General features: G+C 49.2%; 1 protein-coding gene across 1 annotated transcript; it reads left to right on the top strand.

The window, feature by feature from the left end:
- The first annotated feature begins 15,078 nt into the window (after positions 1–15,078).
- FEV (FEV transcription factor, ETS family member) lies at positions 15,079–71,543 on the top strand. Its single transcript, XM_085646981.1, has 3 exons — positions 15,079–15,193; positions 19,402–19,476; positions 70,618–71,543. The coding sequence occupies exons 1-3, from the start codon at positions 15,103–15,105 to the stop codon at positions 71,151–71,153; spliced, it is 702 nt and encodes a 233-aa protein (XP_085503107.1). The 5' UTR covers positions 15,079–15,102; the 3' UTR covers positions 71,154–71,543.
- The last annotated feature ends 546 nt before the right edge of the window (positions 71,544–72,089 follow it).

Here is a 72,089-nt window from a genome sequence, read left to right as displayed (position 1 = left end):
ATGCAAAAACAACAGTTGATGGACAGAATGCAGAGCAATGTCATACATTCATCCCATTACAGAGATCTGGGCCTAAATCCATTGTTTTTTTGCTCACCATGCCATTCCAGTTTGAACCCAGCCATATGCAAATCAGTCTTGACCCTGTGCCTCATGGGAACAGTCCAGCCCGAACTGCCAAGCAAGGTCCTCCCTGGACTGGAAACAAGCATCCTAAGGCCGGTTTCAGGGTTTCACCCCTCTTCAGCCAGGATAGCTTGATTCCAGTGGCTTGGAGAGCACGGGACCTACGTCTAGGCATACCCGTCCCACTCGGGGTGAAAAATGCAAAAACAACAGTTGATGGACAGAATGCAGAACAATGTCATACATTCACCCCAGTACAGAGATCTGAAATTCGTCGTTTTTTTGCTCACCATGCCATTCCAGTTTGAACCCAGCCATATGCAAATCAGTCTTGACCCTGTGCCTCATCAATCAATCAAACAATCAATAATTTGCAGAGTGCGCTACATAACCGTGAGGGTCTCAAGGTGCTGGGGGGAGAGGGCTGCTGCTACTCGAAAAGCCAGGTCTTGAGAAGTCGTCTGAAAGCCAGCAGGTCCTGGGTCTGTCGTAGGTCGGTGGGGAGAGTGTTCCAGGTCTTGGCAGCGAGGTAGGAGAAGGATCTGCCGCCGCCGGTGACTTTCTGGATGCGTGGAACTGTGGCGAGGGCGAGGTTGGCTGAGCGGAGGCTGCGGGTGGGGGTGTAGATGCTGAGTCGACCGTTGAGGTATGCTGGTCCGGCGTTGTGTAGGGCTTTGTGTGCATGGATGAGGAGTTTGAAGGTGATCTTCTTGTTCACGGGGAGCCAATGCAGGTCTCTCAGGAGGGGTGTGATGTGGTTGCGTCGGGGGACGTCGAGGACCAGTCGTGCCGAGGCGTTCTGGATGCGTTGGAGCCGTCTCAGGAGCTTGGTTGTTGTTCCTGCGTAGAGGGCGTTCCCGTAGTCCAGTCTGTTGGTGACGGGGGCCTGGGTGACGGTTTTTCTCGTGTCGGAGGAGATCCACTTGAAGATCCTGCGGAGCATTCGGAGGGTGTTGAAGCAGGAAGCGGAGACGGCGTTGACCTGCTTGGTCATGGTGAGGGCAGAGTCGAGGATGATCCCCAGGTTGCATGCGTGGCCGGTGGGTTCTGGGGCTGTTCCTAGCGATGTTGGCCACCATGAGTCGTCCCAGGCTGAGGGGGTGGAGCCGAGGATGAGGACCTCCGTCTTGTCTGAGTTCAGCTTGAGTCTGCTGTCCTTCATCCATTCGGCGACGGCCTTCATTCCTCTGTGGAGGTTGGTTTTGGCGGTGCGGGGCTCTTCGGTGAGGGAGATGATCAGCTGGGTGTCGTCGGCGTAGGAGATGATGTTGAGGCTGTGCTGTCGGGCGACGTGGGCGAGTAGTGCCATGTAGATATTGAACAGCGTCGGGCTGAGGGATGATCCCTGTGGAATGCCGCAGATGATCTTGGTGGTCTTGGAGCGGATGGGTGGGAGGCGAACGCTCTGGGATCTGCCGGAGAGGAAGGATGTGGTCCAGGCCAGGGCCTTCTCTTGGATTCCGGCGTCGTGGAGGCATGCTGTTAGGGTGCGGTGGCAGACTGTGTCGAAGGCGGCGGATAGGTCCAGAAGGATGAGGGCGGCTGTTTCTCCTTTGTCCATAACGATCCTGATGTCGTTGGTGGCGGCGATGAGGGCGGTCTCGGTGCTGTGGTTGCTGCGGAAGCCGGACTGGGATGGGTCCAGGATGTTGTTGTCTTCGAGGTAGTGGGTCAGCTGTCTGTTGATGATCTTCTCCGTGACTTTCGCTGGGAAAGGGAGCAACGAGATGGGCCGGAAGTTCTTGAGGTCCTTGGGGTCCGCCTTGGGTTTCTTCAGTAGGGCGTTGATCTCTGCGTGCTTCCAGCTCTCTGGGAAAGTTGCTGTCTCGAAGGAGATGTTGATTGTTTTCTGGAGATGAGGAGCGATGGCTGTGCTGGCTTTGTTGAAAACGTGGTGTGGGCATGGGTCAGATGGGGATCCGGAGTGGATGGAGTTCATGGTCTTGACGGTGTCTTCGTCGCTGACGCTGGACCAGGCGGTCAGGCGGCTGGTGGTCGCAGGAGTGGTGGTCTCGGCGGTGGAGGTGGGGGTGGCAGTGTTGAAGCTGTTGTGGATGTCGGTGATCTTGCGGTGAAAGAAGGTGGCCAGTGAGTCGCACAGGTCTTGTGATGGGGGAATGTCATTGGTGTTGGAGCTGGGGTTGGAGAGTTCTTTCACGATGCTGAAGAGCTCTCTGCTGTTGTGTGTGTTGCTGTCTAGGCGGTCCTTGAAGGCGGTCCTCTTGGCGGTCCTGATGAGTCGGTGGTGTCTGTGGGTGGTGCTCTTGTGGGCTGTGTAGCTGTCTGGTGTTTGGTCACGGAGCCAGCTCTTCTCCAGCTTCCGGCAGGCGCGCTTGGAGGTCCAGAGGTCTTCGGTGAACCATGTGGCTTTTTTGTTGGTGTGGTTGGCGGCGGGTGTCCTGAGTGGGGCGAGGGTGTCAGCGCAGTCGTTGATCCACTGTTTGAGGTTGATGTTGGCGGTGTTGGGGTCGGTGGGGTTGGCGGGTGGTCTCAAGGCGAGGGTGGTGGTCAGTTGGTCCTCGGTGACCTTGACCCAGCAGCGGCGCGGCATCTATTGGGTGTGGTGGTGAGTGGTGGGTTTCCTAAAGGTGAAGTTGACGCATCTGTGGTCGGTCCAGTGGGGTTCGGTGTTGTGGTTGAAGGAGACGTGGGGACTTGCGGAGAAGATGGGGTCCAGCGTGTGTCCAGCGGCGTGGGTGGGAGTAGTCATGAGTTGTTTGAGTCCAAGGTTGGCGAGGTTATCGATCAGGGTGGTGGAGTTGGCGTCGTTGTTGTTCTCGAGGTGGAAGTTCAGGTCCCCGAGGAGGATGTAGTCCGTGGAGGCGAGGGCGTGGGTGCTGACGAGGTCGGCGATGGTGTCGCTGAACTGTGGTCGGGGTCCGGGTGAACTGTAGACGAGTGTTCCTCTGAGGGTGGTGTTGGGGTCGGTGTGGATCTGGAAGTGCATGTGCTCGGCGGTGGTGAGGGTGTCGTCGGTGTTGGTCGAGACTCTAAGGGTGTCCTTGTGGATGATGGCGATTCCCCCTCCCACTCCGTTAGTGCGGTCTCTGCAGGAGATCTTGTAGCCTTCTGGGATGGCTATGGCAATGTCTGGCGCCGAGGTGGTGTTTAGCCAGGTTTCCGCCAGGAATGCGATGTCGGGGGCGGTTGAGTCGAGGAGGTCCCAGAGTTCGATTGCGTGCTTGCGAGCGGAGCGGGTGTTGAGGAGGATGCAACGGAGGTGATTGGGTTCTCTGGATGATGGTTTGGCGGGCCGGATGCTGGTGAAGCTGCAGTTCCGGCAGGTGAAGGGCTCATGGGAACAGTCCAGCCCGAACTACCAAGCCAGGTCCTCCCTGGACTGGAAACAAGCATCCTATGACCGGTTTCGGGGTTTCACCCCTCTTCAGCCAGGATAGCTTGACTCCAGTGGCCTGGAGAGCACGGGACCTACGTCTAGGCATACCCGTCCCACTCGGGCTGACAAATGCAAAAACAACAGTTGATGGACAGAATGCAGAACAATGTCATACATTCACTCCAGTACAGAGATCTGGGCCTAAATCCATCGTTTTTTTTGCTCACTATGCCATTCCAGTTTGAACCCAGCCATATGCAAATCAGTCTTGTCCCTGTGCCTCATGGGAACAGTCCAGCCCGAAATGCCAAGCCAGCTCCTCCCTGGACTGGAAACAAGCATCCTAGGACCGGTTTCGGGGTTTCACCCCTCTTCAGCCAGGATAGCTTGATTCCAGCGGCCTGGGGAGCACGGGACCTATGTCTAGGCATACCCGTCCCACTCGGGGTGACAAATGCAAAAACAGCAGTTGATGGACAGAATGCAGAACAATGTCATACATTCACCCCAGTACAGAGGTCTGGACCTAAATCCATTGTTTTTTTCCTCAACATGCCGTTCCAGTTTGAACCCAGCCATATGCAAATCAGTCTTGACCCTGTGCCTCATGGGAACAGTCCAGACCGAACTGCCAAGCCAGGTCCTCCCTGGACTGGAAACAAGCATCCTAGGACTGGTTTCGGGGTTTCACCCCTCTTCAGCCAGGATAGCTTGATTCCAGTGGCCTGGAGAGCACGGGACCTATGTCTAGGCATACCCGTCCCACTCGGGTGACAAATTAAAAAACAAGAGTTGATGGTCAGAATGCAGAACAATGTCATACATTCACCCCAGTACAGAGATCTGGGCCTAAATCCATCGTTTTTTTGCTCACCATGCCATTCCAGTTTGAACCCAGCCATATGCAAATCAGTCTTGACCCTATGCCTCATGGGAACAGTCCAGTCCGAACTGCCAAGTCAGGTCCTCCCTGGACTGGAAACAAGCATCCTAGGACCGGTTTCGGGGTTTCACCCCTCTTCAGCCAGGAAGAGGGGTGGACTGTTCCCATGAGGCACAGGGTCAAGACTGATTTGCATATGGCTGGGTTCAAACTGGAATGGCATGGTGAGCAAAAAAATGATGGATTTAGGCCCAGATCTCTGTACTGAGATGAATGAATGACATTGTTCTGCATTCTGTCCATCAACTGTTGTTTTTGCATTTGTCACCCCGAGTGGGACGGTTAGCTCAGACGTGAGTCCAGTGCTCTCCATGCCACTGGAATCAAGCTATCCTGGCTGAAGAGGGGTGAAACCCCGAAACTGGTCCTAGGATGCTTGTTTCCAGTCCAGGGAGGACCTGGCTTGGCAGTTCGGGCTGGACTGTTCCCATGAGGCACAGGGTCAAAACTGATTTGCATATGGCTGGGTTCAAACTGGAATGGCATGGTGAGCAAAAAAATGATGGATTTATTCCCAGATCTCTGTACTGGGGTGAATGTATGACATTGTTATGCATTCTGTCCATCAACTGTTGTTTTTGCACTTTATTTAAAAGAGACATTAAATGCTGCAGTGCCACACTTGTTTCATGTCTTTAAAGGATGCTTGCACTGGCCTTCAGTACAACACTTGTTCCATGTCTTTGAAGAAAGCTTGCACTGGCCCTACAGTACCACGCTTATTCCATGTCTTTGAAGGAAGCTTGCGCCTGCTGGCACTTCAGTACCACACTTTTTCCATGTCTTTGAAAGATTGAAAGAAGCTTGCACTGGCTGAACCTGGAGTAGCAACCTTACTCGATGTCTTTGAGGGAAGCTTACACTGGCTGGCCCTGCTGTAGCAAAGTTTTGGATGTCATTGAAGGATGCTTGCACAGGCTGGCACTGCAATAGAAACCTTGCTCGATGTCTTTGAAGGTAGCATTCACTGGCTGGCCCTGCAGTAGCAAATGTGTTCGATGTCATTGAAGGAAGCTTGCACTGGCTGGCACTGCAGTACCGCACTTGTTCCAAGTCTTTAAAGGAAACTTGCACTGGTCCTGCAGTATCACACTTGTTCCATGTCTTTGAAGGAAGCTTGCACTGGCTGAACCTGGAGTAGCAACCTTACTCGATGTCTTTGAAGGAAGCTTTCACTGGCTGGTCCTGCTGTAACAAAGTTTTCGATGTCATTGAAAGACGCTTGCACAGGCTGGCACTGCAGTAGCAACCTTGCTCGAAGTCTTTGAAGGAAGCTTGCACAGGCTGGCACTGCAGAAGCAAACTTGCTCGATATGTTTGAAGGAAGCATTCTCTGGCTGGCCCTGCAGTAGCAAATGTGTTCGATGTCATTGAAGGGAGCTTGCACTGGTTGGCACTGCAGTACCACACTTGTTCCAAGTCTTTAAAGGAAACTTGCACTGGTCCTACAGTATCACACTTGTTCCATGTCTTTCAGAGAAGATTGTGATGCTGTTGACCAATGCTGTATGTCTTATGCATGTGAGCCAAGGACCCTCTGGGCTCCTGCTCTCGGTGCTCTATTTCTGTCTGTTTTAGGTCTGAACAAAAGACTGTATTAGCTGTCTCGCCAGCCTCATGTTTTCCCAAAATAATACCTATTCTTGCAAACAGAAAATGGGCCTTAGGTAAGTCTACTTCAGCTTTTCATCATACAGAGTGTCATTCACATATTAGTCTGGCCCTTCAGAACAGGTAACATACAACAGGGCAGTGAATCAGCCCTCTTTAGCCATTGGCTTTGCTGCCAATGTTTGGGTCTGCCTAGTTGTGAGCAAGTGGGATGTATTATATGGTGTGGTAGTGACTCTGAGCAGCAAGGCTTACACAGAGGTACAAGTGTTAAGCTTTTAAATAGTACCAATACAATTGAAGACGAAATTGACACAACACAAACAAAATACACCAATTTATAAAAATAGACTGTATCTTTATAAGAATTTAGACACTAGAATGAAAAAGATCCATCAGGGAGTTCTGGAGATATAGATTTTACAAGCAATAATAAATAAAAGCAATTTCACTCAAATGTGAACAAGCCCTGGCAAAATCAATGAACTGGACACTTAGCAACTCTTTCAAGGAAAAGTTAGGTAGGTGTCTATGCGTTCTGTTAGAAGTACTTTGGGCGACCAACTCAGGTAGGGAGCTAGTCAGAGGGACCAGCAAGGTCCTCAAGATCAGGTAACTTTACAGGAGAAGCAGTTCTTCAATAGTTTTAGGCACTTTATCTGCATTGCAATAAATTCCTATGGAGTGGTCCTGATGGAAGGGATGAAAGATGCTGAAGATGCCCAAAGGATGCTGTGGATGAGACACAGTCCACATTGTCTTCTGGGGGGTGATTCCTCAGTTCCCAAAGATGGTGAGGGGGTCATGGTTGCAGGGTTGACGTCCCACACAGTCCTCTCTGGTCTGACTAAAGTCCAGTCACCATTCGATTACCAGTCACCCGTTGTCGCGGTCATTCGCCAATCCTTCCTGGGTCAACAACTTTCCTTCTGAGGGTCCCAGCAACTCTCTGACAGAACTTCTTGGCTCAAAAAACTTGGGGGCAACTCTCTGCATTGGATCTTGGTCTTCTATGCTGCGTGGCAGCGGTAGGCTCTCCTTCTTCGATCATTCTTCCAAGTCAGTCAAGATCTGAGGTTTTGGTGAAAGGGGTTCATTCTTTATGCTCAAAATGTGCCCTCAGGGCAGGATGCGGTTGGTAGCCAATGGACTACTAAATTCTGTCCCACCTGGTGATCCCCTCCTATGAAGGGTGACATCTAGCTATTCCAGGATGCATCATTCTCCCCACTCCCAAGAGGGTGAGACCCCCTCTCCTGGTGTACAGACCACGCTAGCCCACCCCCAGGGTGTGGCTACCTCATGGCTACACGCCTCTGGGGTAAACATTTTGGCTACTGGTTTCCCCTCTCTGCCTCGCATGCCAGCCTGTGTACCTCAACAACGGGGCAGCCCTCCCCCCTGGTTCTACACGTCTGCCTTGCGGGGCTAACACCCAAGTGTCTTCCTGCAGGAGTGAGGTGACTCCTCCCTGGCCTGCAAGCCCTCATTGTTCTCCTTCCTGAAAGTCTTTAGCACGTCTCTCTAAGAGGGCAAAAAGCTGTCTCGTGGAGCAGGCTCCATATGTGATGGGAAGGCACAGGAGTTTTAAGGGCAACAAAGTGGCAGCTTTACTAAAGCTGCACACTGCGGCAAATTTCATTCATTTCAATTTGAGATACAAGTCGTGCATAATGTAACAAGTTGTTTGAGACCTAGGAGTGCCCGCTTTGTTTGCACCACTCAGGAGTTAGCATAGCTGAGGGGTCAGCGTGTAACTCTGTACTCGCCAATTGGGTGACCAACTCTTTCAACAGTAAAAATGGTTGTTTCGCATGTTTTACTATCAGGACATGTAAAGTGCATGTCTGTGTCATATGTCGCAACCTGGCTATAGGGCTTGGTGGGCCTGCCGGAGGGGTGACTTATACACATGTCCAGTGGAAGTGGTGGCGTTAACATTGCTTTCAATGGCAAAGTCGGACCAGCAGTGCACAACTGCTCTACCAGTCTGCAGATGGCCTTTCCAGTTAGATGATGGAAATCAGCAGGAAAAAGGTTAGTTGCTCATCGCCTTGCATATGGGAGGGCGCCATGTGAGACAAGCCTTTTCTTTGCATGATCAACCTCAATTTTTTCAACTGTTGCTGCTGGTTTTTCAACTCTGAGAATGCACTGCGGCCCGCTAACCAGACCTCAGTGCTGTGACCCTATAGTGTATGTCAAATTGGCTATACCCATTCGGAAATGGCAAACTTACCTGTAAATGCCTATTAAATGGCACCCTGGGAGCCAGGGCATGTAAGTTGGAAGGGTACCTCAATGCTTGCAGCACTGATTGTGCCACCCTCGAGGTCCCCAAAGTAAAAGAAGTCCTGACTGTCCTAAGTGGGATAGCCTCGGGATATCTAGTGTTCATGGTCCACTACCACTAAGATGAACCTGTTCCCTGAAGCTGTGGGTGGCTTTCAGGGTCTAACAATATCTATCCAGACCCTCCCCAAGGGCGTCCCCACCACTGATAGAAATCTGTATGAGGGTAGCCTTTGGCTAGCATTCTGACTGCCACTGGATTGGCAGGTCTTGACCGTCTCAGACTTCTGGGGCCAGTAGAAGTGGCTGATCAGTTTCTATCAGGTCTTGGTCTGTCCAAGATGCCAAGGCAGTGTACCTGTGTGTGAGCAGTGTGATAGAGTGCAGTATAACCACTATGTTTTGTGAGTGCATTTTGAGATATGTGCCTGTGTGAATGCAAGGTTCACATTGTCTTACGTGAGTGACGGGTAAGTGGTCTATGTGTTAAAAGAACTACCTGTGTGAGTAAAGAGTGGAGCATATGTGATCTACAGGTTGAACGTTGTGCCTGTGTGGGTTCACAGTGAAGCATATGCAGTCTACAGGTTGAAAGTTGTGCCTGTGTGAGTGAAGAGTGAAGCATATGTGATCTACAGGTTGAAAGTTGTGCCTGTGTGGGTTCAGAGTGAGGCATATGCAGTCTACAGGTTGAAAATTGTGCCTGTGTGAGTGAAGAGGGGAGCATATGTAGTCTACAGGTTGAAAGTTCTGCCTGTGTGAGTTCACAGTGAGGAATATGCGGTCTACAAGTTGAAAGTTGTGCCTGTGTGAGTGAAGAGTGAAGCATATGTGATCTACAGGTTGAAAGTTGGGCCTGTGTGAGTGAAGAGTGAAGCATATGTGACCTACAGGTTGAAGTTGTGCCTGTGTGAGTGAAGAGTGGAGCATATGTGATCTACAGGTTGAAGTTGTGCCTCTGTGAGTGAAGAGCGGAGCATATGTGATCTACAGGTTGAAAGTTCTGCCTGTATGAGTTCACAGTGAGGAATATGCGGTCTACAAGTTGAAAGTTGTGCCTGTGTAAGTAAAGAGTGAAGCATATGTGATCTACAGGTTGAAAGTTGGGACTGTGTGAGTGAAGAGTGAAGCATATGTGATCTACAGGTTGAAAGTTGTGCCTGTGTGAGTGAAGAGTGAAGCATATGTGATCTACAGGTTGAAGTTGGGCCTGTGTGACTGAAGAGAGGAGCATATGTGATCTACAGGTTGAAAGTTGTGCCTGTGTGGGTTCAGAGTGAGGCATATGCAGTCTACAGGTTGAAAGTTGTGCCTGTGTGAGTGAAGAGTGAAGCATAAGCAGTCTACAGGTTGAATGCTGTGCCTGTGTGAGTGCAGAGTGAGGTTTATGCCAATGTGAGTGCAACGTGAGGGATGTGCCTATGGGAGGACAGCAGTGTGAGTGTGGGGTCCATGCAGTTATGTCTTAGTGTAAATTCACTTTAGAAGGGACAAATCTATCGGCTTTGGTAATGTTTTAGGGTTTTGGCTTTAAATTGCAGAAACACAATGCAGAGAGTGAAAATGCAATAGTGTGTATGAGGACGGCAGTGAGTTTGATATGGCAGCTGCAGACTCTGTTGAAGGAGGTTGAGGAGTGTCGGTGACAGCGGACAGACGAAAATGTCACCCTAGTGAGTGGTCCAGATCCAATTGAAACCTAGCTACACTACTGCACTTGACACCTTTCCAACACACTGAAAGGCTTGAGTGCAGCCATCCTTCAAATGCATACTGTTCAATGGGAACTGTGCCTTTCTACTAATATGGCAGTGAGTTCCCTTCCAATTTGGAAACATTGGCAAATCCCACAGAGAGCAAGGATTTCTTCTGGAGCAATCTGGCCACGAGCAGGGACCCAGGGTGCCAGGCAGCCTGCCAGCTCTACCATCCCTACTGATGCCCTGAGTCTATGGAGAGAATTCACAAAAGAGGGTGAATGTACAGTGGTGGGAGTGGCCTCAAGAAGATGAGACAGTCACAGCTGTCCAGGAATGCTCACATGGGGAAGCAGTTACACACGTACCTGCAGTATCATTACACATACGTACATGTACCTGTCGCAAAACTGAACATGCTGCATGTGCCTGCAGTATAATTATACCTACGTACAAGTACCTGTCGTAAAACTGCACATGCTACATGCACCTGCAGTATCATTACACATACGTACATGTACCTGTCGTAAAACTGCACATGCTACATGTACCTGCAGTATAATTATACATAACTAAATGTTTCTGCAGTAAAACTACACACAGTATAATTGCACATGCATAAATGTTCCTGAAGTATAATTCCACACGCAAACCTGTACCTGTAGCATAATTAAACATGCATAAATGCTTCTGCAGTATAACTACACATACATACATATACCTGCATTATAGTTACACGTGCATACATGTTTCTGCAGTATAATTATACATACCTAAATGTTTCTGCAGTAAAACTCCACACAGTATAATTACACATGCATAAATGCTCCTGCAGTATAATTCCACATGCATACTTGAACCTGTAGTATAATTACACATGCATAAATGCACCTGCGGTATAATTATACATGCATGAATGCTTCTGCAGTATAACTGCACATGCATACATATACCTGCATTATAATTACACATGCATACATGTTCCTGCAGTATAATTACCAATGCATACATATACCTGCATTATAATTACACATGCATATATGTTCCTGCAGTATAATTACACATGCATACCTGTACCTGCATTATAATTTCACATGCATAAATGTTCCTGAAGTATAATTGCACACACATACCTGTACCTGCAGTATAATTACACATGCATAAATATACCTGCAGTATAATTACAGATGCATAAATATACCTGCATTATAATTACACATGCATACATGTTCCTGCAGTATAATTACACATGCATACATATACCTGCATTATAATTACACATGCATACATGTTACTGCAGTATAATTACACATGCATACCTGTACCTGCATTATAATTGCACATGCATAAATGTTACTGAGGTATAATTACACACACATACCTGTACCTGCGGTATAATTACACATGCCTAAATATACCTGCATTATAATTACACATACATACATGTACCTGCAGTATAATTACACATGCATAAATATACCTGCATTATAATTACACATACATACATGTACCTGCAGTACACTTACACATGCATAAATATACCTGCATTATAATTACACATACATACATGTACCTGCAGTATAATTACACATGCATAAATATGCCTGCATTATAATTACACATACATACATATACCTGCAGTATAATTACACGTGCATAAATATACCTACATTATAATTACACATACATACATGTACCTGCAGTATAATTACACATGCATAAATATACCTGCATTATAATTACACATACATACATATACCTGCAGTATAATTACACGTGCATAAATATACCTACATGTTCCTGCAGTATAATTACACATGCATACATATACCTGCATTATAATTACACATGCATACATGTTACTGCAGTATAATTACACATGCATACCTGTACCTGCATTATAATTGCACATGCATAAATGTTACTGAGGTATAATTACACACACATACCTGTACCTGCGGTATAATTACACATGCCTAAATATACCTGCATTATAATTACACATACATACATGTACCTGCAGTATAATTACACATGCATAAATATACCTGCATTATAATTACACATACATACATGTACCTGCAGTACAATTACACATGCATAAATATACCTGCATTATAATTACACATACATACATGTACCTGCAGTATAATTACACATGCATACATATACCTGCATTATAATTACACATGCATACATGTTACTGCAGTATAATTACACATGCATACCTGTACCTGCATTATAATTGCACATGCATAAATGTTACTGAGGTATAATTACACACACATACCTGTACCTGCGGTATAATTACACATGCCTAAATATACCTGCATTATAATTACACATACATACATGTACCTGCAGTACAATTACACATGCATAAATATACCTGCATTATAATTACACATACATACATGTACCTGCAGTATAATTACACATGCATACATATACCTGCATCATAATTACCCATACATACATATACCTGCAGTATAATTACACGTGCATAAATATACCTACATTATAATTACACATACATACTTGTACCTGCAGTATAATTACACATGCATAAATGTTCCTGCAGTATAATTAAACATGCATAAATGTACCTGCAGTATAATTACACATGCACATATGATCCTGCAGTATAATTACACACGCATACCTGTACCTGCAGTATATTTACACATGCATATATGTACCTGCTGGGCGGGAGGGTGATCAGGAGGTGGAGGAGACCGGGCAGGATGGTCATGCCCGGCAGTGACTAGACACAGGCTTGAAGGTTCACTGATGAAGACGTATAACATGGAACCACACGCCAGAGATGGAAGGGGGAGTTGGGGGCAGTTTAGTTGGGGGAAGGGAGGGGTTGGGAGGTGGGATCGGTAGATAATGGGCAGCTCACAAGTTTGGAGTCATGGACTATAGTAGATATACGTGGACCTGGACAAAGAAGAGGCAACATGCCTACATGTACATCCTTGTGGATGCTAGGTGACATACTGATTTTAACTGTACTGTAAACAGGCTTACGTATATGTTGCCTTGGGACTCAGTAATGTGTGAACACCCGAAATATGTGCTGATACTTGTAATGTCCGTTATAAAAGTCAATAAAGATATATTTTCTTTTTAGTGCATAAATGTACCTGCAATATAAGTACACATACATAAATGTTCCTGCAGTATAATTACACATGCATAAATGTTCCTGCAGTATAATTACACATGCATAAATGTTCCTGCAGTATAAGTACACATGCATAAATGTACCTGCAGTATAATTACACATGCATAAATGTTCCTGCAGTATAATTACACATGCATACATGTACCTGCAGTATAATTACACATGCATAAATGTTCCTGCAGTATAATTACACATGCATAAATGCACCTGCAGTATAAGTACACATGCATACCTGTGTACCTGCAGTATAATTAAACACGCATAAATGTACCTGCAGTATAATTACACATGCACATATGTACCTACAGTATAATTACACATGTACATATGTACCCGCAGTATAATTACACATGCATAAAGAATGATGATGGATTAAACCCAGATCAGTTGACTGGGGGTGAGTGCTTTCAATGTTCAACACTGCATCCATCATCCCCTTTGGTTCCACATAAAAGTTACACATGACCCCTGACTTGCCTCCGAGTTCACTCACTGTTACATTGTCATCAGGAAGTGGCAGAAATGTTTCTCAGCGCATCTTTAAAAACTCACTTTTAATAAAACTTCTCAAAGCAGAGATCGACTCTGATGAATTAAGAACAAACACTGCGCGTTAAAGGAGTACACCCGCGTTTCAAGGAGACTTTACCATATGTTTTACATGATGTCAGTTGCATGGTTTACAGGCCGAATAGTTCCGCGGCTCGGCTCGTGCGTGGGCTCTTAGAGCCAGAGCTGACCCTTGGCTCGGCTCTGCCTCAGCTCTCCTAGTTAAATTGTTGGCTCGCCTCACTCTAGTAAATAATGCACCCCGTGCCGAGACCTTGTGTGACCTGCAGGACACACGTTTGAATGTTAGTAACATATCTGATTAGGTTAATGCACCTGTTGTACAAACATGTATGACCTGAATCTACACGTGAATCCCTGCACACAGTCCAGCAGCTTTACTCCTGTATTGTACAGATGTGTGTGCAGCTACAAAGCGCACATTCAGTCTCAGTACGATAGCACAGCGGGTTAATAAACTCACTACTTGAGCATGTACTCCTGGTGCAACCATCACCTTTCACCCGCTCCTTCCACATACACAGAGGCCTCCAGGCACTTTAAATATTAAGTGTTATTTTCGCGGATCCCCGACTCTCCTTCCCCTGTTTTGTAGGTGGACAGGGGAGCTGGAGGCCACAGGAACTTTCCACCCAGTCACCCACCCGTGTCCGTGGTCACTGACTGGGATGAGCTGCTGGGTGTAGGGAGGTGGAAACTCGCTGTTTAATCAGCAATTAGGCAACACAACGGAACAGCAGCCGAGGCCTGCAATAAAACAGAGAAAAACACACCATGACGGCTTGTTCTTTTCAGATTATGGCCTCATTATCGGCGGCAAGCTGCCCGGCGCGCGCCACCCCTGCCTAACTTGTTTTCCTAAAGTCGGTGGAGCGGGTTTAAAGGCTCCAGAATCAATATTAGATCTGCCCGGGGCCCGCTCTGGGCGGCCGCTGTTTGCAAAGAGTTAAACGGGCGGAAAATCGGGCTGAGGCGAGTTCAGCGGCCCTCTCCGTCCCTGCCTGGAAACTCCGATCCGAGACGGGGACTTTTATTAAAAGTGCGATGGTGCTGAGATAAGGGGGTACGGGGGGAGGGGGGCAGCCGGGCTTTATGGTGCAGGCAGGAGGCGGCCACGCAATCAGATCAGAACTTTAATTAAAAAGGATGCGGCTGTAAAGGATATTGCTGGGAGGAGCCCCCCCCCCCCCCCCCATGACATCTCCACAGGTTGCTGGGAGACCGCCACCACCCCCCGTGTCACTCCGTCTCCCTGTCGCCCCTATCTTCCTTGATAAAGTGTATTATTTTGGCTGGCCTGGCGAGGCAGGAGAGGGGGACGGCTGCTCGAGGAGAGATGAAGGCGGCAGGGCCCTTCCTGGGCCAGTTCCTCCCGGAGATGCGAGAGTCCAGAGGGTCCCACCTCCTGCTCAACATGTACCTGTCAGGTAGAGCCGTCCCTCTCCCCCTCACAGCCACGGAGCCCCTGCAGGTGCGGGAGGGGGTGTACCTGTCAGGTGGAGCAGGCTCTGTCCCTTTCCCCCTCACAGCCCAGGGAGCCCCTGCAGGTGCGGGAGGGGGGGGTCTACCTGTCAGGTAGAGCCGGCTCTGTCCCTTTCCCCCTCACAGCCCAGGGAGCCCCTGCAGGTGCGGTGCGGCAGGGGGTGTACCTGTCAGGTAGAACCGGCTCTGTCCCTTTCCCCCTCACAGCCATGGAGCCCCTGTAGGTGCGGTGCGGGGGGGGGTGTACCTGTCAGGTAGAGCCGTCCCTCTCCCCCTCACAGCCACGGAGCCCCTGCAGGTGCGGGAGGGGGTGTACCTGTCAGGTGGAGCAGGCTCTGTCCCTTTCCCCCTCACAGCCCAGGGAGCCCCTGCAGGTGCGGGAGGGGGGGTCTACCTGTCAGGTAGAGCCGGCTCTGTCCCTTTCCCCCTCACAGCCCAGGGAGCCCCTGCAGGTGCGGTGCGGCAGGGGGTGTACCTGTCAGGTAGAACCGGCTCTGTCCCTCTCCCCCTCACAGCCATGGACCCCCAGCAGGTGCGGTGCGGGAGGGGGTGTACGGGTGTACCTGTCAGGGAGAGCCGGCTCGGTCCCTTTCCCCCTCACAGCCCAGGGAACCCCTGCAGGTGCGGTGCGGGAGGGGGTGACCGCTGCGCTTGAGGCCATGTGCGCCTAGAGAAGGTGCGTTCTGGTGCGTGTGTGTGTGTGGGTGTAAGCGAGCCTATGCGTGAGCCCCTGCGACCCCGGCGCATTTCCCACCTTATAAGTGTCTGTTCCCCTTTGCCGTCTTGTTTCTTTACCTGATGCTTCTGACCTCTAGAGCAAACTTGTCTTCCGGTTTTTTGTAGGATAGGGTTTTTCTCAGCCTTCCTTCTCTTACCTTCTAAATACACCTTCCTCTGATGGATCCTTCCTTCCAACCAACCAACCTTCCTTCCTTCCTTCCTTCCTTCCTTCCTTCCTTCCTTCCTTCCTTCCTTCCTTCCTTCCTTCCTTCCTTCCTTCCTTCCTTCCTTCCTTCCTTCCTTCCTTCCTTCCTTCTTTCCTTCCTTCCTTCTTTCCTTCTTTCCTTCCCAGCCCGATGTCTCATCAAATACACACTCTTGCCACCAGTCTCCATTCTCTTTTCTATCTATCCCCTTTGTCTTTCACCATCCCCCTTCCCCCTCTCCTTTCACATCCTTCCCCCTCTCTGTCTTCTCTTGCTTGTCTCTCCCTGACCGTCTCCTCTCTTCCCATTTCCATCTTTCCCCATCTTCTTCCTTGTCTCTCTCTCTTCATCCCTATCACACTTTCTTTCTCTCTATTCCCTCCCCACTTTACCCGTCTCTGCGCTCTGCTCCCCTGACACCCCAATAAACCTCTTATTCTCTCTCTCTTTCTCACTTCTTCCCGCCCTCTCGTCGTACTCTTTCCTACTTCTCAGTCTCTCCTTTGCCTCACTCCCTCTTCTGTCACCTCCTAAATCTCTACTTCTTGTCCATCCTTCCTCCAACTCTTTTTTTGTCACCTCTCTTTTCCCATCATCTTTCTCATCTCTAGGTTTCTTCACCTTATTTCCCCTAAAGCTTCGTTTTTCTTATCTCTTTTCTCCCCCCTTCCATTCTCTCCCATCCTTCCATTTTCTGCCCTGTTTTCTTCTCTTTTCTGAATGCCTCCTTCTCTTCTTCCTTCCTCTCTCACCGATCTTTTCTGCTCCCTCCCACCTCTTCTTTATTGTTACTTTCTTTTCTCCTATCTCTCTCCTATGCTTCTCCCTCTCTCCTTTGTGTCGTTCTTTTTTCCCTGTCTTCTCTTCTATGTCTCCTTCTTCCCTTCTTTATCATCCCGTCTATCCTTATCCCTCTCACCTCTTATTCATTATTTCTTTCTTTTCTGCTTCTCTCTTCCATGCTTCACCCTCCCCTTTTTCTCGTTTCTTGTTCCCTCTCGTCTCCTCTATCTCCCCTTCTTTCTTCCTCCTACCTCATTTTCTCACTTTCTTGTCTTTTCTTCCTCCTTTTTCTCACCTCTCACCTTTGTTTCTTAGTCTTTCTGAATCTTCTCCTCTCTCCTTCTCCTCTTCTTCCTTCTTTCTTCTCCATCTCTTACCTCTTCTTGCTCGTCTCCCTGCTCCCGACTCTGACGCCCGTGCTCTCCTGTCCCCCTTTAAAGCTCTCCCCTCTCGGCTCTGTCGGAAGTCGCATTTCCTTTTTCCTGGACGCGTTTCCTGGCTTCAGAAGCCGAGGGCTGGAAGATAAAACAGCAGCGTAAAATAGCATTAAAATACATCTCCCCGACTTCCAACCTTAAATCAGCACAAACCAGTTAAATCAACGCAATCCCTCTTTAAGAAGGGAAAACAAAAACTGAAATTCTCGTAGAACGGCGAAAGTCCCGAAACTTACCGCAAGACGAAGAAAAGACAGCATTTCGTGTTTTTGTTTTCTCATTTTTTTCCGTTTAACTTTAACCCCATACCATTCTCTATCCCCTGCAATGTTTCGAATATTTTAACATTTTTATTATTTTTCTGGATGCTTATTTATTTTACTTAACCTCGATTCATATCGCGACAAAATTATACCCAACGAAGCTGAAATACCAATGCGGAAAGTCATTCACATTTCGTTTGCCGATAATAACAAGGACGGACCCCAGTAGCTCGGGGAAGGTTCCGCTACAGAAAAGAAACAACTCGATATAAAACATTTTTAATTTGCAGTCATCAAATAATTCACGATCACAATCCACTTTGGAATTACTGTTTGTTTTATTCTGATGGTTTTACTGCATATTTTCGTTTCTCTCCTTGTTTAGCCCGGTCAGGAAAAAAAGGTGCAACAAATAGACCGAGCCGGGACTGGCCGGGTATAGACCGAGCCGGGACTGGCCGGGTATAGGCCGAGCCGGGACTGGCCGGGTATAGACCGAGCCGGGACTGGCCGGGTATAGACCGAGCCGGGACTGCCGGGGTATAGACCGAGCCGGGACTGCCCGGGTATAGACCGAGCCGGGACTGGCCGGGTATAGACCGAGCCGGGACTGGCCGGGTATAGACCGAGCCGGGACTGCCGGGGTATAGACCGAGCCGGGACTGCCCGGGTATAGACCGAGCCGGGACTGCCCGGGTATAGACCGAGCCGGGACTGCCGGGGTATAGACCGAGCCGGGACTGCACGGGTATAGACCGAGCCGGGACTGCACGGGTATAGACCGAGCCGGGACTGCCGGGTATAGACCGAGCAGGGACTGGCCGTGTATAGACCGAGCCGGGACTGCCGGGGTATAGACCGAGCCGGGACTGCCGGGGTATAGACCGCGCAGGGACTGCCGGGGTATAGACCGAGCCGCGACTGGCCGGGGTATAGACCGAGCCGGGACTGCACGGGTATAGACCGAGCCGGAACTGCCGGGTATAGACCGAGCAGGGACTGGCCGTGTATAGACCGAGCCGGGACTGCCGGGGTATAGACCGAGCCGGGACTGCCGGGGTATAGACCGCGCAGGGACTGCCGGGGTATAGACCGAGCCGGGACTGCCGGGTATAGACCGAGCAGGGACTGGCCGGGTATAGACCGAGCCGGGACTGCCGGGGTATAGACCGAGCCGGGACTGGCCGGGTATAGACCGAGCCGGGACTGGCCGGGGTATAGACCGAGCCGGGACTGGCCGGGTATTGGGACTGGCCAGGTATAGACCGAGCCGGGACTGCCCGGGTATAGACCGAGCCGGGACTGCCCGGGTATTGTTTCTATTAAAGAAGGGACGCTGAGCAGGAAGAAAGGGCCACGGGGCAGGAGGGCGGGGGGGTTTGGGTGTTATGGGGAAATAATTCGTTTAGGTAAGATGCGAGGTGAATATAGTAACAACAATAACAAAAGCAACAAGAACAACAACAAGAATAATTATATTATTAATAATAACAATCATAAGTAGAGTGCAGCTTAAACCAATAACCCTAAAAGCGATTTAAACCAATCCCACAACCAGTAAAGTCCAGAACAAAACTAACCCTTACAATAACAAGACTAGCCTTAGTAACGGGTGGATTAATAGCGCTTGCTGCCCCATCTTGCGGGTTCTCAGCACTTTACAGAGCTGATGCTAGTCTGTGCGTAAGTTCATTGAGTGAATTTGCGGCTTTGACCTTTTGGGGTGTTTTGTGTTTTGTTGCAGACCCCGTCGGTGAGACTTTGCTGAAGGAGGGGAAGCAGCAGTCGTGGGGGGGCATCAGCCCCGGGGTGCAGAAAGGTGAGGATCGCCACGGGGGGGAGGAGGGGGGAGGCGGGGCGCGAGGGGGCGGTGGAGTCTGCACTGGGGTAGAATATGGGCGCGGAGTCCGGTTTGCGGGGGCGGGAGCGGGAGTGATAAGCGAAGTCGCAATTTGGGGCAGGTGAGGGGCAGAGCCGGTGGGGTAGTGAAGATAGGGGCTCCGAAGATCGGGGGCTACAGATGACGTGTGAAGATGGAGAAGCAAGGAGGGCTGGAAGAGATAACTCTGGAGTGTGGGGGCAGTATCGAGGGAGGGCCACCCTCTCTGGGTATTACAGTAAGGGCAGTAGTGGGGTTCTGTAGGGTGGGCAGTAGTTGGGTGGAGGAGTCTGTGTGATGGGGCAGTAGGCAGTGAGGTCTCGCCTCTCTGGGTATTACAGTAACAACAGTGGTGGGATTCGGTAGGGTGGACAGGATATGGGTAGAGCAGTCTGTGGGGCGGGGTAGTAGGGGGGAGGGCCAGTCTCTCTGGATATTACAGTCAGGGCAGTGGTGGGGATCAGTAGGGTGGGCAGTAGTTGGGTAGAGTAGTCTGTGGGTTGGGGCAGTAGAGAGTGTGGACCAACCTCTCTGGGTATTACAGTACGGGCAGTGGTGGGGTTCTGTAGGGTGGGCAGTAGTTGGGTAGAGTAGTCTGTGGGGTGGGGCAGTAGTTTGGAATGACTAGCTTCTCTGGATATTAAGGTCAGGGCAGTGGTGGGGTTCGGTAGGGTGGGCAGTAGTCGGTTAGAGGAGTATGTGGGTTGGGGCAGTAGGGAGTGGGACCCGCCTCTCTGGGTATTACAGTACGGGCAGTGGTGGGGTTCTGTAGGGTGGGCAGTAGGTGTGTAGAGGGGTCTGTGGGTTGGGGCAGTAGGGAGTGGGACCCGCCTCTCTGGGTATTACAGTACGGGCAGTGGGGTGGTTCGGTAGGGTGGGCAGTAGTTGGTTAGAGGAGTCTGTGGGTTGGGGCAATAGTGAGTGTGAACCAACCTCTCTGGCCATTGCAGTACAGACAGTGGTGGGGTTCATTAGGGTGGGCAGTACTGGTATGGAGGAGTCTGTGGGGTGGGGCAGGAGGGAGGGAGTACCACATTCTGGGTATTGCAGTCAGGGCAGTGGTGGGGTTCTGTAGGGTGGGCAGTAGTTGGGTAGAGGAGTCTGTGGGGGTGGGGCAGTAGGAAGTGAGACCCGCCTCTCTGGATATTAAAGTCAGGGCAGTGGTGGGGATCGGTGGGTGGGCAGTAGTTGGGTAGAGGAGTCTGTGTGGTGGGGCAGTAGGGAGTGAGACCCGCTTCTCTGGATATTAAAGTCAGGGCAGTGGTGGGGTTCGGTAGGGTGGGCAGTAGTTGTGTAGAGGGGTCTGTGAGTTGGGGCAGTATGGAGTCAGACCCGCCTCTCTGGGTATTGCAGTACAGACAGTGGTGGGGTTCATTAGGGTGGACAGTAGTTGGGTAGAGGAGTCTGTGGGGGTGGGGCAGTAGGGAGTGAGACCCGCTTCTCTGGGTATTACAGTGAGGGCAGTGGTGGGGTTCATTAGGGTGGGCAGTACTGGTATGGAGGAGTCTGTGGGGTGGGGCAGGAGGGAGGGAGTACCACATTCTGGGTATTACAGTCAGGGCAGTGGTGGGGATCGGTGGGTGGGCAGTAGTTGGGTAGAGGGGTCTGTGGGGGTGGGGCAGTAGGGAGTTAGACCCGCCTCTCTGGGTATTACAGTACAGGAAGTAGTGGGGTTTGGTAGGGTGGACAGTAGTTCTGTAGATGAGTCTGTGGAGGGGCTGCAGTGAGGCTAGTGGTTGGGGGTCTGGAGAGTCTGGTAGTGAGAACTGTGGGAGTCTGAGGGTGTTTTGAGAGGGGCCATGGAGGTTTAAAGGTAGGTAGAGTGGGGTGTTTGTCTTAACTGCAGTAAGGTGGGCCGTGAGGGCTCAAACGGGTAGAAATAATAAAACCAGCAGGGGCTCTATATGGGGGGAGTGTGCAGTAAGTATAGGTGGGGCGATAAGGAAAGCTGCATTGTGTGTTTGTTGGGGCAGTAAGGATAGCTGGAATGAGTGTAGTGTCGGACAGTAACGAAAGCTGGGAGTGTGTACAGTGGGGAAGTAAGGAAAACAGGCGTGTGTAGGGTGGAACAATAAATAAAGCTGGTGTGTGTGTGTAGCGTGGGGAGTACGGAAAGCTGGGGTGTGGGCAGGGTGGGGCAGTAAGGAACGCTGGGGTGTGTGCAGGGTGGGGCAGTAAGGAAAGCTGGAGTGTGTGTAGGATGGGTAGTAAGGAAAGCTGGAGTGCGTGTAGGATGGGGAGTAAGGAAAGCTGGAGTGCGTGTAGGGTGGGGCAGTAAGGAACGCTGGAGTGCGTGTAGGGTGGGGCAGTAAGGAAAGCTGGGGTGTGTGCAGGATGGGGCAGGAAAGAAAGCTGGAGTGCGTGTAGGATGGGGAGTAAGGAAAGCTGGAGTGCGTGTAGGGTGGGGAGTACGGAAAGCTGGGGTGTGTGCAGGGTGGGGCAGTAAGGAAAACTGGGGTGTGTGCAGGGTGGGGCAGTAAGGAACGCTGGAGTGCATGTAGGGTGGGGCAGTAAGGAAAGCTGGAGTGCGTGTAGGATGGGGAGTAAGGAAAGCTGGAGTGCGTGTAGGGTGGGGAGTACGGAAAGCTGGGGTGTGTGCAGGGTGGGGCAGTAAGGAAAGCTGGGGTGTGTGCAGGGTGGGGCAGTAAGGAAAGCTGGGGTGGGGCAGTAAGGAATGCTGGAGTGCGTGTAGGGTGGGGTAGTAAGGAAAGCTGGAGTGCGTGTAGGATGGGGAGTAAGGAAAGCTGGAGTGCGTGTAGGGTGGGGAGTACGGAAAGCTGGGGTGTGTGCAAGGTGGGGCAGTAAGGAAAGCTGGGGTGTGTGCAGGGTGGGGCAGTAAGGAAAGCTGGGGTGTGTGCAGGGTGGGGCAGTAAGGAAAGCTGGAGTGCGTGTAAGATGGGGAGTAAGGAAAGCTGGAGTGCGTGTAGGGTGGGGAGTAAGGAACGCTGGAGTGTGTGTAGGGTGGGGCAGTAAGGAAAGCTGGAGAGCGTGTAGGGTGGGGCAGTAAGGAAAGCTGGAGTGCGTGTAGGGTGGGGAGTACGGAAAGCTGGGGTGTGTGCAGGGTGGGGCAGTAAGGAAAGCTGGGGTGTGTGCAGGGTGGAGCAGTAAGGAAAGCTGGAGTGCGTGTAGGGTGGGGAGTACGGAAAGCTGGGGTGTGTGCAGGGTGGGGCAGTAAGGAAAGCTGGGGTGTGCGCAGGGTGGAGCAGTAAGGAAATCTGGGGTGTGTGCAGGGTGGGGCAGTAAGGAAAGCTGGTGTGTGTGCAGGGTGGAGCAGTATGGAAAGCTGTGGTGAGTGTAGATTGGGGCAGTAAGGAAATCTGGGGTGTGTGAAGGGTGGGCAGTAAGGAAATCTATGGTGTGTGTAGGGTGGGGCATTACGATTAGATTTGGGGCAGAGAGTAGTAAGGTTACTGCCCAGGGCTCTGCAGGGCAGGACATAAAGTGCCTACAAGAAAAGGGCAGTATAGGTAGTGGTGAGAGCTCTTCATGCTGGACAGTAACTTTTATGGCAGTGGTAATGTATAGAAGGGCAGTAATGTTGATGATGGAAGCTCTGCGCAGTGGCGAGCCAAGATAAAATACTTTATTTCCAAGAAATACATTCTTACAGAAATATTACACGTTACTCAAATCATTAATATAAACAATCACAAGTATCATAAAATCAGCAGTGGACAGCACCCCGTGGGATCAATCCAACCAACACATGACTTTGGCTTATAAAGGATATAGCAATATATGAGCATTTAACATTTCTCCACACTAAAACTCAATAGAAGATCAACAGCCCAGAATTCCACATGTATTAAAAAAAAAAAAAAGAAAGAAAGTGACAAATTAACCAGCAGCATACAACTCGTGTTGCCCAAATAAAACATTATAAAGTGCAGTATGCATAGCAACACATCACAATCAAAAGGGACTCTCTTAATCAACCTTACTGACAAGGTGAAATTTCCCATCTCCAGACCCGTCCTTGTCAGGTCATGCTCTTAGTGCAGTCAACATCTGCTTGTTAGTTAGAGACACAACACTACCCACCCGAGGGGAGTGCCAACCGAGATCTTAAAACACTAAGGGGCCGATTCCGACATCGGTCAGGAGCCATAACCGACCGACCTGCTGTCGTCGGTTACGGCCCTGTAAGTACGATGCGACCGAACAGGGTTCTGTCGCACTCGTATACTTCACCATAGGAGCATGCATTCTGAGCGGAATGCATGCTTGCATTGTGACAAGCAGGGGTGCAGTTCATCCCTGCACCCTGGGGCCGGCATCCCAAGGTGCCTGCCACCGGGTGCAGGGATCCCCAGGCCACCATTTGGCAGCCTCGCACCCATGGGGGCCCTACTGGGGGCCCCCAAAAACAGTTTCCGATTGCCTTTTCGTGCCGGAAAGACCGGTACGAAAAGGCAGTGAAAAACTGCCATCGTACTCCCTCGGTCGTAAAGAGGCGGCCGGGGGAGTACTGAGGGATTTCCGGACGGCGGACGGGCTCTCCGAGCCTGTTGTCAGCCATCCAGAAATCCGAGTCGGATTCCTTTCCGACCGAGCCCATCGGAATGGCTCGGTCGGAAAGGAATTCGGCCAACACGTTCCGATTCGGTCGGAAGGGCTCCGACCATCGTTTGGAACCCTTCCGGCCGAAATCGGAATCGACCCCTCAGAGGAAGGAAGCGTGGCATGAGATGTTGTGATTTTACGCTGGTATTGACCAGTGGCAATGGCTACATACTGATATCCGAGGCCACATATCAAATCTAGACAATTTCTCCTGACCATATACCATACTTTTTAAAATAGGCCAGAGAATCTTCTTACTTTCCTCGAGGAACAATACACAGTCCATCAATAGGTGGCTCACTGAATATTTCCTACCCCGCTTACCGTGGTTGTCGGCTATTTATATTTTTAGCCTCTGTATTCACCAACGAGGGTCAATTCCTACCCTCAGCCGCAGAATTGTGTTCCGTAGAAACTTACCTGGGATTTTATATAGGTCAGGGAAGAGGTTCATACACTCCTGGGGAGCTAGGCAGGGGGTAACTGAACCCTTAACCTTGAGATACTGAAGGTCCTCCCTCCAGCCGGTTTCGATAGCAAATCGCCTGAGGGTGCTCTTTCTTTGACTGATTTGAGCCACTTCACCTCCTTCAAGTTAAATATCGGGGACTCCCAGGCACTTTACCATTACTGTCACAGGGCTCCTCTTACTGGGGAGAATGGACAATATCTCAGGTAAAATTAGCACCAACAGTTTATCGCCAGGGACTTCATTTTTGATAAAATAATAAAAACATAAGGCTCTGGCATCCGCCAGCGCACTCCAGGCTACATTTCTCAACTCCCTCCTTACAGGTTGGATCATTACGTTTTTAGGTAAATCAAGGAGCAATTTCAAGGAAAAACCTTTTAAGCTTCCCCATGAGACCTGTTTCTTCATTGCCAGCATCTCTGCACCATGAAGAGCCTGGGTGATCAGTTTGCCCAGTGTGACTTCATTTAGTGGATCAAAGATATAACTGCCATATTTACGATCAAACCTTTTCCGGCCATTTACTTCTGGTGATAGTACAAGTGTCTAGGAAGACATATGTTTATCCCACCTCAAATCATCTGAGCAGTTCATGCCCAGATACCTGTACTCTCTGACCTGCTCTAGCCACATGTTACCTATGAACCAAGTAAATCTGTTTTTCTTTCTAGCAAAAGACTGACTTTTTGTATTGTCACCGATATGCCTACCCCCAATCTTTGGAGAGTAACTATGCGTGCCGCCTAACGTCGGGGGTCCACAATCAACAGACTAGGCAGCAGGGGTGCTACAATACACCCCTGCCATAAGCCGTTCTCTACCAGGATTTTCCACGACAGGCTACCTAGTTCATCCAGGTCGACTTGGACCCAATTCTCGCTATGAAGCTTCATCACAAGACCTAACAGGGCTCCAGAATCCAGATATATTCCACTGCTGGAGTATTCGCCAAAGCGTACCTCTGTCCACCCTGTCAAACTCCCTCTCGTAAGTCAACAAAGCAGCTTCAGAGGGCACCTGCCAACTCCATTGACTTCCTTGCGACTCCCCACAGCGTGAGACAGTGGCCCATCATTGAATGATTTTGTCTGAAGCCTCTTTGCACATAACCCCTGGAACCCTCCTTCCTGCAACAACGACAAGTCCGGATGATAAACTAGCGGCAAGGTCGGTGCATACAAAAAACTGAGTGCCAACCTGCGTAGGACTCGCTGCCATGCATCTACCGTGCATGTAACCGTAGTTAGCGGTGTTTCAAGTACCCTTACTGGGCCCTGAATAATGCCTTTTAGTGGGAGAGGTCGAACTATCCAGTCCTCCACCGCCAGCTGCGGCATGAATGGCGTAGGTGCAAACCAATGGTAAGCGAAGTGGGCCTGCGCACTCAAATAATACGCTAGAAAGTCAGGAACGTCAAATCCCCCACTGCTATATGGCTGGGTAATAATCGCCCACGCCAGTCGAGGCTGCTTACCAGCCCAGAACAGTCGCAGCAGCTCGGAGCATAATGTCCGAAAAAAAAACGCACCTGGATAGTACGGAATGTTCTGGAAGAAGTATAAAAAGCGAGGTAACACCACCATTTTGATCAGCGAGGCTCTACCAGCCATGGTGAATGGTAACGATACCCAACGAGTTACATCCTCTGCCAACTTAGTTATGGCAGTGCCATAATTCAAGCGCAACGTCTCCTCGCGATCCTTTGATATCTGAATCCCTAAATATCTAAGATCCGAATCACACCATTCGAGCGGGTAGTCCAATGAGAATCGTTCCACCGCAGGCGTCAGGGGAAAAAACTGCGACTTCTTCCAGTTGATCTGAATTCCAGACAGCCGCCCAAACACCAAAAATTATCGGAGCAGGGGAATGAGGTTATTCTGCGGATCCACCACTTACAGCGTTAAGTCATCCGCATATAGGGAAACATCTATCTGACGTTGGAAACATTTAAAGGCACTCTGCTTGTGCAACTGTCTGATACGGCATGCCAGAGGTTCGATCGCTATAGCAAATAACAATGGGGATAGCGGGCACCCCTGCCTGGTACCCCTGGTTAGTGGGATCGGGTCTGACATCTCCCCATTAATTAGCACTCTCGCTTTCGGGTCAGTGTAGAGCAGTTTTATCCACTCAACGAAGATTTTGGGAAACCCCATCCTGTAAAGAACAGCAAATAAGTAACTCCACTCAACCGAGTCAAATGCCTTCGTGGCATCAAGAAATACGGCCGCAACTGGCAGTTCCGGCACTATCGTGTGAATCAAGGAGAATAGCGTTCGCAAATTACTCGCAGTAGATCTCCCCGGGATGAACCCCGCCTGGTCTGGAAGGGCAATCTTAGTCATAAGCAGAGAGAGTCTAGTGGCCAGCACCTTAGCCAATATCTTGGCGTCACAATTTGTCAGGGAGAGCGGCCTATACGAGTCGCAGTCCGCCGGGTCCTTCCCTGGTTTCAGCAGGGAGGTAATCACCACCTCCCTCATTGACCCCGGCAACACTCCTACCTCCAGGGATTCTTCATACACCTCCCGAAGCACCGGGGCCATGACATCTATATAGCATTTATAAAATTCCGCCGGTAGCCCATCCAGACCTGGCGCCTTACCGTTACTCAGAGACATAATCGCTTCTCGTATTTCATCAAGTTCGAATGGAGCTCCAAGAAACTGCCTATGGTCATCGCTCAACCAACACAATGCCACCTCATCCAAGAAATCACCAAACATGTCCTCCCCACAACCGCGGGCAGCATATAACCCTTCATAATGCGCAGTGAATTGGCCTAAAATTCCCTTCGTGTCTTGATGTATAACATCTCCCAGTGCATGTATCTCTAATATGTGCGTAGTGCCCCGCGAATGTCTAGTTATCTCCGCTAAGGCGCGGCCCGGTCTCTCTCCTTCACAATATCTACGGGCTTGCCAATATTTGCCCCTGAATTTAGACTCTCTATCTGCTTCCTGCTCATATTGTGTAAGCCTTTCTCTAAATTCCTTGTGGATAGGACCCATCGGCTCCCGGGCCATTCTAGTTTCTAGCTCCTTAAGTTCAGCCTCTAATTTGGTGAGCGAGCCTCGTATTGCTTTCAGTACCCCAAAACTCTTTGAGATGTAGTATCCCCTGACCGTCACCTTAAACGCCTCCCAGATGGTCTCAACACTATCTACCGACCCCTTATTGCGGGGAAAAAACTCCGCTATCTCCTCTCTCAGTTCTGACTTGAACAGTGGATCCAACAGTGCCGTGGGTTGCATACGCCACTGTGGTGCAGCCCTCCCATAACCCGGGACTGCTACCTGAACCAGAACCGGACAATGATCCGAATAAGACCTCGGCAGATGCGTCACTCTACCTAAATCCACCGCCAATCCCCGAGACAGAAAGCAGTAATCAAGCCTGGCCCAAGTGTTGGCATACGCTGTAAAGTGTGTCCCCTCCCGAAGCCCAACATGCACGAACCTCCAACTATCTATTAGTCCCCCTTCCTCCACTATTCCCGCCATTGCGTCCCTCGCACTCTTGTTGTATTGTGGGCTACCATCAGACCTATCCAGCCCTGGGGCCATTGTAACATTAAAATCCCCGTCCCATATGATATGCATGGAACCAATGTTCATTATCATACCCCACAGCATTGTGAAAAAGGCAAGCGAATCCACATTTGGACCATAACAATTTACTATCGTGATCGTGTCAGTGCCAAGCCTACCCCATAACAGGACAAATCTCCCTTCAGTATCCGTATGTTCCCCTATCCGCACAAATGGCACCGTTTTCTTGATCAGAATCGCCGTACCCCTGGCGTATCCTGAATAAGAGGAGAAGCTTCGCACCGCCGCCCATTTGCTCACGAAAGCGTAAGTAGCCCGGGGGCTAAGATGCGTTTCCTGCAACAATGCGATTTGCGCCTGATGCTGCTCTAAATAGGCCACCACTCTCCTACACTTTCTCGCATCATTTAGCCCTCGGACATTCCAAGTTACGATCGTGACCCTCGACATTCGTGTATAGTCAGCCATCACTCGTCCACCATCCAGGATCCAAATAGCCACCCAGATCAGAAAGCAGCTCCTGTCCCATGAACCCAAATATCCAGCAATAGACCTCACCCCTACATTGGACTCCCATGAAAAAGCATTTCAATAGTGCCATATACTTCCGCCAACGTTCCCCTCTGTAGCCAAACATCCAACAGCCATCTCGAGCCTCCTCCCCCCATACATGAACTCCAGACATCCAAACCATAACTGAATCCCTTATACCCGCCCCCCTCCCACTGAAGCCAACCCCAACTTGCCAGTCTTGTACCCCCCCCTTCCCACCCATAATTGCCCCAATAACGAGGGCAAGTACATACCCCAATCCCCAAACATATGCTAGGGTATTTCCCGTCGGGAAGCAATTCTAGGTGGCACCACTAATACCCCCCATGAACGCCAGCCCGACCACACGATGTGTAGTCCGGCCCGGTGATACAGAGGGGCGTCCGGCGCTATAAACAGCGGCACCTGAGGTCCACAATCAGCAAGCAGAACCATCACTAGCCAGCAAAAATTAAACCACGCCCAATGCGCCAGGAGAGGCTCCCAACAATGCAGAGCCCTCCAATTAACACACAGCCCTCTCCCCAAACTCTCAACCCCGGAGTCACAAGTCTGATGCGAAGTCCGGTGCACTGTCTCTCAGCAAGGAACCCCAATCCTACCCCCGGATTGCCCTCTCACCTCTACAGTCACTACAGTGTGTAAACAAAGTTCTCCCCACTCACGGTTCACCATCCACCATCTCCCCGTGCTGTGGGTCCGGGTCGTCCCCCGCTCCTGCCGCCGGCCTGTGAGCGCGCTTATGATGTTTGATAAAATCCTCCACCTGCTGAGGATTCGTGAAGAATTTCTGTCTCCCCTGGTACGTGACCCGCAATCGCGCCGGGTAGAGCAAAGCGTAGTCCATTTGCAAGTTACGCAGCTTTGCCTTTACTGCCAAAACTTTCCTGCGTTCCTCTTCACCTACCGGAGTGAAGTCTGGATACAGCGTGAAGGAGTTTCCCTCATAGGATAATGAGCGCGTGCTTCTTGCGGCCCTTAAGGCTGCATCCCGATCACGATAATTTAGCATCTGGGCTATGATCGGCCTGGGCGTCGCTCCCGGCCTTGGTCTGGGGCCTAGGGCCCTATGCGCCCTTTCCACTATAAATTGGGGAGAGAAGGCTTCCCAGCCAATCGCCGCCACCAACATCTTTTCAACGTACTCTTCCATTTTGCCCACATTGGTCGTCTCCGGAATTCCCACGATGCGTACATTATTACGCCTACTTCTCGCTTCCAAATCCTCGTTTTTAGCCGCGATGATACGGAGCAGGTTGTCCATTCTGGATAACTGTGAAGTGTGTTGTGTCACTGTGTCCTCAGAGTCCGATATCCGCTGTTCCGCTCCTTTCAACCATTCCTCATGAGCGTCCAACTTATGCACCAACGCATCCATTCGTGACGACATCCTGTCAACTTTGTCCGCGATCGTTGCAAACCCTTGGCGCATCTCTCGTAATACATCCTGCAGATTTGTCGCCATGTCTGCCGAGCCTCCCGCCACTCCTGACGTTTCCGCCGGGCCATGAATCTCCTCCCCAGGCTTGGTCGTTTTCTTACTAGCCTCAAACGTGAGCTTGGGCTGCCTCGTGTCCGTCCTGCCCATCCTGATCCCTGATTAGTGCACTCCGTCGACACCAGCAAGGGGTTTGAAGGACGCAGCCTCCTCTTGACCTGAAGTAGCGCCAGTCCACCCTCCGAACCTTCTTGATCTGCTGTCCCACACCAACAGGCCGACACGAGTGCACAGAGCAAGGGACTCAATATATCAATCCACTCGCCTCCAACGACACCTTCATCTCCCGCCCGTGGGCTACGCTAGACGGTAGTCAGCCGCGCAACCATACCAGTTAAGCAGGCCGAGTGCAGTTTCTCCTTCCCAGTCCAGCACACCATCTCAGCCTCCGCAGGCGGGACAGCAGCAGCCTCTGTGTTCACCGCCAGCTCCTGAGGGTCATCACGTGTCCACCGTCGCAGGACTCCAGCAAGTTCAGGTACCGCCGTCGCAGTACCTCAGCCCAGCATTACTGCCCTCATCTGCCAACGCTCCGGGCTCCGCACCCCCGGTACATGGGAGACCTCGGTGATGCGTCGCCGTCGTCTTTGGTGCTGGATGGGGGGGCCAACGTCTCGCACCCCCACTCCGGAGGGCTGGGAGCAGCTCAACCTCCCGGGCTCCCCACCCCCAGTAGATATCCACGGCCTTGCCTCACCCGGGGGGCAGCAAAAAGTCCAGCCTCAGCAACTTCTCCAGCACAGGGGGGGGGAGGGACCCCCCTTCGCAACCTCCACCGGGAGCCCGGCGGACTGCCCCGCGCTCCACCTGCCTCCGCGCAGCGATACCCCCGGGTGCGTCACTCTCAGCTCCGGAACCTGCGGCCTACGGCCGTTATCTCAGCCTCGGCCTCGCCTGCCAGCAGGACCCGGCGTCACGGCCCAGCGTCTCCAGCCGCTACCTCCGCCGAAAACGCCGGAGCGTCTTCCTCCGTCCCTACACCACCAAGAGCCTCCAAAGTCGGCCAGTACGCCCCGGGCACAGCGCTGATGATCCGCCTGCGACCACGGCACCCAGGTGTGCCAATTAACGATATATATACGGATTATTACCGCCGGACAGCAGGACCCCTACGCGAAGGCGTCCATTCGCTAGTGCGCCAACTAGCGCCCCCCCCTTGCCTCATCCATGCTTATGAAAGCGCCGCCAGGGAATGCGTTCCCTAGCGTGTGTAGCTTTAGCCTCTGCAGGCGTTGACAAACTCCTGCTGCAGCAGTGAAAGGGAATGCGGGGTTTCTGGTAAGTGGCAAACAGAGTGTCCAGCCATGACACTGCGTCGGAGCTCACGCCATGCCCAGACTGTGCAACCTACTGGATTAATTCCAGCCAGGGGCGGTTTTGCTTCCGAAATAGTGCCATATGCAGTGGGACCGGATCTACCTGATCGCTCTCTGGGGTAGTGTGTGCCATAAATTGAGTCGGGTAGACCCAGTGAAATCTGAACTGGGCCTGCGCTCAATTGTAGTACAGTTCCATGTCCGGGGCGCCCAGTCTCCCTTGCTCAAATGGAAGCGTGCGGGTCTCCCATGCAACTTGCTACTGTCCCCCTGCCCACCCAGACAAGAGATATCAGATTCAATCGAAGTCTCTTCTTGAATTCCGCAGTGAGGGGCAGTGGAAGGTTGATAAAAACATATGAAAACTTGGGCAGCACCACCATCTTAGCAATGGTTATCCAGCCTGCAAGGACAATGGGAGTGGCCTCCCCTAATGGAGCCGGCTCTCAAGCCATTCCATCAGTTTGGCGTAATTGTACCGCCAGAGGTCTTCAGAGTCTCGGCTAATCCATATGCCCAGGTACTTTACTGGGGAGCCTGCCCATTTGATTGGGAACTCCGACTGGAACTCGACAGAGGCTGCAGTCAGCGGGAAGATCATGGACTTCCCCAATTGACATTGACACCAGAGAGGCCGCCAAACCGAGTAATCTCACGGAGGAGTGGGTCCAGGTTTGTTGCCGGGTGGTTGATATACAGAGTCCCGTCATCCGCATATAATGATACCAGAATCACCCGTGGTGTAAAATTAAGACCTTGTTGCGTGTAATGTTGCCATAATCTAGTGGCAAGTGGGTCAATAGCCACGGCAAATAGGAGAGGTGACAACGGGCGGCCCTGCCTGAAGCCAGGTGCCACCTTGATAGGAGGTAAGATCAGTCCATTTATCTGCAATCTCGTGGTCGGGGAGGAGTACAAGAGAGCGATCTTTTTTATAAAAAACGGGCTCAGACCAATATGGGCGAGAAGTTTAAAAAGGTTAGGCCACTCCAAGGTGTCGAATGCCTTGGTGGCATCCAGAAAGAACGCTGCCGCTGGGAGAGAGGGATCGATCTCTTGCATGGTGGCAAAAAGGGTGCGGAGTTTATGCGACGTGCTCCTACCGGGAAGGAAGCCACACTGGTCAGGTCTGAGCACTGTAGGGAGCAGGGGGAGTAACCAGGAGTCAAGCAACTTGGCAAGGTTTTTATTATCAAGATTGATCATGGTCACGATCAATGCCTCTCGAAGGAAGAGGGGGATAAATCCCTCCTCCAGTGCATCCTCATACATGTTGAGGAGATGGGGCACAAGGAGTGGTGCAAACTCCTTGTAGAAAGCAGAAGTGAGTCTGTCCAGACCAGGAAGCTTTTCCCGGGGCATCGCCCGGATCACACCCATCACCTCCTCCTTATAAAATAGCTTGTCCAGGTACTTACGATGAGTATCGCTTAGCCATAACATACCTGTTCAATTGTGTCAAGGAAAGAGAGCAGATCTGGATGTGGTTCAGTCTGATGCGCGGCGTATATTGAGGAATAAAAGGCCACCATTTCTGTTTACACAGCCTCCTGTCCAACGGCAGAGGCATCTTCGCTGATCCATAACTCACTAATATAGTCATTTGTCTATGGTTTTTTGAGAAGTTCCACCAGGGGTTTCCAGGCTCAGTCTACTTCACCCTCCTGGCGTGCTGGGCCTCCTTTCCTAAATAAAGTTTCTCTATATGCGCTGCTTCTTTGAATTCGGCCATATTGACCCTGAGTTGTCCTAAGATTGCTAGCTGGTTGGAAGCGAAGTACTCGGATTCAAGCTCTCGTATCTCCCCCTCCAGGCGCTGGAGGTCGCCCCTAAGCGCCCTTAAGACTCCTGCCTGTTTGGCGATACACTGGCCTCTGATGACTATCTTGAAGGCCTCCCTCAGTGTGGACGGGGATTCCACCGAGCCCAAGCTAGTTTCAAATTATTCAGTGATTGCGGACCTAATCTCTTCCCGAAAGACCTAGTCTCGGGGAGCCCAAGCAGGGAGCCTCCAAGAGAACGCTCTGCTCGGAGCATCAGGCAGCGTAAATTCTAGTAGGACCTGTGCGTGATCTGAGAGGGACCTAGCAAGATGAGCACAATTACATACTCATTTGTCCACGTCATGCAACGTTAACCAGTAGTTGATTCTAGACCATGTGGGTCCAGCTGTCTAAAACACAGGTACCTTCTCTGCTGTGAGGGTGTCGGCTGTGCCAGAGATCCACCAGGTCATGATCCTCCATGAGAACCTGTAGCTGTTCTGCCACCATGGATGAGGTCTACGGGGTCCGCCCGATCTGTCCTTTTCCGGGTCGAAAGCCACATTAAAATCTCCCCCCCCCCCATAGTGTCATGCCCGGGCCCAGTGACTCTTGTCAAATGCTAATCTTGAACAAAAAAGGAAGGGTCATCTGTTTCGGGGCCATCCACTGATATGATCTGGATCGGGCAACCCTCGAGCACCCCCACCACCGCAACGTAGCGACACAAGGGTCGTATATCACAACCCGCGTGTGCCATGGAAGCCCCCTCCTCAGAAAAATAGCTGTACCTCTAGCGAAGTTGGAGTACCCTGCTATTAAGTTTTCTCCCTTCCATCCCGCGCATAGGCACATGCAGCTAGCATTCTTTAAATGCAGATCTTGCAAAAATCCTATGTCCACCCCATGGATGTTAAGGTATGCCACTACTAGGCGCATCTTTCTGCAGTCATTCAATCTGCGCACATTCCATGTTACCGTTTTCACAGTGGTTACCCTGATAGCATTCTCACCCATGCAGGCATCCACAGAGAGCGGAATGTGTAGGCATTGGGGCATCTCCCTTGTGTGCTCATGTGAGGCCAGAGAGGGGAGAGGAGTAGGGGGAGGGGGATAGAATAGAAAATCCAGAAGGTCGCAAATATAAATCACCATTTACCCAACATTCTCACCCCCCCACAACAGCCAGCCAACAAGGCTGAAAGACATTTCCCCTAACCCAAATGGGCCAACAATGGCAACAGTGCATCAAGAAATGGGACTCATCCCAGATTGTAGTGCCAGGGGCCAGGCATATCCCAGCAGTTGTAGTGCTGGGCGGCAGGAGTAGTGATACAGAGAGGGCCAGCCTCTCCTGCCGTCAGGCCATCTCGTACAGTTCTTTGCGTGCTCAGTTAGCAAAGGCAGTTGCAGCTGGTAGAGGGGTAGAGCGCTTTCCCTTCCGATCCTGCCGGGCCGCGGAGATCTCCTGCCCGCCCATCTGATGATGCTCAGTCAGGTTTTAGTCATTTTTGCTGAGGGGGTCTTCAGTCGACTGTTCCTTGTCCTTAGGCACAGTAGGTTTGGCAGGACGGAGACTTCGAACAAATTTGGCAGCCAGCTTAGGGTCAGTAAAGAATGAGGTTTTGCTAGAGCAGATGACGCGGAGCTTCGCAGGGTAAAGAAGAGAGTACTTAATGTTCTGTTGTTGCAGCAGGTGATTTACTGGCATAAACTCCCTTCTGGCAGTCTGGAAGGAAATAGTAAAGTTACCCTCATATCTGGTTTCCTGCAGGTCTCTGGCTTTCGGGAGTACCGTGTCATGGTCCCTATAATTGAGTAGCCTTGCAATTACTGGTTTTGCCGGGGCCCCAGAGGGGGTTTCGGGCCGAGTGACCTGTGGGTGCGTTCGACTATGCAGACCTTTGACAAAGCAAAACCAAAGAGGGAGCGGAGCATTTCTTCAATGTAATCCTCAACCCTGGTCATTGCTGTGGTTTCTAGAATTCCAAGTATCCTTAAGTTGTTACGCCATGACCTGGCTTCAAGGTCTTTGTTCTTGTTTCGGATAACTTCCAGCACCTTCTCCATTTGCAGCAGTTTCTGCCGGGTGGTATTGCTCTCATTCTCCAGTGAGGAGGTGCGCTGTTCAACCTCAGCAATGCGCTCATCGTGATTTGTCACCTTATCTCTGAGACGATCCATTCGGTCGGACATGGAGCCTATTTTGAGGTCAATTGCAGACAGGGATTGTTTCAAGTCTGTAACCTTTTCACGAATATTTGGCTCGTCGTGCGATGATGGATCCATGCTTGTCGCAGCTTGCTCTTCAGCCGGCGGGTTGGTGCCTCTGGGAGGTTTGCTCTACTCAAAGGTGATTTTAGGTTGCCTTGCTCCGTGCTCTCCGCGCAGAGGCATGTAGTCGGCTCAGTCAGTGGGCACAGACACTGTTACTCTGATGTAAAACGGGCACAATTCCGTACCTAGCATGCCTGCCCGAGTTGCCGCCCTCTTCCTACAGCAGTGTCGGGGCAGGGCGTGCTAGTGCCGCGAACCTCCCAGTCTTTTCCACCTAGGCGCGGCTGCAGCTTCGTTCCGCTTTACCTTGCCGCACGTCCGCTGGTCCCCGCCGCCGCACCAGAGGTCACCCGCAGGGTCCGCAATCAGTACAGGTGCTCCAGAGAGGGGGGAGGAGAGAGGGCCGGAAAACCGCTGCCCACTACTACGTTCCATGACCCAGGGTCAGTACACCGTTTCTTGGTGTCTCTCCCCACCTCAGGAAGAACCAAGACTCAGTCAAGAATTGCAGGTGTTTAGCGGCACCTGTATCAAGGGTGTCGTTGCACAGTGCATCCTGCTAATCACCTACTAATTGCTTGGGGCCCTCTCAGTCATGCTGGTCATGTTGCCAATAGGTATGGGGAAGGAGAAAGAAGAAAAAAGGGGGGGGTGCGTATCCTCCGTTCCCCCTGCCAAACACCCCCATCATTGTTGGATGTCTTTCCCGGGCTCCCAAGTGTGTGCAGTCGGGCCCGCCTTCCTACCAGCCGGGGTCCTGGTGGATTGGGCTTGGCTACACAGCAGGGCCGATGAGTCCCTGGCCTCAGAGAAACACTGCCCGGCCACAGCCGTGGTCTGTTACTCTGTGCCTTCCTCCGTGATCCTTAGGCGCCTGCAGCAACGCAGCAGCTTCCTTCCTGCTCAGTGGTATCCCGGCTGAATCCCCTACAGTTTGGGCACGCACCCTCTCACTTTTGCCCCGGTTCTGCAGGGGGGCTCGCTGCAGTCAGGCATTCAGCACGATGACTATTCTCAGCTCCTGTGCTCCTCAGGGATCACCATGGCTTGCAGCTGAACGGTGGCACCAGGGGGCCCAGCGCAGGTTCCGTCCACCAGCAACTTCCCATGGGGAAGACATACCTTACGAGCCTCCTCACTGCACAGCACCAACACCGTCCGCCAGTCGACCCACCAGTTACTCCGCAGCTCCACCGCCGGCGCGGGGTCTCCGCCCCGGCCTAGGCAGCCTGGTCTGCCATCTTGCTGCACAATGCTGCGTTTGCAGGTCCGCTCTTCCGTGTCATCCGCCCGCCCGGACAGCATCCATCAGCAAATTTACAGGCAGCAGCTTCCCCATCACGTTGGAGACATATCCTGGCCAGGATCACTGACATAATATTGTCCGTCAAAATTATAGAGGTAGTAGAATATCGTATCCAAAATATCGATGGACAAAATATCGACTTCCTATCTCCATAAAGGTAAGTACCAAAATATCTAAACCAAACTATCGTTGTTAAAAATATAGTATAAAATATCGAATTTTTTAATGTCTTAAAAATAATATTAAATAAAACATAGAATTAATTGAAAAATGTTCAAATTAATAAATAATTAATGTAATGGGAAAAAATATTAAACATGCATATTTTTTTTAATATATATATATATATTAACTTAATAATATTAATACATAATTATTAAATTTATTTATAAAATGTTAAAAACATAATTTAAAATATAATTCATATATATCTAAATAAACCTGTAATATACATATAAAAAATAATTTTATATATGATAAATTAAATTATTAAAATTATAATTAAAAAAAATATATATTTCACACTACCTTAATTATAACAGTAGGGAAAACATTGCATATAGTAGGGGATAAAATTAATATTCCCACTCCCACAAGTATAACAGTACGGAAAGTGTTGCATAGAGGGAGGGTAAAAAATATTATTCCTACTCCAGTGAGTGCAACAGTAGGGAAAGTGTTGGATAGAGGATGGGTAAAAATTACTATACCCACTCCAGAGAGTGCAACAGTAGTGATAGTGTTGGATAGCAAGTGGGAATAATTTACTATTCCCACACTACCAGGGTGCCGATTCCGATCCTGTAAAACCCGGGTACAAATGGTCGTACGGAGCTTTTTCTCCGTACGACTCGTATCCGGGAATTCCACCGTACAAACCAGCAAGTACGATTTGTACAGAAATACCATTTCCGTACGAATCGTAAAAAACACAGTACGGCAAAAAAATACATACAATTCCGATCCTGGACAGCGCGTATGCAACGTCCGCATGGAGTCAGGCAGCGTTTTACGGACCAGCAAGTACGATTCATACCTACAGCACTCCGCACGGCTATATTTTTACGGGAGCCAAAAAGTGCCAGAAAAGCTAAGTACGCTGCGATGCACGAGGAAAAGGGGGCCAGCTACGCGACGTACACGCCATCACCCACATCGTACGTGTCATCATGTACGGTGCGTACCACAACATTGCATATGTACGGCCCGTAACCCACACCCCCCGTATGTACGGCGCGTACCCCACACCCCTCGTATGTACGGCGTGTACCCCCACCCCTGTATATACGGCGCATACCCCCCACCCCCCGTATGTACGGTGCGTACCCCCACACGCATATGTCCGCACCGTACCCCAGGCATACCCCCACCCACTTATGTCCGCACCGTACCCCAGGTGTACCCCAATCCGGTCCGTACATACGCGAGGATTGGGGTACATCTGGGGTACGGTGCGAACATAGACGGGTGGGGGGTACGCGCCGTACATACGGGGGATGGGGGGTATGCGCCGTACATATGGGGGATGGGGGGTACACGCCGTACATACGGGGGGTGGGGGGTACACGCCGTACATACGGGGGCTGGGGGGTACGCGCCGTATATACGGGGGGTGGGGGGTACGTGCCGTACATACAGGGGGTGGGGGCTACAGTGCGAACATACGCGGGAGGGGTGGGAGGCTGGGGGGGACGTACGACTCGTACCCCGGGCACACGGGGTAGGGCTCGTACAAAGTTCGCTCTGTACGGAGCTTTTCCATGCGCTTGTGTTTTCGGACGGGCGGTACCGATCATACTTGCGCGCTCGGACTTCAGTTTTACGATTTGTATGTAAAACTGTCCGGGGACGTCTCGTAGACTTTTCCCTAGGCGATTCGTATGTATTTTTCACGTACTTCGCCGTTTGTTTGGGACTTGTACGATTCGTACGTAAAAAAATACGGATACGAGTCGTACGGGAAAAAAAAAACCAGGGTCGGAATCGACCCCCAAGTGTAACAGTGGGGAAAGTGTTGGATAGTGGGAGGGTAAAAATTACTATTCCCACTCCAACAAGTGTAACAATAGGGAAAGTGTTGGATAACGGGTAGGTAAAAATTACTATTCCCACTCCAACGAGTGTAACAGTAGGGAAAGTGTTGGGTAGCGTATGGGATTCATTAAGTATTCTCACTCCTTCAATATAATAAGGCTTTCCTGTTTTCAGTTTCTATTTTTGTTAAATTCTAGTGGGGTTTTTTCAGTGTTTTCAACACCTTAAAAAAACAGTGGTTATCAGTGGTTACACATTTTCACGCCATTAAAAATAACAGAAATAGTGTTTTACCGGTGTTTATGGAATGTTAGTGCATGTGTATAGACGTGTATACAGGGTATATGAGGTTCAAATACTTTCTTACAAATCAAATTTATTGTAGTACACCATACAATACTTAGGGGCCGATTCCGATCCGGGTCGGAAGAGCACGAACGCGATACGGCCAGAAAGACTACGAGCGGTCCGCGTTTTTTCCAGCCGACTCATACAGCTGTACGAGCGAGCCAGTACGATGCGAGCTACATGAAATTCACCGACCGAGTCGTTTCCGGGTCCGAACCCCTCCATACTTCTCAGTCGTAAGCTAACCGTGGTGTGCAATGGATGCGATTCACGACCGAGCCAGTACGATGCACGCGTCGGGCAGCCTGTGCGAGCAAAAGCTCCCGGAGTCGGACTTCGGGGGTCCGCGACCGACCCCAACACCCGCAGCCGTACGACTCACACACAGGGGGAGACCTATGGGTCTCCCCAACACAGGCATGTACGGTGCAGATGGCACCAACGCGTACCCACTGTAGGGGGCGCACTTGTTCGAGATGTACCCATTCAGTCAATGGGAGCGCATGTACGCGTCGTACAACTGGCTCCCATTGACTTCTTTATAGGAGTCTGACTAAACCGAGTCCAACAGCATACGTGCGCATCGTACTCACTCGGTCGGACTGTAGGGGTCCGGCTCGGTCGGAAAACACTCCGGATCCGACTCGGTCGGAGTGCTTTCTGACCCGGATCGGAATCGGCCCCATAGTGAGTCTTTGGTGATGCACACTCGCTCTTTCCTTCCTATGTAAAAGTTTATCTGTGAAAAGGCCCTCTCAGCATTGGCACTTGAGATGAGCAACACCATAACAGCCAATGGCATAGCTTTCCATGCCAATATTGGAGCACCTGAAGATTGCGATTCTCTAGGACATGTTCTGCAGCATATGCGTTGAATTGGGCACATATGCTCTCAATTATTGAAGGGGGTCAAAAATGAAGCAGTACTTTTCACAGTCTGGAGAAAATTCAGGAGGGATCTAGAACTTGTGCAGAGTACCTCAGTGAGGCTTCATTAACTTCAAATGCCTTGGTTGGTGAAGGGACATTTCTATGCATCAATGCAAGCCATTTCCCATGGACTGTAAAATAAAATCCTGAATTGCTCCTCAACATTTCTTTGCTTACCAAGTGGCAAGAATTTTAAAATGGACTATTTTGCAGTGCCAAAGTCACTAAAAGTGTCGCCCAGCCTACTCTCAAGAAGATGTTTCACACCTACACCAATTACACTGAACACTTGGTAGACAAGGGTGTTTTCAGACTCTAGTATTTTGATTATGTCTACTGCAGCAGCAACCTAAGAATGCCGTAGAGTTTACTTTTTTCACATCACTATCATTATGTGACCAAAGTTCATCACATTTCTTGCCATTGGCATCATCACCTGCAAAGATTCTGTATACGGTTGCCGCACGGATAATATATTATTCACAGCCTTTAGGACTGAGAACCACCGGCTAAATGACTTAGTTAGGATAACTCTTTCTTTGATGCCACATGTGTACACAGAGGGGCCGATTCTGATCTCGGTTGGAAGGGCAACACATTGGGTTCGGCCAGAAAAACTACGAGCCGTACGCGTGTTTTCCGGCCGACTCGTACAGCTGTACGAGCGAGCAAGTACGATGCGAGCTACATGAAATTCACCGACCGAGTAGTTTCCGGGTCCGAACCGCTCCGTACATCCCGGTCGCAAGCTAACCGTGGCATGCAATGGATGCGATTTACAACCGAGCCAGTACGATGCACGCGTCGGACAGCCTGTGCGAGCCGGAGTGTCCGGCTCGCAAAAGCTCCTGGAGTCGGACTTTGGGGGTCCACGTCGGACCCCCTGACACCCGCAGCCCTACGACTTGGACAAAGGGGGAGACCTATTGGTCTCCCCAATACAGGCATGTACGGTGCGGGTGGCACCGATGCGTACCCACTGTAGGGGGCGCGCTTGTTCGAGACGTACCCATTAAGTCAATGAGAGCCCATGTACGCGTCGTACGACCGGCTCCCATTGACTTCTATGGGAGTCCGACCGAACTGAGTCCGACAGCATACGTGCTTGGTGACAACACTCTTTTCACATATACCTGTCACTACACCTAGCACTGAATGTTTAAAGCCTAGGATGTTTGGCAATTCATCTACAATCAATACTGACTCGCTAAAAAAGGGGCTGACGTATCGAAGGATTTCACCCATTCTCTGTCTGTGGGTAATTGTGATGGTACATATTGGGAAAGATTCTCATGAAACCAGCCATTTTACCTATCAATGAAATCAAATGTACTGATCATCTACAGTTTATAAAATAACTGAATAAAACCTAAAACATGCTTCTAAACACTGCATCTTTAGATCAAAGACCACAAAACTGCAAAAAGCATAAGGATGAAGAAACAATATTTTATTGACATCCCTATACAACACCGTATCAGCGCTGGGGATACGGCGCGTACATACGGGGCTGGGGGTACGGCGCATACATATGGGGGGGCTGGGGGTACGGCGCGTACATATGGGGCTGGGGGTACGGCGCGTATGTATGGGGGGCTGGGGGTACGGCGCGTACATACGGGGCTGGGGGTATGGCGTGTACATACGGGGCTGGGGGTATGGCGCGTACATACGGGGGGGCTGGGGGTATGGCGCGTACATACGGAGGGGGCTGGGGGTACGGCGCGTACATACAGGGCTGGGGGTACGGCGCGTACATACGGGGGGGCTGGGGGTACGGCACGTACATATGGGGCTGGGGGTACAGCGCGTACATACGGGGCTGGGGGTATGGCGCGTACATACAGGGGGCCGGGGGTACGGCGCATACATATGGGGGGCTGGGGGTACGGCGCGTACATACAGGGCTGGGGGTACGGCGCATACATACAGGGGGGCTGGGGGTACGGCGCGTACATACGAGGCTGGGGTTAGGGCGTGCACATACAGGGGGGCTTGGGGTACGGCACGTACATACGGGGCTGGGGGTACGACGCGTACATATGGGGGGGCTGGAGGTATGGCGCGTACATACGGAGGGGGCTGGGGGTACGGCGCGTACATACAGGGCTGGGGGTATGGCGCGTACATACGGGGGGCTGGGGGTATGGCACGTACATACGGGGCTGGAAGTACGGCGCGTACATACGGGGTTGGGGTATGGCGCGTACATACGGGGGGCCGGGTTTCGGCGCGTACATACGGGGGGGCTGGGAGTACGGCGCGTACATACGGAGGGGGCTGAGGGTACGGCGCGTACATACAGGGCTGGGGGTACGGCGCGTACATACGGGGGGGCTGGGGTACGACACGTACATACGGGGCTGGGGGTATGGCGCGTACATACGGGGCTTGGGGTATGACGCGTACATACGGGGGGCCGGGGGTACGGCGCGTACATACGGGGGGCTGGGGAACGGTGCGTACATATGGGGCTGGGGGTACAGCGCGTACATACGGGGGGCTGGGGGTACGGCGCGTACATACGGGGCTGGGGTTACGGCGCGCACATACGGGGGGCTGGGGGTATGGCACGTACATACGGGGCTGGGGGTACGACGCGTACATACGGGGGCTGGGGGTACGGCGCGTACATACGGGGCTGGGGGTACGGCGCGTACATACAGGGGGGCTGGGGTACGGCGCGTACATGCTGGGCTGGGGGTATGGCATGTACATACGGGGGGCTGGAGGTACAGTGCGTACATACGGGGATGGAGGGTACAGTGCGGACGTACGCGGGAGGGGTGGGAGGCTGGGGGGGGCGTACGACTCGTACCCCGGGCACAAGTGTACCCGGGGTAGGGGTCGTGCAAAATTTGCTCCGTATGGGACGTTTTCCATACGCTTGTGTATCCAGGACGCCGGTACGGATCGGACTTGTGCGCTCGGCCTTCTGTTTTACGACTCGTACGTAAAACTGTACGGGGACGTCTCGTAGACTTTTCCCGAGGTCATTCGTATGTATTTTTCACATACGAATCGTACTTCGCCGTTTGTACGGGACTTGTACGATTCGTACGTAAAAAAATACAGATACGAGTCGGACGGTAAATTTTTTTAACGGATCGGAATCGGCACCTAAAAGTATTACTTTTAAAAATTTCAAACATACATTATAAAAATAATATATACTTGAAACACATATACTAACATTTAAAACACTAAAAAAATCGATAGTTTTAACAACGACATTATGACTGACAATATTACTGACTTCGATATTATGACAAGCGATATTTCTTACCTGCATATCGATACCACTATATTTTTGACAGTCGATATTCTGTCCACTCGATAGTTAAAACAGGATATTTTGACAACTTGATATTTTAAACTCGATATTTAGAATGTTTACCATCCTGGCCTTTGCGGGCTGTATCAGTGGCCCGACCCACTAGATAATTGCCAGATAGTCTATCCAGCCAGCAGAGCCTCACTACGTGGTGGCCATTTTGCAGCCGGCACTCTATCGCATCCCCTCCCCCCCCGAAAAAATATAGTTGGGAATGTTTAATGCTAGCTGCAGCTCTTTTATAGCCACAACAAAAACTCTTAGAAAGCTGATTTTTGATTTTTTGGGTTTATTAACATGAAGTGGTACAATTATTGCATCAATGTACTTTGATATCAGTATGTATTTATACAATGTAGAACATTTCACTTTACATTGGTATTAAAGTATATATTGCGTTTGCTTTTTCTAGTCCACATGTGTACATACATTCAGTGGTATCCAGATCCCGCTAATAAGTTTCTATTTCTTGATTTACTACTGGCAACATGCATATATCTCCCCTGTACGTGTTCCAGCCACCCCATAGCCGCGTCTATTTTTTGGGGCATCTCCTACGTACATACAGCGTTTTTTCCGCCACCATAGCCATATCCATATCTTTACACCATTCTGCAACCGTTGGGGTGGTGAGTGCGCCCCAGCGTCTAGCAATGTTTCTCTTGGCCAGCATCATCCCCAGCGTTGCCTAAGTCTGTGCCGTAGAATTAAGGTCCGTCGCCTCCCAGATATTGAGAAGACAGCGTTTGGGCTCTGGTGGGACTGGGCTCCTGCTCACTCTCGTAATGATGGCCATGACTGATTTCCAATATAATACTATTGCGGGACAGTCCCAAATCGTATTAAAAAAATCACCAGGCGCCCCACACTGTCGCTGGCAGAGTTGGTTATCAGTTTTTCCTATCTTATAGAAAGTAGTTCTAGTGTAGTAAATTCTATGTAGGATCTTCAGCTGTACAAGGCGCAATTTGGATGTGATCGCAACTTCCTAGGGGATGCTAAAGCCTCCGGTCAGTCGGTAGCATCTAAGTCCCCCAGCTCCTCCTGCTATTTATCTCAGAGCTTTTGCATGGGATCGAGTAGGTTATTGACGATTTTATGATATGTCATGGATATGGCCCTCATGACCATGTGGTCTGTCAACAATCTGTCCTCTAGTGGTGAGGCCTCGGGGAGACTGGTGTCAGGAGGGATTGCCGCCTCCAGGGGGTACTTAATCTGATGATAGCGGAATCGTTCCATGGGCGCCATTTCATATTTGTCTTGGAGTTGCGCAAATGGGATCACCTTTCCCTGCACCCAGAGATCACCCACTTTTGATATCCCTATGTTGTCCCATTGCTTGAAACCCTTGCTCTTACTCAGTCTTCTTAGCCTGTCCGTGTCCCACAGGGGTGTTGCTTGTGTGATTTTGATGTCCAATCCCAACCTTTTGAGTACTATGTTCCATACCTGGTGTGTGTGTTTCGTTGGTCCTATCAGGGCCTGGGTTTTATTATAGAGTGCCCGATTCAGCCCTCCTTCTCCCAGCCCCAAACTGTCGACCCTGTATGACGGATCGGTGTGGGGGACATGCAACCAGTGGTTGACCACAGTCAACTGGGATGCCCAATAGTACGTCTGCACACTAGGGAGTGCGATGCCACCATCATACCAGGTCCTGACCGTCTTCGACATCGCTATGCGTGCTGGGTTGTTATTCCAAAGGAGTTTGATGACTTCCGCCTCTATGGCTGGGAACTAGGACTGTGAGACTAAAAATGGTGTATTTTGGAGGGCGTAGAGGAATCTAGGGAGTGCCATCATTTTAAAAAGAGACGCTTTTTCTAGTAGTGATAGTGGCAGTGATTGCCAGTGTTTGGTGTCCTTTTGGAGCCATTTCAGGGGGGCCTCAAAATTCAGCATCCGGAAGACCTCTGGGTCATGGGTGACATGGATTCCCAGGTACTTGAAACTACTCTCAGCCATCGTTACGGTACTACCGGCGGGTAGTATCGGCGGCGCCCTCCTCTGAGAACATACATAACGGATTTATTCCAATTGATCATGTATCCGAAGAGTCTCCCGTAGGAGTCACATATGTCCAGTATACGAGATATGGAGTGTCTAGGGGCCATGTAGAGAAGAACATCGTCTGCATACAGGGAAATACGATCTTCACACCCCTGAGTCGAGCAGAGTCCGCAAATTACCGGATCCTGACGTATCCAGACCGCCAAGGGCTCCAGCACTAGGGCGAAAAGAAGTGGTGATAGCGGGCAGCCCTGTCTCGTACCGCGGTTCAAGGGAAACTCATTGGACTTATGCCTATTAGCCACCACATGGGCCAGGGGATTGGTGTATAGTAATCGGACCCAAGAGCAGAATCTTGGTCCAAACCCCATCTTTGTGAGTATGGCAAACAGGAAGGGCCATTCGACCGTGTCAAAGGCCATTTGTGTGTCAAGAGATAATATAATGGCGTCTTCTTGTATGGCGTTGAAAGCTGACTTTTCATTAAAATACCCCCCAACCAACAACAGAGCATCTGGATGATACCATATCAATTTTTTTTCACTTCATTGACTAGATTCAGCAGTTCACACTCAGGCAGGAGGTGAATCAGAGGATCGTACACATTAAGACAGATCATTTGCTTTACCCCTTAGCATTAGTGAACAAATAAATTAGGAAAGGAAGGACCCACACACAGGTAGTTTGGAGCTTCGTTACTTTCCTCCCACAGCGGACAGATACCAACATTAGCAATATTAGCAATCCACCCACTGCTCATCCTCCTGATGAGGCCTTAGCATTTTAGACTCTAGCAACAAACCCCTCCACTACAGTGCACTTCAACAACCAGGTTTCTTAGAGGAACAGTACTGGGTAATTTTTTTAAGATGTCGCTATGGTTTTCCATTTCTGTAAATGATTTAAAACCATGTACATTCCATACCAGGACAAAACCTGGCAGTGGATGCCCTGACTCCTACCAGTCGATTTCCTCAGCACCAGCACCACTCCAGGGAGGAACATAGCGATCATGGATGTCTTTAAAGGATTGTCTATCCATTCACTAGGGGATAACCCCTCACTACTATGGGCGCTTTCCCTACGGGTCTCATAGAACTCTGGGGGGTAAGACAGAGCCCTCAAGTCCAGGGCTCTGTCATTATGAAACGTTATAGTAACTATTCTTTCCATCGACCCATCTTGTTCCCACCGGGCCTGTCCAAGACCTGTTCCCAGGGGTCTAGCAAGGAAAATCCGATTATGTTTTAACCATCCATGTTCACATAAAAATGGGGTTGTCTTGGTGTAATAGCCCTCCCTGGTTTGCCAGCAGGTTCAAGCATTGCCCCACTTCCTTCACAGAGACTAATGGCATTTGCCGCTATGGCTGAACCGGAAGCTTCCACTAAGCTCTTCACCTCCTAAGAAGCAAGCAGTGCACTGGTCAGTTCTTCCCCTCCAACCTTCCTGAAGCTAGCTAGGTCCTTTGAGGAAGGAGGCTGTACCCCAGAAGAGTATTAATACACTGTTATCTCAAGTGCACCTTGGAAACCATGGACAAATCCAAGTTATTCCTGAAAATAATTGTCCAGGGAGTGGTATTAACTGACGTATACTTAGTTATTCCTGAAAGTAATGGTCTTGGAAGCGATGTTGACTGATATATAGTAATTGCTGAAGGTAATTGTCCTGGAAGCGATGTACTACAAGCAGGTAGTTAACGTAACATAGTTATACAGTTATTCGTACACATGATCCTTTTTCTTTTCACAAAGTCCGATGTGATTCACTTCTTTTTATACATGACATCTCAAAGCTACATCCACTATATTGTTTCCACTTTTTCAGTCAATCCAGGACAACCATGCCACAGGTGGGTGGGTCTAATTCCCCCATAGGGGGGGTGCAGGGGGACCCTCAATACGCATTCCATTTGTCCCAAATTTCCCCCCATTTTTTGGGACACCCCCTCCCAACATATGCGGATTTCTCTGCCACCATACACCAATCCATGTCGCGGTTCCTTTCCCCTACGGTCAGCAGTTCACTCGCTCCCCATCGGCGGATGACATTACGCTTCGCTACTATCAGGCCCAGGGTGACCAAAATCCGTTCTGGCTGCCCCAGGTCGGAATCTTTCCACACATTCAGTAAACACAATTTTGTGGTAGGTGTTAATTCTATTCCCATTATTTCTGTTATACAAGCAACCGTGGCTTCTCAATATGTTTGGATTCTTTGATACTCCCACAGAATATGAAAGAACGACCCCACCTCCCCACAGCCTCTGTAACAGAGGGTGTCTGTGTTCCTGCCCATTTAATGTAGTGTGTTGCAGAAAATGTATGCCCTGTGAAGGATCTTGAGTTGGATCAATCTAAAACGGGCCCGGATGGCCACCTCTTTAGGGGATGCCAGGATTTCTGGCCAGTCATCTTCCTGTAAGTCCCTGAAGTCTTGTCCCCAGCGTTCTCTCAGGTTAGTCCCCGTCTCGGGCATGTTGTTAGTAAGTTTTGATACACCAGTGATATGGCTTTGCGAGTGAGGTGCTCTTCAAGGAGTCTAGACTCCAACGGTGAGGAGTCAGGTATTGACTCACTCCGGGGAACTACTGTTCGTATGGCATGTCAAATCTGGAGGTACCGGAAGAGTTCAGAGGGGGCTAGTACTGTTGCAATTGTTCCAAGGATTTCATGTCTACCCCCGTGTGCAAGTGTCCCACCCTTGAGATCCCGATTAAGTCCCACTTATCAAATCCTGCTATCGACCCCATTGTGCCCAATTTCTGAGAATACCATAGAGGTGTTGCTTTTGTCTTTCCACCCCAGTTTAGCCAGTGTTGAGTGCCAGACTTTGACTGTTAATGCTGTGGGGCCCTCCACCGGGAAACGCCTCAGGTCTGTATATAGTGCCTTGAGGTACCCTCTCGGCTAGAGATTTAGGCAGTCCATTCTGTAGGCAGGTTCCAAGGGTGGCTGATAAACCCACTAGTTTATTGTTACAAGTTGAGCTGCCCGATAATAGGACTGTAAATGTGGCAGTGCAATTCCCCTGTCATACCAACTACGAGTCAGTTTGTTGAGGGCGATTCTGGGGGACCCACCGTCCCACAGTAGCATTCAAACTGCTACATCTATTGAGTTGAAAGATGACTTGGGTACCGGGAAGGGAGTATTTTGTAGCATATAGAGAAATCTTGGCAGTGCCATCATTTTGAATAGGGCCACTCTGTCCAGAAAGGACAGAGGGAGGGCCTGCCAGTGCTGGATGTCATTTTGGAGTCTAGATAGGGGGCTCAATAGATTTCGGGCATAAAACCGAGTCGGGTCTGTAGTAACAAAAATCCCCAGATATCGAAACCCCTCCGATACCACTGGGGCCCCGCACTCCGGTGGGAGAGTGGGCCATTGGCCACTGATCACAAACACCAGAGATTTGGACCAATTCATTGTATACCCTAAATATTTTCTAAAAGAGCTAAAGATGTTCAATATCCTGGCGATTGAGGCGAGGGGAGAGGTCACATATAACAGGATATCATCCGTGTACATTGATACGCTATCCTCCCAATCCTCAGTCCATCGGAGGCCTCGTACTATAGGGTCCCCCGAATCCAAGATGCCACTGGTTCCAGTATCAGCGCAAATATCAGTGGGGACAGCGGGCAACCCTGCCTCGTGACCCTCCTCAGCTGGAACGTTTTAGATTTTCTCTTATTGACCACCACCTGAGCCATGGGTCTCTCATACAGGAGTCCAAGCTAGGACAAGAAGTGCCGGCCAAATCTCATGCGGCTCAGCACAGCTAATATTCGCTAAAAGAGCTAAAGATGTTCAATATCCTGGTGATAGAGGCGCAGGGAGAGGTCACATACAACAGGATATCATCCACATACAGCGATACTCTATCCTCCCAATCCTCAGTCCATCGGAGGCCTCGTATTATGGGGTCCTCCTGAATCCAAGATGCCACTGGTTCCAGTATCAGCGCAAATATCAGTGGGGACAGGTGGCAACCCTGCCTCGTGCCCCTCCTTAGAGGGAACGTTTTCGATTTTCTCCCATTGACCATCACCTGAGCCATGGGTCTCTCATACAGGAGTCCGATCCATGACAAGAAGTGCGGGCCAAATCCCATGCAGCTCAGCAAGGCAAACATATATGGCCGCTCTATGGTGTCAAACTCCATACGTGCATCAAGAAAGAGAATTGCTGCATTTTCTTGTATCATGTGGTCCCTTCCCAACACTCCATGCAGGCGTCTGATGTTCATCACCGTGCAGCAACCCGGCATAAAGCCCGATTGATCCGGATGGACCAATTTCTGTAGCAGTGGGAGCAGCCTTAGAGCCAGTAGTTTTGCTAAAATTTTAACTTCTGTGTTAAAGAGGGATATGGGCCGGTATTAGGCGCAATCATCCCTGGGCTTGCCATCTTTATGTATCACTACTATGGTACCCAACTTTTGGTCGGCCAGGAGCCCACCATTTGTTCTGCTTTCCTCGAACATTACCAGGAGATATTGTACCGCTGTAGATGCTGTACATTTGTAAAATTCTATTGGGAGCTCAGGGCTCGGAGCACCTGTGTTACTTCTTCTTTCGTAATTTCAGTTTCCAAAAATTGCTTTTCTTCCGTCGCTATAAATGGGAGCAGAATATCTGTTAAGAACTCTAGGGAGTCTTTATGGATTGCCTTCAACTATGCGGCATAAATCCCAGAATAATGGTTTACAAGGCCTCAGCGATCTCCTCTAGGTCTCGTAGGACCTCTATAGCCTTTAGCATAAGTTGTGGCACCCACCGATTTGCCCTGTCTCACTGATCTAGCCACGCCAGTAGCTTCCCTGTTTTATCGCCCACCTCATAAACTCGGTGTTGTGGCGCCCTAACTTTATTTCTGGCCTCCTCCGTCATCCAGTCCGAATAGTCCTGTTTGAATTTTAATGTGTGCTGCAGATTGTCATCCCCTCCGTGAACTATTTGGAGTTCGAAGTCCAGTATTTCCTGCTCCAGTTCTGTCAACTTCGCCCTTATTTATCATTTACGCCCTGAAATCAATTAAATGGCCTGTCCCCGGACTACCATTTATATGCCTCCCATATTGCCTGGGTTGAAGAGTGGATGTTTTCCCGAAAGTAGTGGTCAGTTGCAACTGTTATTTCCCTACTAATTGCAGGTACTTTTAAATACCATGGATTAATCGGAATTGGGCCTGAGGCAAGCTGTGTCCCTGTCCTATATCTCATCCATATGGGAGAATGGTCCGAGATCCCCAGTGTCATATGTGTCACATCTGTGAAATAGTGGAGGTGTGGAGGTGCGAAGCCAGAGAAATCAGGTGGTCAATTCAAGATCGACTCCCATGCACCCCTGAATGGAAAGTATATTCCCGCTTGTTAGGATTTACTGCCCTCCAGATATCTATGAGGCCCAAAGCCTCTAGAAACCGCACCAGTCGTTTTTGTGCATGCTCCGGGGCCCTAGCCGGTAAGTGGTCCAGATGTACACAGCTCGTCATGTTGAAGTCGCCCCCCATGAAAAGACGTCCCACCCGTAGTTCTAACATCAGGGACCCAAGGTGGATTCTTTGAGGGTTGGAGGGACATAAATCGAGGGCACATTCATCCACCTCTCCTGCCCAAGTCCCCGTGAGTCCTGCATATCTAGCCAGTCTATCCGACCACGTTTTCCCACTCTCCAGTGGAGGTTTTTCTTTAAAAGGATTCCTGTACCCCTGGATCCCGATGTTTACCCAGCGTGTACCTTCATTTCATATCCTCCCCGATTGAGGGCCACACATGTGTTCCCCAACAGGTGTGTGTCTCCTGCAGAAGCACTACGTCCGGTGCATGCCTTTTTATATATTGCAGAACTATACCTCTTTTAATTTGATTTCCCAACCCCTTTACATTCCAGGTCATTAACTTAAGTTCCACAGATGATTGCCCCATCATGCTTAGGTGGGTAATACTGTAACATGGACACACGCGTTGTTACAGTCGGAGCTTTCCTTACCGCAGCCCATACAAAGGTGTTCAGATAGGTTGCTAAGCTTAGATCATGCATAACTACTGTCACTACTTGTTCAGTCAAACATGGAAAAAACCATAGCCAACATGCCATAACAATTTGAAACCCTCTTTTCCCTACCCCCCTTGGATCCCTCTGCATCAGCCAAAAGTCTTGGAGTAACAATCAATTGTGATCTCAACATGAGGTCCCGAATAGGATCAGTAATATCAATTTGCTTCTACCAATTGAGAAAAAGAAGAAAGATCAGAATATTTCTCACTCAGGAAGACCTGATCCAGGTGGTTCTTGCCATGGTTATGTCTCATATTGATTAGGCCAATTCTCTTTACTTTGGCATCTCGCTTTACTTGGCCAAACGTCTACAACTGGTATAGAACCAGGCAGCAAGACTGATTTTTCAGCAACCTAGGCAACATGTTACCCCCACATGAGGAAGCTACACTGGCTCCCTGTCACACAGCGTTGCACCTTTAAGGTATGCTGTCTCATCTTCAAGTCTCTAAATGGAAGTAGCCCTAAATATGTGGATAGTCTTATCGAAAAGCACTTACTTATGCGCAACCTGCGCTCGGCCCACAAGCACTTTCTGTCAAGTCCCTCTTCCAAACTGAAGCATCTGGGTGGCGCTAGGTTTGCTGTCTTAGCTCCTAGATATTGAAACTCTCTCCCCTTTGAAATTCGTTCCTGCACTGACCTTCTGAGCTTTAGGAAGCTCCTCAAGACCTGGCTGTTCAGAAAAGCCTATGAGTATATCCCTAGGGCTTTGGTACCTCTCAGAGTAGCGTCATGAAACCAATCTGGTGTACGAGTGCTTTATAATTTTTTTTAACATAACATCCCTCCCACCCTGCCAGATGGATCCCCAATTGCCCGCCCCCCCAACTCAGCAGAGAGCCAGTCGACCTCTCCCAACATAACTGACTTAGGAAACATTAGCCCGCCAGCCAACTCTCCCCTCCCATCCTCCGCCCACCCCACCCCACTTTGTTGGATTTTTCCCCCTCCCATGCACAAGGGACCACCTCCCTATGAAGCATACTAACGATTCTTCCACCATTATACGTTCACGGACCCCAAGACTATATGCAGTTCTGCCGCTCGTCATGAGCGCTCTAAAGGTACGGGACATGGAGGTTGTCTCTCTTTCAGTTCAACTTTTCGTACAACTCCCCCCACCTGCCACACCCAATTCACTATATCATATGCCTCACTTCAGTCTGTTCATGCTTCCTCTCCAGACTCTACGTTCTCTGTTGCTGGGGCCACCTTTTACTTCACCATACTCCTATGTCTTTCACATTGAGTCTTTGTTCCAGGGTCCTCCACCGTCCTCCAGCCATTGAGCCACTCCCACACAGCCTTCGGAGTGGTAAAACACCAGGCCTTCCCTTCCGATTCCACCCGTAGATGTGCCGGAAACAACATGGCGTATTTCACACCCTTGTCTCTCAGTGCTTTTTTCGCTGACATAAAGCTCCACCAAAGCGCCTGGGTTTAAAGGGTGAAGTCCGGAAAAAATTAATCTGGGAGTTGTGGAGCAGCACTGGTGGGGCTAAATGAGCATTTTGAAGGATTGCGTCTCGGTCTTTTTAGTTAAAAAGATGTGCTATCATGGGTCGAGGTGGCGCTCCCAGCCTGAGGCGTCCACCCGGTACCCTGTGAGCCATCTCCACAGAGAAGAATTTGGAAAGCCCTTGTGGATGAAGCTGTTGCTGAATAAGGTTTTCAACAAATAGATCAGGTGTTTGCCCTTCTGCTTGCTCCGGGACTCCAAGAATGCGGACGTTATTGCACCGCGATCTCCCTTCTTGGTAGTCCAGTCTCACTACCAGAGTCGAGTTAAGCGCTTGAATTTCTTTATTTTGGCCCTTAAGTGCTGTGATGTCCTGCACCTGTGATTTAGTAGTATTTTCCACCTCTTGTACTTTCGCACCTATGTTGCGTGGGTCCGCTAGGATCATCAACACTTCTGTTGAAACAGTGTCCAAGTCTCTAGGGCAGTTTGCACTCTTTTAAATTGCAGACATTACATCATTGAGAGAGAGAGAAGGTCCATCCGCCACCCCGACTCCGGGGGGGTGGGCATTCATGAGGGTTCTCCTTTACCTCCACACTCCACTGAACTTGCCTTAGTTTTGTTTGTTGTGAGGCCTTCATGCTTTTCCCTCCTGTCATGATGTGGTGCAGCCACTATTGGGTAGAGCGGTCAGTGCAGTCCGGCTACTGAGGGAACTGCTGCCGCCAGCCAGGGATCAACTAGGTACTCCCCGCGGCCTGTCAGGTTGTCCCTTTCGCACTCTGTTTAGTCCTCCGCTTCCAATCTGGTGCACCGCTGGCTAATCCTCTCTCACTCTTCCAACCACAGGGTCTTTACAGAATCTTTACAGAATCTCTGTGTCCCAGAAAGCTGTACCAGCGCCTACGGTGATGTGGGGGGGGATTTTACAGGCCACTCCGGACAAGCAGGAACTAGTCCTAGTCTCCACAAATGCTTGCACTTAAGTGGGCCCCCTCACCCCAGAGTGTTCAGAATCTGCACACCAATCTGGGGGTGTATAATTGCTGGATCCCCCGCTTCTACCACTATACTGAAGACTGCAGCCCTCTGGGGCCGCTCCTCTTCCTCAATTTGATTGGGGTCTCTCCCGGTCTGTACCTGCTTTTCCTTTTGTCAATTCTTGCTGCTTTTTAAGTTGGGGCCCTTCCCGCTTCTGCTGCGCTGTTTTTGTTGTTGTGAGGGGCCGCAATACACACTACCACGGAGCCGCCAGGGCTCCCTCGTGGATGCGAGGTTCCACTTTCCCGGTGCCACCGCCAGCGTCCGGCACCTCTCTCTACTCGAGGCCGGTGCTTAGTGCGATAGACCGGCTCATGAGCAGCCTCCCGTCCGCGCTATCCTCCGCTGCGCTCTCCTCTTTTGCTGTTTCTATGTGTGCTGCTTTCTGCAGCACACATAGAAACAGCAAAATGCCATTGATTGTTTCTGTGCAGGAAGGTGCCCCTTCCTCTCAGCAAACCAGCTGTGTGGGGCTTATTGGGGGTACCTGATGGGCTAGTTTGCCCCCAGGGACTCTCAGGATTTAAGGGGACTTAATCCCCCAACCCAGAACACGCCAGGAGGTGTGTTTGGAGAGTGGTGATGAAAGGGGGTGTGCCCTGTGTCCACCTGTCGGCTATCCCACTATCTGGGGCATACTGGAGGTATCAGGTAGGCTAGTTGGCCCCTAAGAACCCCCAGAAGTGAAGGGGACATTAATCCCAATCCAAGAGCATGCCAGGAAGTGCGTTTGCAGAGTGGTGGGGAAAGGGGGCGTGGCCTGCTATGAGAACTTAGCAATCTTGCTTTGTGTTACTTACTGGAGGTATTAGGAGGGGTAGTTGGGCCACAAGGTTGACCTTGGGGGCCAACAACCCCTCCTGTTACCTACAGTAATTCCCACACAGTGGAATTGCTAAGAGGTCTTCAGAGGTCACGCTCACCTTTCACCACCACTCTGCAAACGCTCCTCCTGGCAGAGTACTGGTTGGAGGATAAAGTCCTCTTTACTCCTGAGGGATTTTGGCAGCCAAGTAGCCCTCCTGGTACCTCCTGTAAGTTCTACGCAGCAGAATTCCTGAGTGCTGGTCGGAGGCCCAGGTCCCTTTCTGCACCACTCTGCAAACACAACTACTATCTTAGATTTAAAAATGAGCATTTAAAAAACCTTTGAAATTCTTTGATAAAATCATAGGTTTCAGGGACGTTATAGTTAGTAATTAGCATTTTTTTTAAAACCTTAAAAATTAACTGAAAAATCATCGGTTTCAGGGATGTTATAGTTAGTAATTAGCATTTAAAAAAACCTTAGAAATTCACAAAAAAACATAGGTTTCAGGTACGTTATAGTTAGTTGGACATTTCACTCGTACAAAAACCAGAGAAATTCAGCCGTTATAGTTAGTTAAGCTATGCACTGCTGATGATGTCACATATTACATCACTCATGACATGGTCAGTGACATCACTGATGATATCACCGATGACATCTCAACTGACATCTCTGATGACATCACTGATGACATCATCCACTTAATATCTGATGCACCTCATCACACCATAATATAACCTTTCATACACCTATTCTAAAATACAGACTACCATTCTCAAAACCATACACACACCAATTCCAGTTAGTACATACCCACTAACTGATTCCTAGGTCTATACACACATTCACTCACCCATACAGTCACTCATACACACAGTCACTCATCAATACAGCCACTGATACATGCACTCATACACCTATACAAATACTCACACACCGCCACTCACCCATAGCGTTACACACCTAGTCAGTCACCCAAAGAATCAATCACACTCCGATTTACTCATTATGCAGTTATACACACACCACTGAGACATCCATTCACTCACCAACACAGCCATACACATACCCACCTACCCATACAATCCCTCACAGATGCACTCATGAATCCATACACCCAGTGAATCACCCACTCACACATCCATGTAGGGAGTCACATACCGCACACCCACCCACAAATAGACTCAGGCACTCATACAGGTACTTAGACAACCAATCATTAACCCATATAGACAGTCATGTAGGTACTCACCAATCCATGCAGCCACTTACACACCAACTGAAAGACTGATACAGACATTTACACAGATTAGTCACTAACCCATGCATTCACTAAGACACGTTTAATCACTCACTTATACAGTCAGTTACGCGCCTACTAAATCATCCATTCAGACACTCATATACCAACTCATTCTTAATTACACCTTGGCGTATGTATATATATGTATAAAACATACTTAACCTTTTCAGAAACACACAGTCACCAGTCACTGGATGATGTCATCAGTGATGTCATTTGAGATGTCATCAGTGATGTCACTGACCATGTCAGGAGTGATGTAATATGTGACATCATCAGCAGTGTATTGCGGGGGTGCAGGTAATAGTTAGCTCAACTAACTATAACGGCCAAATTTGTCTGGTTTTGTACGAGTGAAATGTCCAACCAACTAACTATAATGTCCCTGAAACCTGTGGTTTTTTTCAGTGAATTTCCAAGGTTTTTTAAATGCTCATTTCTACCTATAACGTCCCTGAAATAAATGTTTTTTTCAGTGAATTTTTAAGGTTTTTTAAATGCAGTAGCAGCTTCCCACCCCCCAGCGCCTTGAGACCCTCACGGGTATGTAGTGCGCTTTACAAATGCTATGATTGATTGATTGATTGATTGATATGTGTTAGTCTCTGTATGAATAAGTGAGCGGGTGTGTGTATAACTGTATAGGTGAATAAGTGGAGTGGCTCTGTAATTGACTGTATCTGTGAGGGACTAGGTGTGTGATTAGCTTTATGGGTGACTGCCAGTGTCTTAGTGGCTGTATAGGTATATCAGTGGATATATTAGTGACTGTATTGGTCAGTGAGTTGGTTATAAACGGCTGCATAGGTGAGTGTGTGCTTGTGTCAGTGACTGCAGAGGTGAGTATGTGTTAGTATCTGCATGAATAAGTGAGTGGGTGTGTGTACAACTGTATAGGTGAGTAAGTGGCAATGTGATTGACATTATGAGTGAGTGAATAGATGTGTGAGTAGCTCTGTGAGTGACTGACAGTCTGTGAGTGGCTGTATGGCTTTATGAGTGGATACATCAGTGGCTGTATTAGTGAGTGAGTGAGTTTGTGTATGTGTGGCTGTATGGGTGACTGAGTGGATGTGCGTGTAGTCCTATGAATCAGTAACTGGGTGTGTAAGTACGGGTATGGGTGTGCAATGGTTTTGAGAATGCTAGTGTGGAATTTGGAGTGGGTGTATGAAAGGTTATATTGGGGTGTGAGTGGGTGTGTCAGAGATTCTGTGGATGATGTCATGAGTGATATCATCATTGATATCAATTGATTTGTCATCAGTGATGTCACCTACCATGTCATGAGTGATGTAATATCTGAGGTCATAAGCAGTGCATTTAGGGGGCACAAGTTATAGTTAGCAGAGCTAACTATAACTGCCGAATTTCTCTGGTTTTGGTAGGAGTGAAATGTCAGCCTAACTATAATGTCCCTGTAACCTTAGGTTTTTTTCGTGAATTTCTAAGTTTTTTTTAAATTACATTTCCTAGCTATAACATCCCTGTAACCATTGTTTTTTTCAATGAATTTCAAGTTTGAAAAAAAATTATATTTCCTAATTGTAGCATCCTTTTTTTTTTAAGTGAACCTCTACGATTTTTGTGTTTTCTTTCTATAATTTGATATTGTGTATTATATTTATATTATATACCACTCACTTTTTGATTTGGTATGTGTTTACCAGAAAGTACATTAATAACTGGCTTTATTTTTAACAATTTTGTGAGTCGGCAAAACATTGTTGCATTTAATGTGGACAATAGGTGATCAGTAAATGTATTTCACATACTGAAAAATACACTTAAAGAAATCTTTTAAATAAAGTTTAAGTTGAAATATTCAGTAGGATATTGTTGTAACTTGTCTTTCCGAGCAGTAGGATATTGTTGTAACTTGTCTTTCCGAGATTAATTTAGGAGAAAACCACAATTACAAAAAAAATGTATGTTTGTGACTACCGATGTAATTGCGGTGACATCAGTAGTCACGGAGAGCCAGCAGTTTATACAAAGTATAAATCATATATATAGACATATTTCTACAGTAAATTTAACAGTAGAACTTTATATGTGTACTTTTTAAACTCATATTTTTGTGGTGAGTTTCCAGAAAAATCATCTACAAACACTATTGTCCGCTTCCGCGAAGACAGCGGAAGTCGTGATGACTTCGGCAATCGTGATCCCCCCTGGATAGGTCACGAAAACCGAAAACAAAAGCAGATATTCAATGACCACCAACACATCCAAAAATAATATGTTAAAAAATCTATTCTGAAAATTGCCCTAAGCATGTTTAAACTCATATTTTTGTACTAAGTTTCTTTAAAAACAATTTTTTGGACCTATTTTCCATTTTTGCTGTTTTTCGAGACATCGCGATAACATTGTTAACCACAATGATTGCGCCTTTTCCATAAAGTGAAAACACATATATGCACACATATTAAGTGGTTTTACAGAAGTCTGGACGATTGCAGATCATATATGACAATCCATGCTTTTATCTAAACTATTGATGCATTGTGTCTTTTATGATTTTATAAATCAAAATAAAGACTTTATTGACTGACTGACACACATATTACAGTTTTTTACACACTAGGGGTTTATCATTGTGAACTTCAAACTCATGTTTTTCTAGTATATTTCTAGAACAACCATCTCTGAATCCTATGTTCCATTTTTGCTGTGACTCCGGAGACGGCGATGACGTCGATAATCGCGATCCCTGTGTACATGTTGCGAAAACGGAAAACAAAAGCAGACATAAAATGGCCACCACAAACACATCCAAAAATTATAACTATATAATTAGTTCCAACCATCACAGAATATAACTCAATGTATAAATAACTCTATAAAAACATTTATCAAAATCTCAATATCTCTATAACAATGCGTATTAATGATTCACTGATATATTATTTTATATTTTCACCAATATTCGCGATGACGTTTATAGTCGTGATGTCCCCGCGATGGTATATGGGAGGTCCACATCATCATCGCGAATATCTCGTGCGATTATAACAATTTTGAACACATAACTTGTTTCACTAACACCTCCACCTTTACTCTGACCCCTTATATTAGCTATTTCAGAAATTTTCATCCCCGGTAACCAATATCATTAGATACAACGGCAGCCAAATCTTTCTGTTCAGGTTGCATCCAGCCAATCAGAGTATTCCTGTTGATGCGTGGATTTGCCATTTATCACAAAACCTTTGCGAAATATCCATGGCCAGAGTTATCACTATAATTTTAAACTTTTATTTCTCAACAACTACTGAACTGTTTTACACCAAATAAACAAACAGTACTTCCTTGAACTGACATTTAGCTCCATGCCAAATTTGGTGTCAGTCCATTCAATGGTTTGGCTATAGGAGTGGCTAAATGTTCCTAAGGGAATTAACATTACAAACGCAACCTTAATTTGCGCCCCAAATTCTTAGTCCCCACTGCGCGGTTCACCCCCACACTTTCCATAACAATAGAACCCACCTTGACACTTTTTTGGTAAAATTTCATGAAGATTGGTCAAACAAGTAACGACGCCAAAGTTATAGCCAAGTCAAAAAAAGCTTTTCCTTTGGAAAGTAGGTCCTAACTATAACTACCTACTGGCGACCACCAGTAGGTAATATATATAGGTAATTATAGTTAGCTCCCAGTTTCCATAGAAAGAGTATTTTTTGTTTCGTCAATAACTTGTGCATTGTTTAATGATTCCTTTGCGCAATTTTTAAAACTAATGTGACACTCACTTTAGCTGCTGTCTTGAAAGTTCCATGCCGATCTGTCAAGTGGTGGCCGACAAAAAGGGGGGGGTCCCAAAACACATTTTCCCCATGTTAATTCCTATAGTGATTTTAGGCATGAATACAGCCCGAACTACTGAACGGAATTACACCAACTTTGGCAGAACGGTAGCTGTTGGTCCAGAGAGCGTTTTTTTGTAAATTGGCATACATTTGTTCAGTAATTTTGGAAATATTAGGGGAAATAGAAATTTGTATATAGAGGGATGCGTATCCTCTGAGAATCTGACAGTCTCCAAGCTGAAATGTGATTCAACCAGAAAGTGCTGGCAGCCATCTTGGGACTTGTCTGAAGCTCCCACCAATCATAAGCAAACATAGCTCCGCTTTCTGCAAGCCAGAGCTGTCAAACAAATCTAGCTTGCAGAAAGCGAAATATCTGTTTCTTTACTTGCAAAGGTGCGTGCTGGGATACGGATCAAAACATTGCTCCTGTAAGCAGGGCTTTCTCATGCAGCTCCCTGCTTGCAGAAGCAATGCTGGCACAAGTCAGGAGCTGGCTGAGAGCACAAGGGCCTTGAGGGTCTCCCCGCTGGCCAGGAGAAAGAAGAGAAAGATTCAAAAGAAAGGCCAGAAACTAGCAGAAGTAGGCAAAATAAAGGCCAGCAACGTACAGAAAGAGGCAAAATAGATATCAGAATCGAGCAGAAAAAGGAGAAATAAAGGTCATCAATGAGCAGAAAGAGGCAGGATAAAGGTGAGAAACAAGAAGAAAGAGTCAAACAAAGGTCAGAAGTGAGCAGTAAAAAGGCAGAAAATAAGAAGAGAATGAGCAGAATTCACTCAGGCACTCATACATCCACTCACAGAACAACTAAGATACTCTCACCCCCACTCACAGACTCAGTAATTCACCCATGCACCCTCTTACAGAATCACTCATACTCTCTCTCACACAGTCACAGATCTACTCAGAGACTCACACCCCAACTAACAGACCTACCCAGAGACTCACTCACCCACTCACAGACCAACTTAACTTGGAGACTCATGCACCCACTCACAGACCCCCTTAGACACTCATGCAGTCACTCACAGACTGACACACTCATGGAGGCACTCACAAACCCACTTAGACACTCTCACACCCACTCACAGACCTACTTAGACACTCACACACCCAGTGAGACAATTATGCAGCCAATCCCAGACCCATTCAGACACTCACACACCCAGTTACACACATTGAGACACTCACGTACTCACTTACACACACACTGAGAAACTCATGCACTCAGTCTAAAAGGTTACACATTACAGTTAGGAAATAAAATTAAAAACCTTAGAATTTCACTTGAAAAACAAAGGTTACAGTGATGTTATTGTTAGGAATTAAAAATTTTAAAACCTTAGAAATTCACTTAAAATAAAGGTTACAGGGACGTTATAGTCAGGAAATAGAATTTAAAAAACCTTAGAAGTGCACTTGAAAAAAACAAAGGTTACAAGGATGTTATAGTTAGAAATTAGAATTTTTAAAAACTTAAGAAATTCACTGAAAAAAATCAAAGGTTGCAGGGACAGTATAGTTAGGAAATAGATTTTTAAGACCCTCAGAAAGTCACTAACAAAACGAAAGGTTACAGGGACGTTATAGTTAGGCTCAGATTCATAGAAATTCAGCCGATATATTTACCTAAGCTAACTATAACTTATGCTCTGGCAATGCACTGCTTGTGACTTTATATATTACATTACTCATTACATGGTCAGTGACATCACTGATGACATCATTGATGACATCTCAAATTACATCACTGATGGCATCATCCAAACTTCACTTTACCGCATATTGGTCTATAAATTAATATTGTATTAGAGGCCTGACAGCAAGTACAAAATAGCTAAGGAGATAATCAGCCATCATTGATACCATCACAGATGAAGCTCCCTTAGCTGTAGAAAGTATGTATTTTCTGCAACGTTGACCATATACCATACACTTTACAGCTAGCACAGTTCACAATAACAATCATCCACAGATATATGGGAAGCCCTCATTGAGTACGGTGTTGAATCTGTATACAACTGTTCAGAGAAAGCCAAAATAGTGAATGCCAATTCAAAAACAAATGCCCTACTACGGACTGCTTTTATCTGTATAAAACCGCTGACACACCAAAGTTACATAAAGAAATACAGACGATATCAGTAAAGAACTGAGGGGCATATTATCAAAAAACGGCATTACAATTATCGCATCTTTAGCGGCAGAAAACTGCAGCTAAAGCGGCGATAATGGGCTTGATAATATGCCCATGAGAATTCCCATAGAAGCCCATGTTCTGGTGTCAACATGGGCTTCTATGTAAATTCTCTGCGGCATATTATCAAGCCCATTATCGCCGCTTTAGCGGCAGTTTTCTGCAGCTAAAGCGGCTATAATTGTAACGCAGTGCTTGATAATATGCCCCAAAGTACCATAAACAGTTTTTACTCTATGGAGGGAGTTCATTCTTAGCACACTGTTTTAAAACAGTGAAATTCTCATGAGAAATACACCACAGAGTATTGAAAAGAATCTACTCGAAAGAGTGTACATTCTATGCAACATTTGTCAAAAAAGACACTAAACGCTAAGAATAATCAAGCTCTGAAGCTACTAAAGATCATACTACCTGCCCCTTCATACTGTGGAGAAAACTTTACAGATAGCCCATCTTCTGCAACAAAACAAGCACACGTTCAGAGGTTAGTACCTGTGCACACACTCTTCTTTGTTTCGTATAAATTATCATGCACACACAATTTACTTTAATACCTCAAGGCTTCTTTGAAAAGTTAGCATCTACTACAAAGAATCTTTCTCCTGTTGGAAACTTTTTCTGCAGAACCAATAAGTTGTGAGGAGCAGAGCTATGTTGCAGGAATTTGTTCAGTGCTTTGCGTTTGGATGAATGCCTAGTGATCCCCAACAGGAAATGTTGTCTGAGTGCCTGCACTGTTGTTTCTGTGGCCTCAGTCAGAGTTTCTGCCACTTTTTCCTAATATGCAACCTTTCACAGGCATGACCATACCATGTGTATGAATGTAGCCGTGGGGGTGTCACACCGGGGACATGTATCCGAGGAGCCTGAATACATCCTAGCTATTCTGTGAGGTGTAAGATAGGTGTTGTGTAAATAATTGAATTGGGTTAATTTGAGTCTTGCGTCAATTGCGTTGGTCCTAGGGTTCGTCAAGCATTTTGTCCATTGTTTGTCAGTCAGTGTTAGTAATAGTTCTTCATTCTAGTAAGTCTGCAAAGTCGTCAACTTAGGGGTCCTGTCTTGGCGTAAAGAGGAGTAGAGCATTGTGATTGCCTGGCAAGCTGTGCCGTAAGTGAGAAGCGTTTGGAGGAGTTCAGATACTTCTGTATCCTCATGTGTGTTTTTCCATATCACTCATAGCTGGTTTGTTAATGTAGCATACAGTAAGAAAGAGCCTGGGGTATCCCATACTCATCTACTAGTGTGTCAAATGTAATAAGTATATAGTCAATGATCATGTCCCCCCAAGTTGCAAGCCCTACGGTTGTCCATTTTATAATTTCTGGTCTATGACCGTGCCCAGTGTAACACGGGGCCAACCAGAGTGGTAAAGCCATTGCATATGGGAGTGGAGGATATATCTTATGTACATATTGGTACCAGGAAAGCTTGGCCATAGTCATCAGTAGGTTACCTGGCCTTTTCCGTATCACGGTCTCAGTACAATGAAGCCATTTTAGAACCATATTTGAGTGAGCTGCATTTGCCCAGGGCCCCAATTGAGATATGCTTTGACCTGATCCATCGCATTGGCCACCGTAATTGTGCAGCTGCATAACAGTTTTCATAGCTTGGGGCTCCCAGGCCTCCCTAAGATAGTGGTGTGTACAGTTTCGTTCCTGCCTTTACCCCATATTAGTACTGTTAGTAGTGACCTCAAGTCTTGAAAGAATTTCCGAGGTATTTGTACCAGGAGGGCTGCGAAGAAATTAGGCAGTCTCAGCAACAAGCGTATTTTGGCAATGGTGATGAGACCCATAGGGGATAATGGTAGTCCTGTCCAACACTGTATGGAGGATTTGGCATTGGTCAGTACTTTGCCCAAATTTCCGTCCATTAGGTCTGCGGGGAGTGATATACTTGAACGTCTGAGTATTTGAACATATCACAGTAACAAGGCAATGGAGTGAATGGGAGTGCCCTCCGCAGTTCAGGATTCAGGTAAGTCAGTGGGAATAAGAGTGACTTGTCCCTGTCAACTTTTAGGCCTGAGACTGTTCCAAATCGTTTTAATAATCTCATCAGCTCTGGTGGGTTCATTGCATTGTCCCATAAATATATTTGCGCATCGTCAGCGTATAGTGATACAGTTCCCAGCCCATGACAGTGCTTATCAATTAAAAGTGCAGCGGCATGACATGGCTTACCTTGACATGTTTTTACGTCTCAACTATAGACAACTGTAGGTATCTTTTGCCAAAAGATCTGTTGTGGAATGAACCAGACTTAATGGGGCTTTGTGCCGGGCAATTGTGCACCATTCGTTTACTTTCCTGTCGCTCTCATTTGTTTGCTTCTTATTGAATGGCTTTCCTTCTTCGTTTTTTGTTTGTTCCTTATGAATTTGATTAGATGACACATTCTTCCACTGCTCACATCCGGGGAACTTCTTTTTTTCATTTTCTTTCAGCACTCCATCAGAGTGCAAGTGTTTTTAGCTCTCTCCCTTGTGTGCTGCTTTGACCCTTAAAAACACGCCCACCTGCACATGCTCCATGTTGCTTTCTCCTCTCCCTAAACCCATCTACTCTGTTGTTTCCCTAGCCCTGGCTTGTTTTTGTATTTTTTTTACTCTCTCTCTCTCCCACTTGAAGCTGCTCTTTCGCTTCCTCGCTCACTACCCCATGATGGCTTTTCTCCAGCTGCCCCAGTAATGCTTCCCCACGGCCCCTTCCTGGTTTTATCTTTTGTCCATTATTTTTCAGGGCACAGCAGCTGTCATTTGCTGCTGGATTGCTCATTTTCAAAAAGCACTTTCGCAAATAAATAAATGATTTTTTACAAAAATTCATTGTACACACGCTGTAGCACACAAATGACTGGGCTGTTTTTACACTTATTCGCTCGGTAATACAAACATTCTTCAAAGCCCCTACAATGAGGTGACGGTACTGCCACCAGCCCCACTCTAAAAGTAGTTTCTGTTCCATAGGGTAAGTACAGATGTGCTATTCTCATCTGCACATCTATTTTCGTCGATTAGCTGCATATCGTCAAGGAACGCAGATGTTGAGGTAAGTACAGTAAATCTATACTTATCTATAAATAAGTACCTTCGTAATATTCTTGGCAGCGGATATTTTGTCTACAACCCTTTTGTAGCACAATATTGCAGTCCCAAACATTACTGAGTCCCTACGGTTTAGTAACCATGGAGCACATGCAAAAAAGAGAAGACAGACTTCTGTGGACACTCCTGATAGTAGAGTAGGCCAAGTTAAAAATATGACAACATAATTAGCGTCATTTTGGTAATTTTGCATTACGCTTGTTATGTAAAATTCCTAAAATTATGCCATTACTCCATGTTACATCATTATGTGCCATTTATAGTAAACATTTACAGTGAATGCGACATTCGTAGTAAAAATTGACTTGTGAATGCAAAATAACAACTCAATGCCAGTAGCTGTTGTGTATAGTCCTTTTGGTTTTTAGCACTTTTTTTTTTACAGATTGTGTCCTGAGTCACAAATTGACAAGAGGGTGTATTTTGCTCTAAAATAGTTCTCAAAATTATAGATGGCATTTTACTTAAATATGCATAATTTTGTGTGAAAGAAATAATGAAAATTTTCAACACCCCTCCAAATGTGTAGGATTGTAAAATAGGAGAATTTGATTTAGCTTCCTCAATGCAGCAGAGCTTCACAAACTTGAAAATCTGCTAAAGGGTTGTTGTGGTGAAAACAACAAAGGGGCATATTATCAAGCACGGCATTAAAATTATCGCTGCTTTAGCGGCAGAAAACTGCAGCTAAAGCGGCGATAATGGGCTTGATAATATGCCGCAGAGAATTCCCATAGAAGCCCATGTTCTGGTGTCAACATGGGCTTCTATTGGAATTCTATCAATCAATCATGACATTTGTATAGCGCGCTACTCACCCGGAAGGGTCTCAAGGTGCTGGGGGAGAGGGGTCCGTTACTACTCAAAAAGCCAGGTCTTGAGTTGCTTCCTGAAGGAGAGGTGGTCCTGGGTTAGCCGAAGGTGGATGGGGAGGGAGTTCCTTGTCTTGGCTGCCATGTAGGAGAAGGATCTTCCTCCGGCGGTGGCTCTGTGGATACGTGGGACGGCGGCGAGGGCGAGGCTGGTCGACCGTAGCTGGCAGGTGGGCGTGTAGAAGGTCAGGCGGCTGTTGAGGTACTTGGGGCCCAAGTCGTGGAGAGCCTTGTGTGCGTGGGTGAGGAGTCTGAACGTGATCCTCTTGCTGACAGGGAGCCAGTGCAGGTCTCTCAGGTGGCCGGTGATGTGGCTGTGTCGGGGCATGTCCAGGACGAGTCGTGCGGAGGCGTTCTGGATGCGTTGGAGTCTTTTCTGAAGTTTGGCTGTTGTTCCGGCGTAGAGGGTGTTTCCGTAGTCCAGTCAGCTGGTGACGAGTGCCTGGGTAATCGTCTACCTGGTTTCGGTGGGGATCCATCGGAAAATCTTTCGGAGCATGCGCAGGGTGTTGAAGCACGATGATGAGACGGCGTTGACTTGTCTGTCCATCGAGAGGGAGGAGTCCAGGATGAAGCCCAGGTTACGTGTATGGTCCATTGGCTTGGGGGTGGTGCCCAGGACAGGGGGCCACCAGGAGTCGTCCCAGGCGGAGGGCGATGATCCCAGGATGAGGACTTCCGTCTTGTCTGGGTTCAGTTTCAGGCGGCTGTTCTTCATCCACTCGGCGACGTCTTTCATCCCTTCGTGTAGGCTTGTTCTGGTGGTGGCTGGGTCGTTGGTGAGGCAGAGGGTCAGCTGGGTGTCGTCGGCGTAGGAGATGATGTTGAAGTTGTGTTGGCGTGCGATGGCTGCGAGGGGGCTCATGTAGACGTTGAAGAGGGTGGGGCTGAGCGAAGACCCTGTGGCACGCCGCAGATGACTTCGGTGGCCTCGGATCTGAACGGGGGGAGGCGGACTCTCTGGGTTCTTCCGTCGAGGAACGAGATGATCCACTCCAGTGCCTTCTCTTGGATTCCGATGTCGCTGAGGCGCTGCACTAGGGTGCGGTGGCAGACTGTGTCGAACGCTGTGGAGAGGTCCAGGAGGATGAGGGCCGCTATTTCCCCGTTGTCGAGCAGGGATCTGATGTCGTCAGTGGCTGCGATGAGGGCTGTCTCGGTGCTGTGGTTGGCTCAGAAGCCAGACTGCGAGTTGTCGAGGGATCCGTTCGTCTCGAGGAAGGCAGCAAGCTGTCTGTTGACGGTCTTCTCGATGACTTTGGCAGGAAAAGGGAGGAGCGAGATGGGGTGACAGTTCTTGAGGTCGGAGGGGTCCGCTGTTGGTTTCTTCAGGAGGGCGCTGATTTCGGCGTGCTTCCAGCTTTCCGGGAAGGTGGCGGTGTTGAAGGAGGCGTTGATGATGTCCCGGAGATGGGGTGAGATGATGGAGTCGGCCTTGTTGAAGACGTGGTGGGGGCAGGGGTCGGTTGGGGATCCGGAGTGGATGGTGTTCATCGTGCGGGTGGTGTCTTCGGTGCTGACCGTGGTCCAGGCGCAGAGGGTGGTGGTGGGGGGCGTTGGTTCGGTGGTTGGGTGCGAGGTTGGTGCGCCGAAGCTGTTGTGTATTTCGGCGATCTTGCGGTGGAAGAACGAGGCAAGTGAGTCGCAGAGGTCTTGTGAGGGAGTGATGTCGTTGTTTCCGGTGCTGGGGTTGGAGAGCTCTTTGACGATGCTGAAGAGTTCCTTGCTGTTGTGGGCGTTGTTGTCCAGACGTTCTTTGAATGCTGTCTTCTTGGTGGTGAGGATCAGCTGGTGGTGTTTGCGGGTGGCGTGCTTGAGGGCAGTCATGTTGTCTGTGGTCTGGTCTTTGCGCCATGTTTTCTCGAGGGTGCGGCAGTTCTTCTTGGAGTTCTTAAGTTCGTCGGTGAACCAGGAGGCTTTCTTGCTGCCGGGTCTGCTGGGAGGGGTCTTCAGAGGTGCGAGGACATCTGCGCTGTTGGTGATCCACCGTGTGAGGTTGCTGGCTGCTTCGTTGGGGTTCGTTGTGCTGGTGGGAGGGTTCTGGCTGAGGGAGGTGGTGAGCTGGTCGGCGGTGATCTTGTTCCAGTTCCTGCGAGGGACCTGTTGCGGGTGGTGGTGGGTCGTGGTTCTTCTGAAGCTGAAGTAGATGCAGCTGTGGTCAGTCCAATGTAGTCCGGTGGAGTGGCTGAAGGAGATGTGCTTGCTGGAGGAGAAGACTGGGTTAAGCGTGTGGCCAGCGTAGTGGGTGGGGATGTTCACCAGTTGCTTGAGACCGAGGTTGGCGAGGTTGTCCAGCAGGGTGGTGGTGTTGCTGTCCTTGTTGTTCTCCAGGTGGAAGTTGAGGTCCCCTAGGAGGATGTAGTCAGCGGAGGGGAGGGCGTGCGGGCTGATGAAGTCTGTGATGTCTTCGCTGAATTGTGTGCGTGGTCCCGGGGGTCTGTAGATGAGGGTGCCTCTGAGTGTGGTCTTGGGGTCGGTGTGTATCTGGAAGTGGAGGTGTTCGGCGGTGGTGAAGGTGTCGTCGGAGCTGGTCGTGATGCGGATGGTGTTCTTGTGTATGATGGCGATGCCTCCTCCAGTTTGGTTGACGCGGTCCCTCCAGGTGCTCTTGTATCCGTCCGGGATGGCGATGGCGGGCACTGAGGAGGCGTTCATCCAGGTTTCCGTCAGGAAGGCGACATCTGGCGATGTTGTGTCGAGCAGGTTCCAGAGTTCGACGGCTTGTCTGTGGACGGAGCGGGTGTTGAGCAGGATGCACTTGAGGTGGTTGCTGCTGGTGCTTGGCTTCGCGGGTGCGGTGCAAGTCCAGAGGCAGGTGAATTTGCAGGCTTGGCAGGTGAAGGGTCCGTGTGTGCGTTTCGGGGTGGCTTGGTAGCAAGCGGGGGTTCGGCCGGCGTTGAGTGCGTTGAGGGTGGCGGCGTCGTAGGTCCGTCGTGTGGTCTGGCATCGGGGAGGACCAGGGGTCCTGGCGCTGGGCGTGGACCAGGCGCGGACGGCCGTAGACGGGCTTGCCTTTGGCGCACCTTCGGCGCACAATCGGCGTGCCCGCTGCACGTGAATGGCGTAGTGGGAGGGGTGGAGTGGGAGGGAGGAGCAGCTGGGATTCAGGAGCGGGGTGGCGCGTGGAGGGGATCGGGGTACAGAAGGCAAAAGGGGGGGCGGGGCCGCAGGGGAGCAGCGGCAGGGAGCGGGGAGGGCGAGAAAAGACGGAAAGACGGCGAGAACGAAACAAAAACAAGCACTGGTAGCGAGCAGGTAGAGGCAGGTAGGGAGACCGGGCACACTCACGGAGAGCCGCGCGGCGGGTGGAGCGACCGTCACCGACCAGGGTCAGGTCAGGTCACAGCTCCCCATCGCGCTGGAACACCTTAAGTATCCAGAGGGAGGGAGGAGCAGCTGGGAGGCGGGAGCGGGGTGGCGCGGGGAGGGGATCTGGGTACAGAAGGCAAAAGGGGGGGCGGGGCCACAGGGGAGCAGCGGCAGGGAGCGGGGAGGGTGAGAAAAGACGGAAAGACGGCGAGAATGAAACAAAAACAAGCACTGGTAGCGAGCAGGTAGAGGCAGGTAGGGAGACCGGGCACACTCACGGAGAGCCGCGCGGCGGGTGGAGCGACCGTCGCCGACCAGGGTCAGATCAGGTTCTCTATTGCATATTATCAAGCCCAATATCACCGCTTTAGCAGCAGTTTTCTGCCGCTAAAGGGGCGATAATTTTAACGCCGTTCTTGATAATATGCCCTCAAAATCTTCTTGTAGGGGAAGTGTTTTCCCGCAGAAATTACTTGAGAAGGAAAATCTTGATGCTTCAATTTTCAAATGTGTAAAAGTTGTGAACGTCACCAAACTTTACAAGTAGAACTTTCATTTTTGAGAGCCCTACGCCTATAAACCTGACATAGCCCAATAACAGATTCCGGGCCATATTATCAAGGAACGGCGATAACAGCGATAATGGGCTTGATAATATGCCCTTGTGAATTCCCATAGAAGCCCAGGTTCACACCAGAACATGGGATTCTATGGGAATTCTCAGCGGCATATTATCAAGCCCATTATCGCCGCTTTAGCGGCAGTTTCCTGCCGCTAAAGCGGCGATAATATTATCGCCGTTCCTTGATAATATGACCCTCCATTCTTAATGCATCCACACCTCCTCTCCTTCTGTCCCATGCAACTCTGGATCTGTTAAAAAAAACAAGCACTGGATAGCAATGGGTGTCGCCTCCCATCATCCCACACTGTCACCTTACCCAGCCCATCAGACTGAGGTCTCCTCTTCCTCCCCCTGGCGAATCTGTCTTCTCTGTTTCCTATCTAAAGTCCACTCAAGTACCCGCCACCCCCTGAAGTTGTGTAACATTTTGCAGTCCTCAGACAACCAGGTATACATAGTACCACATAAAGCAATGTAATTCTTCTCTCTCTATGCAGGAAGTGGCCAGATCCAGTTGTGGCAGTTCCTGCTAGAGCTCCTCTCTGATCGCGCCAACATGAATTGCATCACATGGGAGGGCACAAACGGCGAGTTCAAGCTGACTGACCCTGACGAGGTGGCACGCCGCTGGGGCGAGCGCAAGAGCAAACCCAACATGAACTATGACAAGTTGAGCCGGGCTTTGCGTTACTACTATGACAAAAGTATCATGACCAAGGTTCACGGCAAGCGCTATGCCTACAAGTTTGACTTCCACGGCCTGGCGCAGGTGTGCCAGCCCACCACCGCCGCCACTGAGCATGCTCTCTACAAGTTCCAAGGCAACCTGGCCCCACTGCCATTCTCTGGAATTTCCAAGCTGAACCTGATGACCTCAGGTGTGACCCCCACCAGCTTTTCCTATTGGACAGGATCTGCACCGGCTCTGTATCCTAGTCATGGGCTTCAGCCGTCAACACCCTTCAGCGCTGTGTCAGCCTCACACCTGGGCACAATCAATTCCATCAGCAACATGAGCAGCCACTACCACTAGGGGGCGCCAGCATTGACTATTTCATGGAGATTTGTGAGACACAGTGTGTACTGAGCCATGGGGGACATTTCTTCAGGGGGCAGTGCTTTCTGTACCTCATCTAGGGCAAAACAAGCAATGCAACCTAAATAATGCAGAAAATCAAAATGCCCTACTTATCCCTCTTTGGACTTTAGCATTGGTGCACTGGTTCTAATTTTTGCTTTCTGTGCAACCTTTTCCTCTTCCTGCTTTGTTAAAATCATTCTTTTAAGGAGCAGTTAAAAAAAGCTGCGCACCTTTGATTTTCAGAGCACTTTAGCGGTGGAGAAAAAGTTTTTTCGGAGGGTTTTTCTTAGATGTTCATGATGTGTAATCTGTAGAATGTCTCAAAACAGTGAAAGACACTTAGGGGCAGATTTATGTTAACTGGCGCATCCCTGCATATCAGCAGGGATGCGCCAATTATTATGCGCCACAGGTGCGCCACCATGGATGCGCCGCATTTATAATGCGGCGCACCATGGGGCAAAAACGGCACAGATGCGTGACGCATCTGTGCCGTAAAAGTGGCACATTGCTGGAGTTGCGTCGCAAGCGCGACGCAGCTCCAGCAATGTTCTGGGGGGCCCTAACTGTACAATGCTGCGTCAATCCTTACGCCTGCTTCAAGCAAGCGCAGGGTTTTGACGCAGCATGGGCCTAAAAGTGACTGAGTGAAATCTTGTAGATTTCACTCAGCCACTTTTAGGAGGCGTTCCTGCGCCGGAACGCCCCCACCTGCCCTGGAACGCCTACATGTGGCGCAGGGCTTTACAACGTGACGCATCTCCCAGATGCGTCACGTTGTAAATACCCCGCACCATGGCGCAGGATTTGCGCCGCTGCTGCGTCACAAAAGTGACGCAACGGCGGCGCAAAAGTGGCGCAAGTGCAACATAAATCTGCCTCTTATTT

This window comes from Triturus cristatus, chromosome 3_2 (genome assembly GCF_964204655.1).
Source record: "Triturus cristatus chromosome 3_2, aTriCri1.1, whole genome shotgun sequence".
Lineage (NCBI taxonomy): Eukaryota > Metazoa > Chordata > Amphibia > Caudata > Salamandridae > Triturus > Triturus cristatus.
Note: the sequence above shows the minus strand (reverse complement) of the source record. Positions and strands in the feature narration are given on the sequence as shown.

Coding starts and splice junctions, on each gene's coding strand:
- FEV (XM_085646981.1), top strand. CDS start 15,103: ATGAAGGCGGCAGGGCCCTTCCTGGGCCAGTTCCTCCCGGAGATGCGA. Junction 15,194..19,401: donor GCTCAACATGTACCTGTCAG/GTAGAGCCGTCC, acceptor GTTTTGTTGCAG/ACCCCGTCGGTGAGACTTTG. Junction 19,477..70,617: donor CAGCCCCGGGGTGCAGAAAG/GTGAGGATCGCC, acceptor CTCTCTATGCAG/GAAGTGGCCAGATCCAGTTG.